Source organism: Coenobita brevimanus, chromosome 20 (assembly GCF_032717465.1).
Source record: "Coenobita brevimanus isolate Jiangsu-jjx chromosome 20, ASM3271746v2, whole genome shotgun sequence".
NCBI classification, from domain to species: Eukaryota; Metazoa; Arthropoda; class Malacostraca; order Decapoda; family Coenobitidae; genus Coenobita; species Coenobita brevimanus.
In genome coordinates, this window is record NC_136973.1 from 20,067,427 (window position 1) to 20,139,515 (window position 72,089).

The 72,089-nt window shown below is 43.2% G+C and overlaps 1 non-coding gene across 1 annotated transcript; it reads right to left on the bottom strand.

Moving 5' to 3' along the window:
• Window positions 1-18,950: 18,950 nt before the first annotated feature.
• Window positions 18,951-19,069, bottom strand: LOC145391989 (5S ribosomal RNA). The gene has a single exon (XR_013895930.1). It is a non-coding gene; the product is annotated as a 5S ribosomal RNA (ribosomal RNA).
• Window positions 19,070-72,089: the final 53,020 nt, after the last annotated feature.

The window sequence follows — 72,089 nt, forward strand, 5'->3', positions numbered from 1 at the left end:
CACGCTCCCACGTGGTGCACCTGGGCGGTGGGGTGGTGAGGTAGAGCCGGTCTCAAGCACATCTTTCACCCCGCATTATTCCCACTCTCCCTCCCCACAGCCCCATGATGTGGGGAAAGGGACGAAAGGGAAGGGGAAGGGGAAAGGAAAAGGGAAAGGTAAAGGGAGCATGAATGGAAGGGTGCCGCTCTACACCTCCCCAACCACCCCCCCACCTTCTCCACACACCGACGAAGGTGATGAGGGTGACGAGGTTGGAGATGATCATGTGTTGTGGTTCTGGGAGGATGGCAGTGATTTTGAACCCACGATTCACCCCTTCACAGAGGAGTGGCGGTCTGGCTGCACTGCTCCACACATCCATCAAGGCTCCACCAGGGTGGATTTCTGCCACCTTTACTTCTCTGTGCCATTTGTGGAGGGTATAGTGGAGCAGACAAACACCGCCAGGAGGATGCGCAGTGAAAGTGAGCGTGAGGGGACGATGAGCAGGCACTCACAGCGCTATGATTACCCAGTAACAGTAGGTGAGATGTTCCTATTTTTGGCCTTGGTTCTGTTGATGGGTATTGTATGGAATGGACAAATTCCGGCTTACTGGTCTACTGACCCGATTACTTACACACCTTTCTTTGGCAAAGTTATGAGTTGGAATAGGTTTCAATACATTCTGAGCCACCTCCACTTTTATGATGCAGATGACCCTGCAAATGCAAATATCTATCTATCTATATACCTAGGCTGCTTCCCCCAAGGAAAGGGAGGTAGCCAAGACAGGAAGACACACTCGCCATTTACTCATCCATTTAAACACATTCATTCGCATCTTAGCCCCAAAGGGGAGAACGGACAGATCCTCACCACACCACACCGCACAAGGGTCAACTGCGCAATGCAATCAGTGACATCCGCAGCAGGGCCCGACAGCAGAACTGGTTTACCCCTGCCACATAATAACAGACCCATCCCCTTACCCGCACCTTATCTGACTAGCTGATCAGACCAAATGCGGGAGAATATCCCCTCAGGGCTGCGTCATCACTTATTCATTCACAATTTCTCTCCATTTATTTCTGTCACGCACAGCCACTCTTCCTTGCTCAACAGACATCCCTCTCGCATCCAGCGTTCTCTTCACACTGTCCATCCATCCTGTTCGTGGTCTTCCTCTCAGTCTTACACCTCTCACATCAGATCTAGTTATCTTTTTCACCAATCGCTCATTATCCATTCTCTCCATATGCCCAAACCATCGCAACACCCTCTGCTCAACTCTACCAGCCATCTCCCGAACAACTTCAGTTCTCCTTCGCACTTCATCATTTCGCACTCGATCCATACGCGTCACTCCACACATACTCCTCAGACACCTCATCTCTATTACATTCAAACTTTTCCTCTGTTAAACCCATATTCCATGTTTCAGCCCCATATAACGCAGTCGGTACCACAACACCCTCATACAGCCTTCTCTTTACATCCATTTTAAGCGAACGACATCTAAACACTTTTTTCATTCCTCCCAGCACCTTTCCTACTTCATTTATTCTAAACTTCACTTCTGCATCTATTCTTCCATGCAAGTAACATAGATAAAATGAGGAGAATTAGAACTGTTTTTGATCACCTACGGGAAACGTTACGCTCGTCATTTTATCCTTACAGAGCCCTCATCATAGACGAGAGTCTTGTGTTGTGGAGAAGCAATATTTCCTTTCGCCAGTGTATACCCAGCAAAAGACGCCGTTTTGGGTTCAAGATCTAAGTTATGTGTGACTGTAAAACTGGTTATGTGCAAGACAGTCTTGTACACTGCTGCACAGACAGACACAACAGATGATCGGAGTATAGGACTCTCTGGGGTCATGGTGAAGACCATGATAGAGGAGTACCTTCATCGTGGTCACGTCTTGTACCTGGACAACTGGTACACAAGCCCTCTTCTCACTCGGTACCTCCACCAACATGACACTGGAGTCTGTGGCACTATGAAAAGAAACCGCCGTCATATGGTTAGAATCGGGAGGAAACTCGACAGGAATGAGGTGGTTTTCTTCAAGACAAACCACATCCTCGCCACTGTATGGAACCATAAGAGAGAAGTTTCCCTCCTGTCGACAGTACACTGCCCCCTGATGCACTGCACAGACTCCGTGGAGTACACAGGCCAGAGGAGGGCTCACATCTGGAAACCAGAGTCAGTAGTGGAGTACAACATGAAGAAGGCAGGTGGACCAGTCTGATTCCATGATTCCAGTGTGGAGTGTGCCAGGACCATGATGAAGTGGTACAAGAAACTCTTCTTCCACCTGCTCAACATCACGGTCCTCAACTGCCACTACCTCCATGCCTTGACTACAGGAACCTCCGAGACCTTCAAGGGGTTTGTGAGGGAGATCCTGAGAGATCATCGGGAAATACACAGAGGAAAGGTCCCACCCCCGCACCCGCATCGCCACTGCCGCCCAGACGCCCCTATGCCTCCCAGGACACCACTTCCTCAGCACCATCCCCCCTTCACAAAACCGCCCCAGACCACAGCGCCACTGTCATGTGTGCAGCAGCTCCAAAATCAGAGCAAGCACAGGCAGACGAGACACAAGATACAAGTGTGTCGATAGCAATGTCGGCTTGTGCCTTGAGCCCTGTTTCAAGGAGTTCCACACACTACAACATTACTGATAATGTGCATATATACTCTAGGTAAGGTCATTCAATATGTGATACTGCGTGCTTGCGAGACTATCATGCTCACTATGATACTAAGTCATATACATAAGTGAAAACAATTACAGAAGGTTGGAAAATGATAATAATCTTGGTGGAAAAGTATAATGAAAGTTGGAAAACAGAATGCAATACTGTGTGTTTGTAAGAATATCACGCACAGTATAATATTAAGTCAGGTATATATGTGAAAACAGTTTTAGAAGTTGAAAATTGGTATAATCTCTGTGGAAAACTATACTTGAAGTTGAAAATAAAAATGTAATACTGTGTGCTTGCAAGAATATCATGGTCAATATAATAGTAAGGCATGTCAATATGCGATATGAAGCTCAATAAAATAGTAAAGCCTGTCAATATTTGATAAAGTGTTATAGAAAGTTAAACATGGTATAATGATTGTTGAAAAGTATAATGTAAGTTGGGAAACAGAATGTGAGTTGAAACAACAGTCTCAGGGAGTCAACTGTGCCAAAACTCGGCAATTCTCAGGTGTTATAATAATGAACCTACGCTTATATCGCCTATATTTTTCTTTGAAAACCAATATATTACTGTAGTACTTGTAAATTTTGACTAAATAATGTGTTACTGTACTTTGTACCATGGGTGGTTTGGAACAGTTACCCCACCACAGAAAATGCGGCAGCTGCACCGCGCCTCCATAGGTACGAGCCCCATGTGCACGGAGGTTTACCTGTCCTGACCATTTAAATGCCTAGGAAACCACTTTCTTGGTGATTTTCCATTATTTCTCACTAAAAGCGGAGGTTTGAGCCCCCCACCAAAAAAAATTGAAAAGTTGTTGGGTTTTGGGGGTGGGTAGGGTCGTAAAGTGGTTGGTACGGGGCGGGTTAATCTATAAATAATCCCTCTAATATCCGAACGCCCAATATCCGAACATCCCCACTACCCGGACATAATCTTCCCAGGATCCAATATTCCCAAAATGGTCCGAAAACCGCAAAAAAAAAAGAAAAAAAAAAACTGATTTTTCCCCGCCTGTAATTTGAACTTGGCGCGCAGGGCGCGGGACAGCTTTGTTGTGGCGTGTCATTCCTCCGATGTCCGCTAGAGCACCCCTGCATCCTCCCCACTTCCCGCCTGTCTCTCGTCGGAAGTGAACGCTCGTCGTCATGGCTGCCCACGTGCTCGCTTTTGTGGTGGTGCCTTACCTGCTGCAGGCACTCCTGCTGCTCTCGTGCCTCTCCTTTGTGTGTGTGATGATGGCCCCACCGCCTGAGAAGAGGAAGAGAGTGGTGTTGACTCTGGAGAAGAAACGGGAGATATTGGAGACAGTAGATGCGGGATGGTCTTCTTCCCGCATCCTCCGCAAGTTCAACCTGGCCCGATCTACTTTGTTTAACCCCTAAAACGCGGCTGTGTACGGCCAATCCCCCCGCTGTGGTGGGGTTGTAGCGGGGTCTGAGTACCTGTGGGAAAATATTTGCCAAAAATCATAGATTAACCCTAGAGCATTAAAATTTTTATGGCATATAGTACTTACATTCAGCTTTCTCCTGAGTCACATGTTGAGCCTTCGTTGACTACCCAAGGACTTGTGGAGACTTGCAAAGTTCGGTAACCAAATCTTCACTTTCACACCTCCAGCAACCCGGTTTCCCCTCTACCACAGCCTCATTCTGTCACAGTAAACTTTATACTACAACGTAAAGGTAGTTAGGAATCCGTATTTGTACAATAAGCACTGAAAATAAGGTTAAAATCAAACGGAGCGTACGGCCGACATGCACTGTGGCGGCGGTCTTCCCGTCACTCAACAAAGATTTCCATTTTCACAGCTAAAAACATGTATACTACATTATTTTCAATCATATTACTTCCCAAAAGATCACCACGGCGCGCTTTTTATTCTGCCTTACGTCCGCCACTTTATTCTCGTTCCTGTCGGCCGCTTACACTGACTGGGAAGAGCTAGAACTCGCCATAATCTCACTTTGAAAGCCTGCAGTAAACTGATGCTAAACAGAGGCAAACCGTGAGAAAAAAAGCTAGTGTTACAACTGGGGAAACAAGCGTTTCCTAGTAGCATAAACTGCTTGTGAGAGGAGATCGCAGATTTACAGTTCTGAGCGCTCAGAGCGCTGCCATGTATCACAGCCAGGCTGGCCGAGCCGTGGTGGGGGGAGGACGGGGGGAAAACGCGATATTTGGCAACAACTGAGGTCAGTAGTACAAAGGTAAAGTATGCTAGTTGTAGCTAGAGGGTGGTGGTACTGATAGACAATACCAGCTGGAGCCTGCTTGCCCGCGGTTATTCAAAATCTACTAAAATCGCAAACGCGACGACCCGCCGTCCTGCCCTTATGGCCGAGCATCGCAAACACGATGATCCGCATTTTAGGGCTTAATATTAAGAGATCCCGAGACGAACTCATGCAGTACACGGCTGACTTCTCATCGAGAAGCAAACGCAATGTGGAGAGGAAGGTGATGTTTACTCCCAAGTTTGCTGAAGTCTACCGCTCCACATTGATTTGGTATCGACAGCAATGTGCTGCTGGTGTGATGGTATGTGGTACGGAACTGAAGGCTGTTGCTGAGAAGTTCGCCAGGCTTCACGATGCCCTAGACTTCAAGGCATCTGAGGGTTGGCTCTTTGCGTTTAAGTTACGGCATGGCCTTGCCAACCGTAAAGCTCATTGTGAAGCTTTGGACACTAACGAGGATGGAGTTGACGAGTTTCAGCACAAGGTGAAGGGCTTGATCGACAGGGAGGGCCTCACTCTCGGTCACGTCTACAACGCTGACGAAACTGGTTTATTCTATCGCTCTTTGCCAACGAACACTCTAGCTGAGGAGACGAAGAAGCGTGTACCTGGCCGCAAGGTCTCCAAGGAACGGATATCTGCTTTGCGTTGTGCCAATGCTAACGGTATGCACCGGCTTAAGCCCGTTATTATTGGCCGTGCAAAGCAGCCTCGGTGTCTTTGTGGGGTGATGGATGTCCTTCCTCTCGTCTGGCTTTGAAGGCATGGTTTACAGCCCAGATCTTCAAAGACTGGTTCCACTGCCATTTCGTCAAGGAGGTCATACATTACCAGACGGAGACACTGGGTATCCCATTTGACCAGTTAAAGGCCCTCCTTCTCAACAATGCACCTGCCCACCCATGCGACAAGGACTTGGTGGCTGAGAATGGCCGGATTAGGTGCATGGTTCTGCCACCTAATACGACTGCTCTCATCCAACCAATGGACCAAGGAGTGATCGTGGCAACAAAGAGGCTGTACCGAAGGAAGTTCCTGGACGAGGTGATGGTTGTTCTCGAGGACAAGGACGAGCGCAGGGAGGGACGGGACATGCGAGGCCAGCGGACTTTGGAAAACCTTTGCCGCTACAACATCAAGTCTGCAATCTACAACTGGGCCAGTGCATAGAAGGAAATCCCTGTCAAGACTCTAGAAAATGGTTGGTCTCGTCTGCTTCTCGTAACGGATGTGGAGTATGATTTCCTAGGTTTTGACGTGGATGACTTCCATGCACGTCTACGTACACATGGCAAGATGTGGACGATGTGCGTGAGTGGTTGGATGACGGTGAGGGTGATCCTGGGTATCAGACATTGTCTGATATCGAGATCGCATCTTCAGTTGCAGGTGTCAGTACCCAGCTTGAAGATTCCGACGAGGACGGTGAGATGATGTGGACTCCTCTCAGCATGACACAACTCCAGCCATCCCCAAGCTGAGCGCACTCTGGGAACACCTAGAGTTTGTTCTAGACTACCTGGAACACCCGGACTGCGACAGGGAGATGGGGCCCTTGGGACTTGTGAAGGAAGTGTCTGCTTTCAGGCAGCGCATCATCAATCGTCAGAATCGTTGTTCCTTGTGTCAATAAACGATTGACAGTTTTTTCAGGCCCGTGACCCCCGCTGTGAACAGCCCTGGCTCCACTCCATTGCCTCCCCAAGACAGGCCCTCATGCTCTGAGCCACAGCCCAGCACATCAGCCACGGTGGAGTCACCGCTCGACGTGAGTTTGCGTCTGTCTTCAGAGTCGTCTGCAGTGGGTACGCCATCACCACGACCCAGTGACGCACCCCTAGGTCACCTGCCAGTGATACTCTCAGACTCTGACAGTGAACAGACCCCAAGAACATCTCCACTAGACCACACGGGAATTTACAGTGTTGTGCAGTGAGAAAAGTGCATTGTGTTAAGGATTTACAGTTGTGAGTGAAAAGACAATTTTTTAACCAAATTTAATGTAAATAGACGTGTGTTTTTGCTTTAGAAAATGGTTATAAGAGTGGAAAGAGTTAAAGTGCAGAGTGCAACACTTATTAAGTTACAATGAAGCATAAGTTAGACAAGAGTGTGCACTGTGAAAAGAATGGACTTCTGAGTGCGAATGACTAAGTTCAGTGCAAGACTTCATGAACAGTGTACTGCAAGTGCTTCAGGAAATCCTTCTTACTGTCAGAGTCCGAGAGGAGGCGGTTATTCATCGAGATGGCCATGGACTTGCTGTAAGTAGGCAGAATGTTTCATACTGTACTTTACTGTATTTTCCATACTATACTTACCTCAAACACCTCATTTCACTCTTTTATGTCCCTTATTGGTGTGAATATGCTGTGTCTTAGGTGCTATGCATGTGCAGTAGGAAGGTGTTTTTCTGAATTAGGCTAGGTTAGGGTCCATAACTACCAGTCCAGGAGCCAGGGACTTGTAAGTACCCAGAATGTTGAATATTGTATGAACCTACCTCAAAAGCCTCATTTTATGCTTCTTTTGCATTTATTTCAGTATTTCATGTCTCTTATTGTTGTGATTTGGGTCTTAAATAGGTGTTATGCATGTCCAGAGGGAGTTGTATAGGTGTTTTTCTGAGTTAGGGTCCATAAGTACAAGTCCATAAGCTGGGGCCCAATATCCGGACGGGACCACTATCCGAACCTGCCTATGGCTCTATTACGTCGGATATTGGAGGGATTACTTGTATATAGTGATATATTCACATATTAACATTATATTGTGAATTTACATATATTATACAAGGCTTTATTTAAATAACAGACATGGGATTAGTCCGTGATTCACCAAATGCAGCAACCAGGAAAAGTCCAATCCTATAATATCAATATCAATAACATTATCAAAATCTAAATCTACTAAACAAGTAACTGTCTGTTCAGTTTTAGTAATTATATTCTCACAAGGATATTAATGTTTGATATTATTCACAAAATTCTTCAAGCCCTATATTAACTATCTGTACTGAAGGTGAGGGATTCTCGGTGGGCTGGATTCTAATAGTGTACATTTCCGACAACACACATCACAAACATCAACACCGCTGTGCACACTTTCAATACAATTACTCAAAATGCTGACAAAAGACACATCCCTAGAAACAACAGAATTAGACACAACCCCAACTTCACACCAGAAATTCAAGGCCTCATCAGTCAACAGGACTCTACTACAACACTACCCAACACCCCATACACAAGATACCATACAACAAATACAAGAACTCAACACTCAGATCCATCTATCTATCTATTACCAGATGCATCAATCACGTTTGAGGTGGCCACAAACAAACTGCCTCCATGTCGCCCTGTCCCTCGCCATTTCACTGCCCTGCTCCCAACTCACACTCCCCTCTCTCATATATCTCTCCACCACATCCCTCCATCTCATCCTTGGATTCCCCCTCCCTCTTCCCCCCTCCATCTCACTCACATACACTCTCTTCGTCAGTTTTTCACCCTCCATTCTCTCCACATGGCCAAACCACCTCAGTGTATTCCTCCTAAAGCTTCCTTTCACATCCACATCCACACCACAACACTCCTTTATATCCTCATTTGTCAACCTGTCTCTCCATGTGACTTCACAGGCTCCTCTTAAACAACTCATTTCCACTGCTCTCACTCTTGACATGTGTCCTTCCAGCAACGTCCAAGCTTTGCTTCCATACGTTAGAGTTGATATCACAATACTGTCATGCAGCAACTTTTTCACTTCCATGCTCATTTCCCAGCTTCTTATCACTGCTTACAAAGAACCAGCAACCTTTCTTCCCTGCTGCACCCTTTCAAGCACTTCACTCTCCAAACCTCCATCCTTACTTATCACACTACCCAAGTACTTAAACGTACTCACATTTTCTAATTCCTCACCATCCAACCTCTGTACATTCACTGACTTCACCTCTCTCAAAGACCATCACTTTACTCTTCCCTACATTCACCTTTAGATTCCGTTTCTTACACACTCTCCCAAACTCATCCACCAAGCCTTGCAGCTCTCCATTGTCTTTACTCAACTACACAGTATCATCTGCAAACAGTACAGGGAGTTTCCAAAACTACCCTCTCTCACCAGGGCCACTCCAACATCCACTACCCTACCTTGTACCTCTTTTACTACCCCATCCATGTACAGATTTAACAACCATGGAGACATGACACATCCCTGTTTCAACCCAACCTTCAAAGAGAAAAATTCACTCAGTTCGCCATCCACATGCACTGCAGCCTTCGCTATTATTCACAAAATTCAACAACTTCCCATTTACTCCATATATTCTTAATACTTTCCACAATCCTTGTCTATCCACCCTGTCATATGCTTTCTCCAAATCCATGAAAGCCGCATACAACTTCTTTCCCTTCTCTAGAAACTTTTCCAATAAAGGTCTAAGAATGAATATCTGATCTACACAACCTCTTCCCTTCCTAAAGCCTCCTTGTTCTTCTCCAACTAATTCCTTTGTTCTTTCTCTAACTCTGTCAATAAGTATCCTACCATACACTTTCACTAAGAAGACAAAAGCCCCTATGATTACCACACACTTCTTTTTCCCCTTTTCCTTTGTACAAGGGAATAATTATACCTGCCTTCCAATCCTCCGGGACTCTACCTTCCTCCCAGGCCAATCTGCACATTTTCTACATCCATTCTACTACTATCTCTCCCCCATGCTTCCGCATTTCACCACACACTCCATCAATTCCTGGGGCTTTCCCCAATTTAACTTTCTTCATTGCTTCCACAACTTCTATCCTACTGATTTCTTCCTGTCTTCTCACCTCCTTCCTTCTCCCAGTCATTCCCCAGCCACTTATACTCGCATTACTTCTATCCTCTATGTTCAACAATTCCTTAAAGTGTTCTCTCCATCTGCTCACTTTTTCTCTCTTCTCCACTAGTAATCTACCATTTTTATCTTTCACTCCCCTGTTAACTTCACTTCCACCCTGTCTTACTCTTTTCATTTCTCTCCAGAACATTTTCTTACAGTCCCTCCACTTTACACTCAAATTCCTTCCAAATTCCTCATCCACTCTCTTCTTACTCTCTCTTACCAATGTTTTCACCTCTCTCTTCCTTTCCACATATAACTCTCTCTTCCGCCTCTCAACTACTTCCATGCCCCTATTTCTCATCCATTCATTGTATGCTTTCTTCTTTTGTGCCACAGCCTGTTTCACCTCTTCAGTCCACCACGCTGTTCCTTGCACCCCCCTCCGTCTTCTCTTCCTTCCACACACCACATCACATGCTGCACATATTTCTTCTGTAAATATCTTACACATACCGTCCACGTCTCCCATCTGCTCCAATTCATATTTGCCCAATTGTTCCTCCACTTCTCTCTTATACTCTGCCTTTTTCTCATCCTCTTGTAATCTTTCCACTCTCCTTGCAACTACTCCTTCCTCTCGTCTTTCCCTTCTTCTATTCCTCCATCTTACTTGAATCCTAATTCTGGCCACCACCAAGTAGTGGTCAGAAAGTCCACTCCCCCAACCTCTATACACTCTTGCATCCTTTACACATCTTCGCATCCTTTCATCCACACACACATAATCAATCATTGTCTTCCTTTCATTCAGTTCACCACCCACCCTTCTCATCACTCGCCATGTATACCTGTGGATCATTTTATGCCTGAAGAGGGTATTGGCTATCACCAATCCCCTCCCAGCACAAATGTCCACTAACGCACTCCCATTCTCATCTATCTCGGCAGGCACACCCCACTCACCAACTATTCCATCCACCTTCACATTCCCAACTTTACCATTCATATCACCAATCAAAAACACTCTCTCATTCCTTCCAAACTTTTCCATGCACACTTCCACATTTGTCCAGAACTCTTCTCTCACTCTTCTAGCACGATCTTGCGTTGGCGCATACACACACACAATCGCCCACATTTGTATTCCAACTTTCAACTTTACCCACACAATCCTTGACCCAACTGATCCATACTGTCTTATGCTCTTCTTCCATCTTTTACTCACAACTATACACACTCCTTCCTTTGCCCTCTCATTCTCATCTACTCCTGCACATATACCCCATCCATACTCCCATTCTCTCACACTTTCTCCTCTCCATTTTGTTTCAGTTATTCCACATACATCCACTTTCGCATCCTGAAGCACCTGGACAATCTCTCTCTCTTTCACCTCATCATTCGCTCCTCTTACATTCCATGTACTCATTACCAAGTCCTTTGTCCGGTCCTGGGTCGTCATCGTTTGGTCAGTCCTTGTCCGAGGCTTCTTGTTTGTTTTTTTAGTTAGTTGTTTTCCGGGGAGGGGCACTAACCCTCCGCCAACCCTTTTAGTCGCCTTTTACGACAAGCAGGGATACTGAGGGAGTATTCTTGAAAACCCCCCTACCCCAAGGGGGGGTAGCAATGTCTACAAAACACTAAACAGCATCACACTCTCCAACAGCAACACTACCCAATCACACGCTGCCATCACAACAACAGACACCATACCTTCAAACAAGCAACAAGCACACACTCTCATCAATCACTTTTCACAAGTCAGTCATCTAAACCCCCATCGCGACGAATGACGTGTCATCTGACGCAAGAGATTGTTCCCCACAGACTCAGACTTCGCACCTTTCACTTACAACCAGACGAAGCACATCATTAGCAACCTTAAGCACTCGTCTGCCTGTGGACCAGACAACATAGGCAACATACACCTTAAACACCTTGAACCATAAGGCATACAAGCACTCACCAACATATCGAACTACAGCTACTCACACAACATAATACAGTGAGCCTTCGAAATTCGAAAACCCAAAGTAGAAATTTTCAATGGTACGAAAGCGATGAATATAGGACAAATTTCACAATATGAAAATATCTGTCTCATTTGTATGAAAATCGATACGAAAGGATATACAGAGATAGCCCAATTATCCAGACTATATGATGTGAAGAGGTGCCTGAATAGTCTGAAATCGCGATTAATCTGGCGGAAACAAAACACAAGTACCGTTAGATTGATTTATTTACCAGTAAATGTACAATGAAAGACACAACTTTCTTCCCAGTTCTGTCTGAAGAAAATTTACACCAGGCGAAATACAATGAAAACCCTGTTTCTACTAGTGCGTGTTTCAAATGGTTTGATTTTTCCACCTTCTTTCCGTCAGACTTTGGGAAGATACTTGTGTCTCTCATTGTACATTTGAAGCAGCAGAATGACCTAACCAATTCAATTCATAATCCTCCAGCTTGTTTCTGTAATTTTCTGACAACTTTCAGTTCGGCAAATTACTTTTTCTTGCTGAAAAATTTCATCCCTGTTATTATCGTCACTTTCCCCTATGATCGTTTCCAGCGCAGTGGAAGAAACTCAACGTGCTCAAATATGGATATCATTTCCCAATTTCCCAACTGGAGGTTAGATTAGGTTAAATTATTAGGGGCAGGTAAGCTTGGTTAGGTCTGGTTTAGTTAAACACTTAGAGAAGAACAGTCCCTTCTGCCATTATTTTAACAAAATAAACAAGAGTTGTCACACCAGAACAGCTGAAAATGACGGGGAAACAGATTTAACAAGAAACGTTTACTGTATTTACCAACCCAGAAATAATCTGAAAAATATAACAGACTATCAGGAAGAACTGATATGGTAAGGTGCTTTTACTGCTTAAAATAAAGGTTATGTTTAGCACCCTGACTGTCTATCTATCTATCTATATACCTAGGCTGCTTCCCCCAAGGAAAGAGAGGTAGCCGAGACAGGACGACTCACTCTCCATTTACTCATCCATTCAAACACATTCATTCGCATCTTAGCCCCAAAGGGGAGAACGGACAGATCCTCACCGCATCACACCGCACAAGGGTCAACTGCGCAATGCAATCAGTGACATCCACAGCAGGGCCCGACAGCAGAACTGGTTTACCCCTGCCACATCATAACAGACCCATCCCCTTACCCGCATCTGACCTGACTAGCTGATCAGACCAAATGCGGGAGAATATCCCCTCAGGGCTGCGTCATCACTTATTCATTCACAATTTCTCTCCATTTATTTCTGTCACGCACAGCCACTCTTCCTTGCTCAACAGACATCCCTCTCACATCCAGCGCTCTCTTCACACTGTCCATCCATCCTATTCGTGGTCTTCCTCTCAGTCTTACACCTCTCACATCAGATCTAGTTATCTTTTTCACCAATCGCTCATTATCCATTCTCTCCATAGGCCCAAACCATTGCAACACCCTCTGCTCAACTCTACCAGCCATCTCCCAAACAACTCCAGTTCTCCTTCGCACTTCATCATTTCGCACTCGATCCATACGCGTCACTCCACACATACTCCTCAGACATCTCATCTCCATTACATTTAAACTTTTCCTCTCTGCTACACCCATATTCCATGTTTCAGCCCCATATAATGCAGTCGGTACCACAACACCCTCATACAGCCTTCTCTTTACATCCATTCTAAGCGAACGACATTTAAACACTTTTTTCATTCCTCCCAGCACCTTTCCTACTTCATTTATTCTAAACTTCACTTCTGCATCTATTCTTCCATCCACAGCAACATGTGACCCTAGATATTTAAAACAATCTACCTCCTCAAGCAACTCACCATTCAAAACTATATTCATCCCCCTACCATCTATCAACCTCGTACACTTCATCACTTTACTCTTATTCTCATTTACTTTCAATTTCCTACTTTCACACACCCTTCCAAACTCCTCTACCAACTGTCTCAATCTCTCCTCTGAATCAGTCACCAGTGCGGTATCATCTGCAAACAGCAGCTGCTTCAGATTCCACTCTCCTCCATCAACATTTACCAGACTCAGACCACCTAAAACTCTTGCATTCACCTCCCTTACAACATCATCCATGTAAATATTAAACAACCAAGGCGACATCACACATCCCTGTCACAGCCCCACTCTCATGGGAAACCAATCACTCACAGCATTTCCCACTCTTACACACGCTCTACTATTTACATAAAAACTTTTCACCCCTTTTAGTAACCTACCATCAAGTCCATACAATCTTAAAACAGTCCACAAAGCCTCCCTATCAATTCTATCATACGCTTTCTCTAAATCCATAAATGCCCAAAACACATCCTTGCCTTTCGCTAAATACTTTTCACACACTTGTCTCACAGCAAACACCTGATCAACGCATCCCCTCCCTCTCCTAAAGCCACACTGCTCATCACTAATCACTCCCTCTATACCCTCTCTAACTCTCATAATTAACACTCTACCATACACTTTACCTACAACACTCAACAGACTTATACCCCTAAAGCTAGTACATTCATACTTATCACCCTTGCCTTTATACAACGGGACCACACAAGCACTTGCCCAGTCAACTGGCACCATACCTTTCTCAAAGCACACATTCAATAATCTTACTAACCAGTCAACAATAGTCACTCCACCACCCTTCAGGCATTCCACAGCACACCCATCCATACCTGCAGCTTTCCCTGTTTTCATCTCCTTTACTGCCTTCTCCACTTCCTCCTTCGTGATCAAAGAATCATTCAACTCTCCCAACACATTTATTCCTTGCACCCTTCTATCTGCCACAATCTCAGCCACCCTTTCCTCCTCTACATTTAACAATCTTTCAAAATACTCTGCCCATCTCTTCCTTACTGCATCCATCTCAATTAACATCCTTCCATCCTCTGCTTTTACTCGTTCTTCCTTCCCAGACTCTCCCTTTCGCACCCTTTTCACCTCCTTCCAAAACATTTTCTTATTCTGTTGAAAATTCTCTGTCAGCCGCCTACCCCACCTCTCATCTGCTGCCACTTTAGCATCACGCACAGCCCTTCTCGCTCTATTCCTCTTTTCCTTATACCTTTCATATGACATCTCATCCTTCCTCTGCAGCCACACTTCATATGCACGTCTCTTCTCAGCGACAGCCATACTTACTTCCTCGCACCACCATTCACTTCCTTTTCTTACACCACCACCCACATGTCTCACACCACACACCTCTTCTGCATGCCTCACCACAGCACTCTTAAACAACTGCCATTCCTCCTCCACGCTGCCATTTTCCCGATCTTTCACTGCATTCCACTCATCTTTCAATTTCTCCTGATACTCTATCTTTTTCTCTCTTTTATCCAACTCACTCACTTTCAAAACCTCCCTGCCACACCTAACCCTCCTAGCTCTCACCCATCTCTTACCTACTCTTAACTTTCCCTCCACCAGTTAGTGGTCAGACATACCTCCACCCTCCCCCTCTCAGAACTCTCACATCCAACAATCTTCCTATTACATTCCTAGACACAACCACATAGTCCATCAAGGCTCTATCAACAACCCTTCCACCCTCCTGTCTCACCCATGTATACTTATAAATATCTTTCTTCTCAAACAGCGTATTCCCAATCACCATCTCTCGCTCAACACACATCGCTATCATTCGTTCCCCATTTTCATTTCTTCCAGGCACACCATGCATACCAACCTACGCCTTCAACTGCTACATTTCCCACTCTAGCATTCAGATCTCCCATCATTACCACATTCACATTCGCTCCAAAACTCTGCAGACACTCATCAACATCATTCCAGAAAGACTCCCTCTCTTGTTCATCCCTTTCACTACCAGGCCCATATGCACTCACAAACACCCACAACTCACGTTCAAATTTCGCTTTCACCCACATCAGTCTCGATGACACCTCCTTCCATTCAATCACACACTGCTGTACTTCCGGACTCACTAACAAGGCCACACCTTCTCTTGCCCTTCCTCTATCAACACCTGACAATCTTCCATTCACACTTCCAAACATAGATTCCCCCTTCCCTTTCATCTTCGTTTCACTCAAAGCTAACACATCCAACTTTCTTCTCACAAACATTCTCCCAATCTCCTCCCTTTTAGCCTCAATTGTACTACATCCATGCACATTCATAGACCCAATCTTCAGGGTACGGGGATAACTCCATCCCCCATCCCTTTCTCTGGCCTGTCTCTTTTTAGGAACTAAAAAACAGAGGAGGGGGTCCCTAGTCCACTCACCCCGCCCCTTTTAGTCGCCTTTTACGACACGCAGGGAATACGGTGGCAGTATTCTTCCTAACACAACCTGGCCGCAGAGTAGTAGTACCACCCCATAGTGCGGCCAGGTTGTGTCCCCCCCACCACTGACTGTGGGTTCAGAAATTTGCGTGTTCCCGTGGTTGGCCTTGGGATCATTTTTTCAAAGTTCTAAAATCAATTTCTTTTTCTTACATATGTGAAAAGACTCGTCTGGCACACCTGGCTTTTTTTATTATTTTAATTTTCTCCCCTAAACCCATCTTGTGATGTGCTATGATTCGTGAAGAATTAATAAAATAAGGATGCCTGTTACATTAACATGTAAACATCAACGAAAACATCTGGGATGAAGTGAACTGTGAATGCCTGAGTGCTTGGGATGGTAGAGTAGGGTTGTGTAAACACACCAGTGACCCTTGTTCCCTTCTCATAATTGCTCACAGTTCACCCTAACTCAATGTCACTGACACCGGTACAGTAAGGTGTTGTTCAAAGCCAGCATCTATGAAAGCAATAATGGAATACATTATTGTTTGTATCTGTCCTCTCTCTTTCACACACACACGTAAGAACGAACAAAAGAATGAGCAGTAAATGTACACTAACTTTAAGGAGCAGAAATAACTGTGCTCCGTCGGTCAGAAATATGTTGGGAAGAGCGATACCAAACTAAGAATGTGAAACTGAATTCTAGCCTACGAGAACATGTGGGAGGAAAGAGTAATTTTTTGTTCTGATTAGCAAACATATTTGTTCCATATCGTCTCTTAAAATTGTAAAATCCATAATCTTTCGTGTAAGCATACAGGCTAAAGACCTTACCAATGGGGTGCTTTCAAAGCTAGTATTCCGTTAGATGGCTCCACTGTTGCAGTAAACACCTTCCCCTGGCTGTTTAAAAAGCATATTTTTCTTTGTTAAATATCTATACTGTTGTGTGAAAATGTGAATCATGGTAATGTCATATGCCGAAATATAAATAATACAAATAGAACACCTATATATAACGTATCGTGAAGTGTTTATATTTTATCATAAACGGAAATTAAAATATCACTGATGGCATGTGATGGCAACCCGTCCTTCCAGTGACCCTATATTATTTAATTTCTGCTACATTTAGTGCAAATTTGGTTCTTAATACATTGTCTGTTCAGACTCTAAATTACACCTAGTGGGTATCTAGACTCATCCAGTTTCTATGTGGGCAGAAATTTAATGTTGAGTAAATACTGGCATTCAACATTTTGCTCGCTTCCTTCACGCATGCGCACCACAAGACAGTCCCGTGTTTAAGTTTTTTCATGAGGGATGTCAAGTTTCCATGAAAAATTTTATTTTCATGGCATGTAATGTCACGGATTCACTCAGAGTAGAAACGAGCTATATTCATAACATTCGTCATTGGTTCATAAGTGACTATGTATAGGCAGTGTGTTTCACTGAGTGATATCTTTGTGTAATTGTCATTCCCACATCTTGCCTCTCTAGCTGTTACCTAAGCTATGCCCATTTCTCATGTCCCTGTGCCCGATGTTGGTTACATTACTGTCGTAAATGGACACACCCACAAACACGCATAGTTCAGTAATGTGAGTTCCTGACTGTTAAGCTGAGAGAGAGAGAGAGAGAGAGAGAGAGAGAGAGAGAGAGAGAGAGACCTTCCCCTGCAGCTTCCTTGCACCATGAGTGAGTCATATATGTATCATTGTAGCTTTTTGTAAATAAAGTGTTACAGTGAAGTTTTGTCTTTTTCTGTTGAGAACTAGTGGTTATTTTAATTTTTACATTTCACCAAGTGCCTACCAAATAAATACCTTAAGGTCATCTTATCATCAATATCTCGCACACATTGCCCCCTCTTGGCAAGTCCCTAATGGTATGGTCATGTGAGAACTGTCTCCAGGCCACCTGTCCACACACATATGTTTGTAAGATCTTCCACTGGCTGAGTCAGTAGCTTGTGCACATACCAGTCCTCTTGACTTGGATGCAATCTCACTGGGGGTAGACATTTAAGAGGATGCAGTAGTATTTACTCGTCATGTGTTCTCACGTTTGCATATATATATATACATAATATATATATATCTATCTATATATATATATATATATATATATATATATATATATATATATGTAATATATATATATATATATATATATATATATATATATACATATATATAGATAGATATATATATATATATATATATGTAATATATATATATATATATATATATATATATATATATATGCAAACGTGAGAACACACAACGAGTAAATACTACTGCATCCTCTTAAATGTCTACCCCCAGTGAGATTGCATCCAGGTCAAGAGGACTGGTATGTGCACAAGCTACTGACTCAGTCAGTGGAAGATCTTACAAACATATGTGTGTGGACAGGTGGCCTGGAGACAGTTCTCACATGACCATACCATTAGGAACTTGCCAAGAGGGGGCAATGTGTGCGAGACATTGATGATAAGATGACCTTAAGGTATTTATTTGGTAGGCACTTGGTGAAATGTAAAAATTAAAATAACCACTAGTTCTCAACAGAAAAAGACAAAACTTCACTGTAACACTTTATTTACAAAAAGCTACAATGATCCACAAGATTCACACGGAGTCAAGTTCAGTATTCACGATTTTATATGTATATATATATATATATATATATATATATATATATATATATATCTATACTGTATATATATATATATATTATTCATTCATTCGTTCATTGCCAGATGCCATGTATCTCAAACGGGGTGGCCAACAGCATAGAGTTAATTGTTTTACAGGGAGGGGCACTAATCCTCCACCAACCCCATTTGACACATAGGGATGCCAACAGCATCTGGTGTTCCCAGGCGGTCACCCATCCAAGTACTAACCAGACCCAACGTTGCTTAACTTCGCTGATCGGACGGGAAGCGGTGTACTCAACGTGGTATGGCCGTTTAATATATATATATATATATATATATATATATATATATATATATAATAATTATATATATTTATATATATATATATATATATATATATATATATATATATATATAAAATCGAGAATACTGAACTTGACTCCGTGTGAATCTTGTGGATCACTTGGAGGCGATGTCTTGGCTTGTTTACCTTCCCCAGTCGTCTGTCCTCGGTGAGACCGGGCAGAAAATGACGTGTAAACGATCTTGGTTTTGGGACGGTTCCTCAGACAGGATGATTTATGATGGTGAATGCCAGTATTTACTCAATAGTAAATTTCTGCCCACATAGAGACTGGATGAGTCAAGATACCCACTAGGTGTACTTTACACTCTGAACAAACTATGTATTTAGAATCTAACTTGCACTAAATGTAGCAGAAATTAAATAATATAGGACCACTGAAATGGCGGATTGCCATCACATGCCATCAGTGATATTTTAATTTCAGTTTATGATAAATATAAACAATTCATGATACGTTATATATACGTGTTCTATTTGTATTATCTATATTACGGCATATGACATTACCATGATTCACAATTTCACACGTGTGAATATTTAACAAATAAAATTATGCTTTTTAAACAGCGCGGGAATGTGTTTACTGCTACAGTGGAGCCATCTGACAGAATACTAAGCTTTTCAGAAGCACCCCATTCAGTTCATATTCCTCTAGTTTGTCATCTGTATTTTCCTGACTATTTTGAGGGTGGTAAATTATGTTATCTTGCTGAAAGAAACTTACTCAAAATTAGGGCACATGTAACATAAGCATGTAAACATCAGCGAGTACTTCTGAAGTAAAGAGAACGCCTGACTGCTTGGGATGGTAGAGTAGGGTCGTGTAAACACTCCAGTGACCTTCGTTCTCTTCCCATAATTGTTCGCTGTTTTTTATAGGATGCCCTAACTCAATGTCACTGACACCGAAACAGTAAAGTGTTGATCAAGGCCGGCAGCTATGAACGGGTTTATGGAATACTGTATGAAAAATTCAAAATGTGCACCGCGTTCGCTTGCCATGAGAAAACGAATTAACCCCTCTCTGGTAAACAAATTTTAGCGCACTTCTCAGTTGAGTCCACGTCCCTCCTCTCCTTGCAGCTTCGTTGTACGTGAGGATATTTTCACAGCTCTTCACCTTTTCATATTGTTTCACCCTGCCTTCCAAGCCCCTGCATCATCTCCAGCATTGGGCGAGCCCACTGCAAAGAAGCAGCAGCACCGTATTCTAACTCTGGAAAGGAAATTGGAAATTATAAGACCCCATGAGGAGGGGAAGGGAGTCTCGGACATTGGGTGTGCTTTAGGCCTTGCAGCTTCCACTGCTGGGACTGTGACGAAGAAAATGGAGATATACAAGAAAGAATATGGCCACCTCTTTCTCTACAATTGTATACAGGTATTGCTTACTTCAAAATAGTGGGGGGTTAAGTTTAGTGGGGGGGGGTCCGAAGGGGTCCTGGGACGCATCCCCCATTTATACAGTATGTATATTTCAATGGGGAAAATCGTTCCGATATACGAAATTTCGAATTACGAAAGTTTCTTTTGGTCACTATCCCTCTTGTATATCGAAGACTCACTGTATCCAACATCTGGAAGCATGGCATTATCATCACTAACCCCAAACCCAACAAAGACCCCACGTTACCTTCCTCACATAGCTCCGTCACACTCCTCTGCACCCAATAGAAGTCACTGAACGACTGGTATTACAACTATAGTCACGGCGCACGACTCTGAGGTTGTCATTCTCATACACTGGCAACCTACCAATCAAATGTGCATCTGACTTTGTATCATATTATACACGAATCATATTATTAAGCACGAATGTTATATACAAATATTATTATACACGAACATATTATACACGAATCACACGCCTCATACACGAAATCAGACGCATTGTTGATGGGTAGGTTGCCAGGGTACGATAATAACAACCTCAGAGTCGTGCACCACTACTATAGTTACACCTCACACCCCCCTAGCCCCATCACAACATGGTTGTAGGCCAATACACTCCATAAACACTCTTCTTACAGACCTTACACAGAGTTTTAGATGGCATGAATTCACCCAGCCCATCACACAGAACACTCCAAGTCACACTAGACATTAGCAAAGCTTTTGATGCCATCCCCAGCCACAACCTCACAAACAAAATATTCAACACAAACATGCACACTAACACAAAAAGATGGCTGACAAGCTATTTAGCAGGCAGATGTGCACATGTAGCATTTGCCGGTCAATCTTCAAACATCAGAAACTTCACAAATGGCGTCCTCCAAGGATCTGTTTTGTCCCCTAGTCTCTTTAACCTATACATGCACGACATACCCACGCCCCACACATCACAAATACACACAGCTTCCTACGTGCACAACTTAACACTTACATGTACACACCAAAATGCAAACACAGCTGCACACATCCTCCAACCTTACCTCAACACACTACACGAATGGTTCACCACAAACAGGCTCAAAATAGCCCCAGTCAATTCTACAGTGACCCTTCTCACAAACTGGACAGCAGAACATTGTCACACTCCACACTTCACCATAAACAACACTCCCCAACCACACACACACACACACACACACACACACACACACACACACACAAATCCTTGGTGTAACACACATCAATGTCATTCACACAACACATCACAAATATTAAAGATCAGTTAACACCAAGACTTAATGCACTGAGGTCACTTGCCCATACAACATTTGGACACAACAAAGAAACCACCACCACAGTAAACAAACACCAAATACGTTCAGTGATGAATTATGCAAGCCCTGCTTAGGCTTCTAACCTCACTAAAACACACTACAACAACAAGGCACTAAAAATAATCATGGGCTGCACAGCTACTATACCCATAGACCACCTACACCAAGAAATCAAAGTCCCCAAAGTCAAGGCTCATCTAGACATGAGAGGCACCCAAATTCTCACTGCAGCCTCCACAAACCCACACCATCCACTACACTACATGGCACAATATCCACACACACCAAGGAACATCAAAACAACAACCAGCACATGATATCATACACAAATACTGCCATCTCTCCCCCCTTGCCCACCTCAGACCAGCTTCCAGAAGCACATCCATTCTCAAATCACTCTCCGCTCCATTCAGTCACTCAGAGACAACACACCGCACCATGCACGGCCTCCTGATATCCACCCTTCTGAATCCTATCTCCCTCGTGAGGACAGGTCCACCTGGCCAGGCAGAGATGCGGGCATCATCCAGCCCTCTTGAGTTATCAGAAGAGGCTGGATGACTCTGTCGCTGATGCCTGTCCAGAATGTAACACAGCTTCCCATACTATGAAGCACATTATGGAAGACTGCATTGCACACAATCACCTACGCCAACGACACAACATACGCTCCTTAAGAGCTCTGTGGGAAAGCCCAGTCTCAGCCGTGGCCTTCCTTAGGGACTCGAGACTGTTCAGCCAGACTGTCTAGGGAACAACTACAACTACTACTACTACTACCCAACTGAACCTATATCAACATCACTATACAATAAACCATTATGCGACAGGTTTTCACTTGACGCAACCCTACTGTATTGCATGACCAAACTGTATTTGTGGCATTTAGTCGAATAACGACAAACGTGCCAAACATCTAAAATTAAGCTTTAGGTCGCAACACACTCCTCTGCCATTTTTCTATCCAGTGGAAACGTCTTCACAGCATGGTCGTCTTTACAACATGGTTGAAAGTCCTATACAACAAAGGGGATTCTTGTTCAACATGCTGCAGGTTGGTACTCGTGGTCTGTGTGTCTCCCAAGGAAAGGTGTAGCGGAAGAAAGATAAACGTGTCAGCAAGCACTCCTCCAGGCCGCCAATGAGCAGTGGGTCTCATGATGACGTCACACTCACAGCCAATCAGCAGCTGTGTTTTGTGGGCGTGTTGGCTCATGGGTGTGGTCTGTTTACACTGTAAGCCACACACACGTGCTTTTGATTTATTACATTATTTTCACCTCAGATTTACAGTGATTTACATTGCAACATGAGTGACTAACATAGTGATAACAAGCAGGAAGTCCCTAAGCATACGCAGAAGTGAAAACACGAAGTGTAAACTTAATCCATCTTTTTGGAAACATGCAGTTGGCAAGCAAAAACAAAATGCTGGGGATGTATACGTGAGTTATAGCATAAAAAAGGAAAAGCCAACTAGGAAAACTGGTCCTTCTTGGAAGTGTGGCTCAGCTGCTTCAACAACTTGGGCAATGAATGAAGTAAATGATCTAGTTACAGCTTTCTAGGCAATGAGTGATTATACCAGACAGACCAGTTACTTTGCCAGTCATGTGAAAAGTGTTGCTATGAAGCAGCCTCATGTAAAGGGCCATAAAACAGGCAAGTCATGTACAATTAGTTATTGTGTTGAGTACCGGTATGCTAATGTGACTTATGATGTTTGTCAATCAGTGTTCATGGTTTAGGTGAGCATAGAGTTTGTTCAGTACTCGACAAAGTGACTGTAGCTGGATCAGTGGAAACTGACAAGCAAGTTAGTGATGAACGGAAGGCAGTAGATCGACAATACACTAGACTGCTGTTATCCTCACACACCCCACAGCACTTAAATACATGCACCACTACTGTACATGGGTTGGAGATTGTCCTTTTCATATTTTTGGTTATTTTCAAATTAATTTTTTTTTCTTTTTTCCACAGGGGTAGAATGGTATGGGGTTAATAACTGAACAGCATTATAACATGATTTATCATATATTTTGTATTTAATTCTCACGTGTCTTAAAGTATCTTACCAGCTCTGTTTTTTGAGACATTGTTTACTGAAATCAGGCTACTGTTAATGAGCTACAATGAAACAAATTTTTAACACTGTTTATCTCAAAACACTGATTTGACACGTTCGTCATTACCTTCCCTGGGGGTAGGGAGGTCTCAAGAATACACCTCCAGTATCCCTGCTTGTCGTACGAGGCGACTAAAAGGGTTGGTGGTGGGTTAGTGCCCCACCCCATAAAAAGAACTAACTAAACAAGCAAATAAAGTGCCTCGGACCAGGACAGACCATACGTTGACGACTTCAGAACGGACAAAGGACATTCTGAGGGTCGGAACATGGAATGTGAGAGGAGTGAATGATGAAGTGAGAGAGAGAGAGATTGTTCAGGTGCTTGAGGATGCAAAAGTGGATATATGTGGACTGACTGAAACTAAATGGAAAGGTGAAAGGGTGAGAGAATGGGAATATGGTTGAGGTATATGTGCGGGAGGTACTGAGAATGAGAGGGCAAGAGAGGGAGTATGTTTGATGATAAGTAAGAAGTGGAAGGAGAATATAAGAGAGTATGGAACTGTGGGTGCAAGGACTGTATGGGTGAGGATGAAAGTAGGTATACAAGCGTGGGCGATTGTATGTGTGTATGCTCCGACAGAGGACCGAGTGGCAAGAGTGAAAGATGAGTTTTGGGCGAGAGTAGAAGCATGTATGGACAAATTTGAGAGGAGAGAGAGAGAGTGTTTTTGACTGGAGACATGAATGGCAAAGTTGAGAATGTACAAGTGGATGGAGTGGTTGGTCAGTGGGGTGTGCCAGCTAAAGTAGATGGAAATGGTAGTGCTTTGGTGGACATCTGTGCTGGTAAGGGGTTGGCAATAGCCAACACCTACTTTCGGCATAAGATGATCCACCGGTATACACGGAGAGTAATGAGAAGGATGGATAGTGAACTTGTTGAACGAAAGGCAATGATAGACTGTGTGTGTGTGGATAAGCGAATGAGAAGACAAGTTTGGAGAGGATGGGGGAATGGAATCTCTGACCATCAATTAGTGATGGCCAAGATAAAGCTGCAAAGAAAATGGTTGAGGAGACGAAGGGGAAGACAGGAGGAAGCAGCTCCTGTGAGAAGAGTGCAGATTTTGCAAGATAGTGAGAAAATGGCAGAGTATAAGAGCATAGTGGAAGAAAGATCGGGAAGATATGAGCTACAGCAGATGGAAGGGGTGGAAGAAGTATGTAAGATATTCACGGAAGAGATAGGCGCAGCGTGTGAGGTGGTTTGTGGAGTGAGGAAGAGATGCAAGGGTGTGCAAGGGGCAGCATGGTGGAATGATGAGGTGAAACGAACTGTGGAACAAAAGAAGACATATAGTGAATGGTTAGCGAGTAGAGGTAGAGGAGAAGATGAGAGAGAGAAGAGAGAGGTATATGTGAGCAGAAGGGAGGTGAAGACTTGGTGAAGGAGAGCAAGAAGAAAGTGGATGAAGAGTTTGGGAGGAATCTGAGTGTGAAATGGAGGGAGAGTAAGAAATTGTTTTGGAAGGAGGTAAAGAAGTAAGGCTGTGTGAAAGGGGAAATAGTAGGGGAGTGAAAGATAGGAATAATAGATTGCTGGTGGAGAAGAGAGAGAAATCGAGGAGATGGAAGGAGCACTTTGAGGATTTGTTGAATGTAGAAAGTGAGAATAGTGCGAGTATAAGTGCTTGGGGAATGATTGGGAGAAGAAGAGATGAGAGGAGGGAGGAAGAGATCAGTAGGGTGGAAGTAGTGGAAGCAATGAAGAAGATTAAGTTGGGAAAGGCCCCAGGAATTGATGGAGTTTGTGGTGAAATGCTTAGGTATGGGGGTGAGACTGTTGTGGAGTGGATATGGAAGTTGTGTAGATTGGCTTGGGAAGAGGGAAGGGTTCCAGAGGACTGAAAATCAGGTATAATTGTTCCTTTATACAAAGGAAAAGGGGAGAGAGAAGTTTGTGGTAACCATAGGGGTATTCGCCTTCTTAGTGTGACTGGTAAAATATATGGTAGAATACTCATTGATAGGGTTAGGCATTTGACAGAGGAGCTAGTTGGAGAAGAACAAGGGGGATTTAGGAAGGGAAAAGGGTGTGTAGATCAGATATTTGTTCTAAGATGTTTAGTGGAGAAGTATTTAGAGAAGGGAAAGTGTATGCTGCCTTCATGGACTCAGAGAAAGCTTATGACAGAATGGATAGGCAAGGTATGTAGAAGGTATTAAGAATATTTGGAGTGGAGGGGAAACCGTTGAGTGCTGTGAAGAGTATGTATGAAGGAGCTAGGGCTACGGTGCAAGTGGATGGTGAGCTGAGTGAGTTCTTTGAACTCACTGTGGGACTGAAACAGGGTTGTGTGATGTCTCCATGGCTGTTTAATATATACATGGATGGGGTTGTAAAGGAGGTGCAAGGTAGGGCAGTGAATGTGGGGATGGCTCTCATGAATGAGGGTGAGATTTGGAAGATTCCGGTGTTGCTGTTTGCTGATGATACAGTATTGTTGCGTGAAGATGAATGGGAGTTGCGAGGTTTGGTGAATGAGTTTGGGACAGTGTGGAGGAGAAGGAAGCAGAAAGTTAACGTAAACAAAAGTAAAGTTATGGTGTCTGAGAGGAATGAAGTCACAGAATGTACAGTGACGTTGGATGGTGAGGATATGGAGAACGTGAGTGCATTCAAGTACAGTAACCTCGTGTCCAGCACGGTAATATTGTCATGCATGGGTCACGTGTTGGACCAAAAACGTGTTGGACTAACAATAGAGCTTATGGGGAAAAATGAATTATGTCAGCAACCCTCAGAAAAGTCACCCTAAATACCTACCATATACCTACACATATATTGGTACTATTGTAATTATAATAAATGGTACTGTGCTATGAATGATAACTAACCTTTTAGGATAGTGTTGGTGGGCTTGCTGGGAATGGAAGGTGGTATCCAAGGCTGTAGTTAGTCCTACTGGGTCCCCGGAGGATGGCTGCTGGCGTCACTAGCAGGTAATGGCTGTTGCTCCTCCTCAACCTCCCTCATAAATCCTTCGAAATCAAACCTCCCTCATAAATCCTTCGAAATCACACTCAGAATCACTATCTTCGTCCATTAAGCCTCGGCAAAGTGCATGCTTCTCACACTGTTGCCAGAGCCCCGTCTCGTGACTGTGGAGAGTGATCGCTGTCGCTGACTCGGTAGAGAATAAGAAGCAACTTTGTTTATAAACTGATACGCACGCCGATGAGAAGGGTTTCAAAACGATTGATATTCATTCTCAAATATTAATATGTATTCAGTGTCAGGCTAAATGTTCAATGCTGTAGTACGATACATTCTCTGTCGAGTCGCCTGGGTTTTGGTCACACTGTTTTCCCCATCGTATCCTTGGCAGGAATCCATCCAGATGAATTCCAAATGCCCGTGGTATCATCGGCAATTTTACCACGTTACTGTTCCGATTTACCATCGTATCCTCGGCAAACCTGGTATGAAGTGCCGTGTGATAGCCTTCGGCTGCCAGGATCTTGTCTTAAGTTTTTTATTATGATCATGTTGGCTTCATTCATGTCGTAGGCCTTGGCAATGTCAACTTTCCTCTCCCCTTTCTTCTTCCTCTCGATGCTTTCTAGCTTGGTGGCCTGAGGGAGGTGCCGACGCTTCTTGGGGTTCTCAGAAGGTTTTCTAGGCATCGTGAGCAGGGTAAAATGCAGTAACAAGGGCAGAAAATGCAGCAAGAAAAAGCACCTTCCAATGCAATTATGCGACTGAGTGGCTCTGTGGCGGGAGAAATGTAAACAAAACGTCACGTGACACCAGAAGCGTTTTTAATTGGGTGGAATCACGATCACGTCACGATAGCGGGCGGGGAAGGCTACTTGATCAGAAGTTTTTCATTGGCTATCATCATCATGGGAATGTCCAGTATGGCCGTGTTGGACGGGGGTGATCGTGCTAGAGTGAACTCTGTGGATTTGGCCCACTTCTCGGAGCTCTGTGCGTGTTATGCTAACACACTCGTGTTCCAGTAATTAAATCGTATTAAATAATACTAATTAATTGCTCACCGTGCTGGACTCGAATCGTGCTGGATTAACGCGTGCTGGACGTGAGGGTACTGTACTGTACTTGGTTAGTGTGATGAGTAAGGATGGAACTTTGGGGGATGAAGTGCATGAAAGGGTACAGCAGGGAAGGAAGGTTGTTGGTTTACTGAAAGCAGTGATGAGAAATAGGGAGGAAGTTAAGAAGTCACTGCATGATAGTACTGTATTGTGATCCCTACCCTGATGTATGGAAGCGAGACGTGGACCTTGCAAGAGGGGAACAAGTCAAGAGTGAGAGCAGTGGAAATGAGTTACTTGAGAGGAGCATGGTAAGTGACATGGAGGGACAGGTTGACGAATGAAGAAGTGAAGGAACGTTGTGGGGTGAATGTGGATGTGGCTGAGAAGATTAGGAGAAATACACTGAGGTGGTTTGGACATGTGGAGAGAATGGAGAATGAAAAACTGTCTAAGAGGGTGTATGTAGGTGAGGTGGAGGGAGGGAGAGGGAGGGGTAGACCGAGGATGAGGTGGAAGGATGGAGTTGAGAGGTATATGAGGGAGGGGGTGAGCTGGGGAGGGTAGTCAAATGGTGGGTGACAGAGCGACTTGGAGGCGCCTTGTCTGCGGCCACCCTTTGCGGGATTAGGGCGTCGGGCTATAGATAGATAAATAGAAAAACATGTGATTTAGGCCACAGGACTTTCTGAAAATTGTAGATCCATTTCACAAATTTTGGATGGTTGGCCGTACTTCCATGGAATTCCACATATTACTGTGATGCCGTGGTTACAGTCAAAGACTGTTCTGTTCAAACTATTTATGAGCATTATACAAGCCAAATGTATTACTACTTGTGAAGACTGCATAGTGGAACACTATTTGTGAAGACTGCGTAGTGGAATGGTACAGTACAGTAGGTCCCCATTATAACAATGAGGTGCATTTGGGAAAACCCATCACTGAACCGAGGTATCAGTTACCGGGGACGTTCAAACACAAAAAGTACAGTACTGTACAGACCACGCAAATGAAAGTGGCGCGACACAGCGATAAATTTATGACACGGAGATGATGCATCATCTCTCACTGTATTTCAAATCACACTCCTCACTGGTTCAACCGTTACCTGTGATATGTTTCTCGTGCATCTGGCAACCAGAATGCACCCTTTTTAACTGTTGACTTTGACGACAGTGTGTGTCAGCAAGTCATATGAGGAGGTTAGTGCAGTGAAAAGCGATCGATTTTCCATCCATTCATCCATCATGCAATCCAACATTGTCCCATGAGGAGGGTAGGAGCCCGAGGCTAGGCAGTTGGTCTTGACATTTAAGATGAGAGATTGATTTTCGTATGTTATTTTTTTTTTTTTGTCTCGCCTATCTTTACATACCTCCTCCAACAAAAACGTCTGTGAGACCGCAAATTGAAAGTGATAAAATCACAGTGATAGTGGCCCTGTACAAAGACAGGAAGCCACTAAAGGAAATACCAAATAGTACAGGAGTTAAACTGAGAACTGTGCAGCATTGGATAAAGAGATTTCTGGATGGTGACAATGTCTCATTACCACGACACAAAGAACATCCTGGCAAAGGAAAAAAAAAAAATCAACCAACAGACTTTAAATGTTATCAGATGTCAACTAGAGATTAATCCACGGCTTACAGCAAAACAAATAAAAGAAAACAATCCCAACTTACTTGGTACTTTTAGTTTACGTACAGTGCAACATTATATCCATGACAAAGATGTATGGATAAAACGATGCATAACTCGGGAAGAATGGGGATTACAAAAGGGAAAGAGGGAAGAAACAAGAATGAAAGATCAGAGGATGAGGTTATATTTATTTATTTTTTTTTTGTAAATAAGGTAATAGGGTTGCAAAGTAAGATAATGGTACACAAACAGCCAGAACTAAAATAAAGTAGGGTGATAGACACAACTAATGTCAAATATGTAAACAACATGACTAAGGGCAACTATCATGACCTAAAAAAAATACTTTATAGAAAAAAATTGGGAAAAAAAGCTAAGAGGGCAAGATATAAATGTTAAATGTGAAAAATTCTGTGAATTTTATGAAACAGAGTCCAAAATTATATTCCACAGCACAAAGACATGGAAGTTAGAATAAAGAAATGGTTTAATACCGAAGGTAAAAAGGCAAACGAGAAAAGAGATTTGCTGTGGATCAGATACAGATGACATAATAGTGGAAGAGCATAATAACAGGTACAAGCAGGCAAGAAATTATTAAACAAGGATAAGGAGAGCTCAAAACCAGTTTGAGGTAGACATTACAAATCAAAGTACTGATCAACCAAGCAGCTGTACAGCTACATACGAAGCAAAACTAAAGTCAAAGATAAAATACAGTCCATCATGGATGAGGGCAAAATCTATCAGTGGATATGTGTAAAGTACCGAACAAAAAAACTGCAGTCAGTTTTTATGTAAGAAGATTTGATAGACATAAAAATGAACAGGAATGCCCACATATATTAAAAAACATACAGGCGGTCCCCGTTTTACGAATGGTTGACTTATGAACTTTTGACTTTATGGTCTCGTACCTTCGGTACAGTACAGTATTCAGTAATTACATGCAAACCTCGATTTACGAGACCCCTGGATGAGATACCGGTACCCTGGAACAGTGATGGGGCAGAAATACCACCCTATCCCACCTATTGTACGCCTATCCCCGGTTCTGTGATAGGTTTTTATTTTTGTTATTTATTCATTTATTTTTTTGTTGATTTTGATGATATTTTAGACATATATTGTGTTAAGTTGATTTATAAACTGAGATTAATGTGTTTTAGTCATAGGTGGACTGAACACTGTCATTTGGGGTGTGGATTCTCGCCCATCAGACGAGATAAAAACAGTGTGGACAACTAGGTGACTCAACAAAGAATATTTCGTGTTTGACCACTGACTTGTCATCTAATGTATCATGGAATACATAATAGTAATTTAAAATAAATATTAATAAAGACACTCTCACTTAACGCGTGACCTGAGTGCGCAAATCTCTTACAACACGAAAGGCAATTTCTTAGGCTAGGAAATGGTTAAAATGCGAAAATGACATATAATGCAAGTCAAAACATTTTCCAATTTTTTAAAACCATACTACGTTGCAACGATAGGGATTATGTGGCCTGAGGCCACAAATTATGGTTTAACCCTTAAACCCCGGGCTTGTTTTGTTTTGACTTGCAGCTCCCGCGGGCATATTTACGCTCCGACAGACTCTCTAAAAATATTTGCCAAAAATCAGTTACTAGTCCTAGAATATTAAATCACATATGCTTATGGCACATACCTACAGCTGTCTCCTGGGGTGTTTGTTGAGCCTTCGTCGAGTACTGTAGGACTTGTGGAGACCTCTGAAGTTGGGTAACGAAGTCTCCACTTTACACTTCCCAACAACTCGTAATATGATTACCACAGCTTGATATTATCACTAGAAACACTATTCTATGATTCTCAAATAGTTTGGAATCCATACTCAAAAAAAAAAATAAATAAATAACTGAAAGCAATGAAAATTACGAGGGCATATGACCATCCCACTTCCGATCGTTCGCTGCTGGTGGTGTCATTTATTATTCATATAAACACTCACAGTTTATATTTCTATTACTATATAACACATATATATATCTACAGTCTTATCCATAAGTTTCCTTCAGCAATAGTAGTTTATTGTCACTGTAGGGATTCAATTTCTTTCAGTAAAATACGTAGCATTCACTTTCTCGTCCTGTATACTAGCATTGAGAGTGAATGTCACTTTCACCTACACTCTCATAACTCATAGTATTCATAAATGCTAGAGTGAAACTTTCACTTTCATTACTCCTTGTATTTGTGGTAGGTGGTGGCGACCATCATCCACTCACTTGATGTAGTGCTGCCTACTTCTTCCCTAGCCTTTACCATTCTTTTTCTGTGCCTGCCCTCCTCTCTTCCTATTTCTCTCATCTTTCCTGTCACTTCTTATTGCTTTTCTTTCCCTTACAGGTGGCTTTACATCGAGTGACAAGCCAAATGGTTTCATGTAATCCAAGAAACTATTTACAACGCTGGGTGGTAACTATATAACCAGACCATATGTGCTCCCTATGTGTCAGCAAGTGGGTTGGTGGAGGATTAGTGCCCCTCCCAGTAAAATAAATAACTCAAAGTCAAATGACCACCCCTTATGGGATCATGGTGTCTGGCAATAGACAGATAGACGATCTGAAGTACCTGTCGTACCGGCCAGTGCCAAAACCAGAGCTGACGGTACGTCAAAGGAAGAACAGAGTGATTTTTGCCGAGAAATACAAACAATGGGATGATGTCAAGTGGCGTAGTGTGCTCTGGAGTGATGAGGCAGTGTTCTGTGTGACTGGCAACACGTCTGGCAGGGTGTCCCGGCCTCGAGGCAGCGACCCCGTTAACCCCAAGAACACCAGGGGTGTCGTGAAATTCCCAGACAAAGTGATGATACGGGGATGTTTTTCATTTCATGGTATTGGTGACTTAGTATTCCTTCCTGATAATGTGATTATGAACAAAAACAATTACCTGGAGCTCCCGTGTGAGCATCTGCCAGATTCCTTCGACAAGAGCGAGGCAAACTTTTTCATGTAGGACGGTCTACCCTGCCACACTGCCAAGGGAGTGACTCAATGGCTTACAGACTGTGACTTTCCATTCTTCAGTGATTTGCCAGGTAACTCACCTGATTTAAATCCCATAGAAAGCCTTTGGGCCATTCTAAAACAAAACTACGAGAAGCAGATACTTCATCGGTAGCCTGGCTTAAGACAGCAATAATGAAGGAAAGGAAGGAAATTGACCCTGTCACACTGCAAAACCTCGCCAGTTCTCTTCCTAACCGCCTCAATGAATGCATTAAGCGTAGGGGGATGCCTACATGCTACTAGAACGTAGTAAGTGCTCATTTTCTGTATTTTCTTCCTACCGGTACTTGTATTTGTTTTTTATACATCCGCGGCAAGTCACGCCACTTTCATTTGCGCAGACTGTATAGGGATGCATTTGAGAGCCTTGGGATCTCCCCCCAGCCAAGTCCAAAACCCACCCAAATGAGTCCAAGAACTAGTTTCTAGCTTACCTAAAACCCCAGATGGCTTTAAAACAAGCTAAACTAACTCACCTAAACCCAAAAATAAAATCTGAAAATCATAAAAAATGTCTGAAAAAACAAATCAAATTTAGTAAATTGTACCTCATAATAACAGTGTTCACCCCATCTATGTCTAAAACACATTAATCTAAGTCTAAAAACAGTTTACAATTAAACCTAAATACAAATATTAAGTCTAAAATATCATCAAAATCTGAAAAAAATAAAAATCAGTTAAAATCAACAAACAATTCTCATCGGATAACCAGGGACTGGCCACTGATAGGCAGGGAAGGGTGTTAATTGTTTTACATCACAGTGGCGGGGTATCGCATAAAGGGGATTCATATTGTATAGCAGGATATTACTGTACTGTTCTCATGATTTGCTTAATAAAGAAAAAAAGTCAACAAGTCTACATGTGAAATAATTCCCAGGGTGAAAAATAAGTTTTACTTTAAGCAGCAGAAGCACCTTACCAATTCACTTCTTCTTCCAGATTGAAAGTTTTCTGGTTATTTTTGGGGTGGTAAATGAATGTGTTACATTAGACTACTTTCCCTAATGTTTTTAGCCATGTTCCTTCTGCTGTATCAACTGTTTCTCGAGAGTAACAGCGGACACTTACTCCAACATATGTCCCCGTCACTTTTTGCTAGCTACCTCTTACTAACCTTAGCTACATTTTAACCTAACCAAGAAATTTGACCTATCCTAACTTAACCAAGATTCAACTTGCTACCCAGTAAGTCTGCCAGGTACACACATGCTTTATTTGAAGCAGCAGAAGCCTTACCAAATTAGTACTTCTTCCTGATACCGTACAACCCCTTTAATCCAGACTGCAGCAGCCCACAGACTGTCCGGATTATCAGATTTTCCGGACTATCAGACAGATACCAGAAAATGTTAAAAAAAAACAAAAATAATAGTAAATAGTGAGACTGTGTTCCTTAACAAGCTGACAAAATATGGTACTGTACTCCTTTGCATCAGTCTCATCAGCAGACCTCTTCTCCACTGACACATCCACTACCCTTATCCCATGAAGAGTCTTAAAGTTTCTAAGCCACCCATCAGAAAACTTCACATCAGTGTCGATCTTCATTTCCTTACAGAATTGTTTGGCCTTTTCAATAATCATTAACCCACTGATAGGCTTGCCCTCACATCGTTTTCCACAAAACCACTTATAAAGAACTGTGTCTAACTGTGCCAGTGCTGGTTTCTTAAGAGTTTTCCTTTTCTCACATCCCTTCATAGACAGTCTGCTCGTGACATATTCCCTCAGTTCCTTGGCTTTATTTTTACAGCCATAAATGGTTGACCAGCCTACATTAAACTCCCACATTAAGTCCTTCACCAGTGCATCCTTCTCCAGCTGTTGTATTATTTCTAATTTCTTACTAATAGTAATTAATAACATGCTTCCTCTTCTCACCAGTAGTAGGTGGTGTAGTAAGAGCCATTCTAGTGGAATACTGAAAAAAAGAACAAGCAAATTTGGTAGACAACGCATGGTATGTACGACACGCACAATCAGCTGGGTAAACATACAATCAGGAGGATTGGGAACCTCCCGAATGTCGGCGCGGGTTGTTGACTAAGCTTTGGGTGCAGAATTGGATAGTTCAGTACCGCTTTCGGCTATTTTTCGATAGTTCTCAATTTTTTTCGTATTTTATCTCAATTTCGTATCCAAGAAAGCTAAAAATGACCTTGGGTTGAAAAGTCCGAACCATCGGAATTTCCGGACCATCGGGTGTTGGATTAAAGGACTTTTACTGTAGTCTGTTATATTCTTCTGACTATTTCTGGGGGAGTAAGTAAACGTTTCAAGTGAAATTCGTTTGTCCGTTGTTTTTTGCTATGTTCCGCTGTGTCAGTTTGTTTGGTCAGCGATGGTGGAAGGGACTGACCTAACCTAGCTTAACTGTACCTAATAATATAATTCAATTTAATTTAACCTAACCTAGCTTAGCCTGGCATCCAGTTGGGAAGTTGGGAAATGAAAACCACCTTTGAGTATGCTGAGTTGGACAGACAATCGTAGGTACGGTTTAAAGGTCGTGATGATAAAAAGTGGAAAATTTTTCGGCAGGAAAAGATAATTTACCTGAAAATAGTCAGAAAAAAAACAGAAAACAAACTGAAGGAATATGAACTGAATTGGTAAAGTCCTCCTACTGCTTCAAGTAAAGCGTACGTTTACTGTCATTACAAGTGCTGTTTTGGCATAAGGAACATACCAGTAATGATAAAAACAAAAGCAAAAAAATCAACAGAAAATGGTAATGCTTTACCAAATGGGAACGGCAATTCCACCTACATTATACTCAACTGACAATAGTCATTGTTTCATTCATTGCCAGATGCCATGTATCCCAGACAGGGTGGCCAAGGGCTTAGAGTTAATTGTTTTACAGGGAGGGGCACTAATCCTCCACCAATCCCACTTGACGTAGGGATGCCAACAGCATCTGGTGTTCCCAGGCGGTCACCCATCCAAGTAACACAAGATAGTTAACTGTTCCATTGTGACTGCAAGAAGGGAATGGACAAAGGCAAAAACTATACCGTGCCTATTTTGGGTATTTATGGAAGTGGCCAGGTCGCCCACGACAAAGTTTACCAATGATTGGCAATACCCAGCTGGCTGCATAGTTTACCAACCATTGCTCTGACTGGACGCATCAGTGTATCCTGTGTCAAAGCAATGGGAACTTAATGATTTCACTAAACCTAACCCAGCTTTATAAATAAGCCCAGTAGCTGTGGTAATCCAGGTAACCTATGAAAGACTCATTTCAATAGAAATATGGAAAGGCTGTGCTCATTTCATGAAGAATGAATCTGAAATAAATTGTTTACCACCATGAAGTCTGAAAGCACAGAGAATAAACTGGAATAGTATAGACTGAATTGGTAAGATCCATTTACTGTATGATGTAAAAAGTACATTTACCATTCCCAGTATTAAAGCCAATAATTTCTACGTCTGTCATGAAAATTGGATGATTACTATAAAACAAGTGAATACAGCTTGAAAACTCTGAAAAAAGAATGAAAAATTAACACGAACCAGAGAACACCGGATACACATCAAAATTAGCATACCACTTCGATACCAATAACTTACCGGTGGTGACTATCCTTGAATGCCAGAGTAATGGGTATTATTTCGGAATTACACCCAACTAACGGAGACTGGAGTTGATATGTTCACCATTTAGTTTGTGCAGTTTTAAATGATTTCTATGCCCCCTCCACACGATCGTCCTGACGGGGAAAAGACCCACAAAGCTACAGATGCTGATGTAGGAAGATGTGGAGTTAATGGGAAACATAGGTCATCTGTGTAGTGGCTGGTGGATTACTTTTATGCGTTTTGAAGGGCAACCAGAGTCGGCTGGCGGCTTAGAAGGTTCCGGCACAACAAAAACAAAACAATTCGCCGTCTGAACCATTCCCCGTCATGTATTTCCATCTTAGTTTATTTAGCATGTACTGTATACTAGATTTTGAGTTACATGATTGCCAAGTGATTGCGGTTTATTGTTCCTGTAATAAATGTAAAATGTGGCATCAAATAGTATTAACGAAAAAAATATAAATATAATGAAATGCAAATCAGACAATGTACTGAACGATGTTTCACTTCGTCGTTTAACATTAGGCTGCATACAAGCATTTATGTAATTGCCTAGTAACCTTAAGTGAACGATTGGTATACATTAAAATTATACGAAAAATCTACAGATATTACGTGTATACAAATATGTAACTTTGAGATTCTCAACCTACTGTATCCAAAAATTGCAGTAAGCCACACCAGACCTCACCGCTTGCGCAGATTAGAACCTGAGCTTGGACCACCATAAATATAATCAACAGGATATGAGAGAGAGGGGTGTGAGTTGGGAGCAGGGTAGTGAAATGGCGGGGGACAGGGCGACTTGGAGGCGATTTGTTTGTGGCCACCCCAAACGGGATTGAGGCGTCTGGCAATAGATAGATAGATAGGATTCCGAATTGTTGCATGACCTTCCCAGACAACCCATGCTAGGCAGCTCACATAACTGTGACCATGAGCACTATGACAAGACAGTGGCAGAAAAAAATAATTATTAAAAAAAAAAAAAAACGCAGTCCCCCTGGCAGGAAAACTTAATTTTAGTTGAAATTAACATGAAAAACCGAGTGAACATGCACAGTTCAGGAAATGACATGGAATTTTACTGAGAAAGAGGGAAGCATAAGCTATAAACATATAAAAGAGCCGCATTGTTTGTTTGTCCTTCAATCACGCCCAAACCAAGTGTAATGAGGGTCTATAAAAGCCCGCATTTAGGCATTGAGTCTCTCGCTCGTTCCCGCACCGTGCACACACCGTCTGACTCGGCGTCGCCAACTCCCGCATTTACCAACCTAAGGAGCCGAGAGCATATCAGCTACAACGAGCATTGAGCTTATAAATTACAACATGCACCGATTGAACCAACAGGCATGAACAGAGCTCTGCATAGCCATCCACACTCGTGATTTACACGAATACCAGCCAAAACCAAGAGACCTCCTACATCCAACCGTTTCCCACTTTCAAACTCATTCCTCTTAAACTTTTCATACTGGCCTGGCCATAGAGTCCCTACCGTATCCCGAACCGAACCCTGACGCTATATGCTGGAAGAGGCCTCTTAGCAGAGGTGGGGAGGGAGAAGGAAAGGGTGGCAAACCGCTGGATAGAGTTAGGTTAGGCAGCCCCAAAAGGGAAGACTCAGGGTCACCTGAAGGTCCTCTCTACGACGCTCACTAGTGAGTGGGAAAGATTGCCTTCAGGCTAGGAGCACCCATGGGTTAGGTAGGCGGCCAGAATCACACACACCCACTGACTCCAAGATGGCTAGAATAAAATTTAAACACGATCTCCCTAACAGCAGAGAAACCAAACTCAAACTATTAGAAATCGCTGCTCCCACATTGGCTAAGATCACAGCCATACACCCTTGCAATGATGGGTTAATAATCACAACATCTGAAGACAAGGATATAGACCTCATGCTACGACATGAAACGAGCACCCATTGGAGAAACTCAGGATTTACCCCCCTCGTGCCAACAGAACTGAGATGCAAGAGGACCATAATCTGCCACCGTCTAGATGACTTCATCTTCGAAAACGAAGAAGATGATATAAAAGAAGAACTTCAAAGGCTGTAGGACTGGGCAAAAATAGCTAAAATCACACAATTTCCAAACAAAAACAACAAGAAAATAAACACACTGAAGGTGGAATTTGAGGATGTAAAAATGTCTGAAAAGGCAGAAGAAGGTCTCCTACTCTTCTCTATGTCTGTAGGAAGGAGCCAGATCACTAGAGAGACCTATACCCCAATCATCACCTGCTTCAAGTGCTACCAGGTAGAGGACCACACAACCAAAGACTGCCCCAAGCCCAGTGACTACAAGGCATGCACAGAATGTGGATCACACGACCACACCTGGAGGCAATGCACAGCAAGAACAAAAAAAAATGCCTGAACTGTGGCGACAATCACCGCACTCTTGCAATGAGATGCAAGATTAGGAAAGATGCAATAAAAGGAAAGGAAGAAGAAATCAAGAAGACACAAAAAACCAAGCAAAACAAAGTTTATGCTGACATTGCAAAGACAGCAGCTACACAAGCCACCAGCAACATCTCTGCCAACCCACTCTTCAGCAACAACCACACTTTAGCTAAATACATGATGTGCCTGTTCAATGCTCATCTGCAGAACGCCGTAGCACCTGGCACATTTAACCAAAAACTAAACTTATATCTTACAGCTAACAACCTGCCTACTATGAACTTCCCAGACGAACAGCCATCTGCAGCAATCATCAAAACTATCATGCCAGTCAGTGAAATCATTCAGGAAGCTGCCACCCAACAACCAGACAACGAGGAGCTAAATACCTCTACCGAATCTGAGGAATCAGACTCATCAACCAATGCAGATGAGGGCTCAGACACAGAAATCCCGGAAACAATCACAGGCGAAGCTGTTGCAGAACACCAGCAAGAACACATCCCACCAATCTCAGAGCCACTTACACGACACACCAGATCCACAAATCCCACCCAACAACCAGAAAAGCGTCACGACCAACAGCACTCAGACTCTAGGCAACTTGCCAGTGCCATCAAGGAAAAAGCCAGTGAAGTGCTCAACCCCCCCACAGCAACAAATCAAGCTGCCAAAAACAAACACTTCTCTCAACCCCGAACAAAACGGCCCAAACACTAAGAATAATACAACATAATGTCCTCAACTGGAGGGGAAGGAAACACATCCTAAACAACACTTACACACACATAGACCCCCACATAATCCTTCTCAACAGCCATGGGGTTAAATCTGACGAACAGCTAAAAATTCCAGGGTACAGAGTTTACAAATCAAACAGACACGAAAGAATCACGGATGGGACAGCAATTGCAGTCAAGCACAACATACAACACACAATACTTGACGACTTCCTCACCAACACACTTGCAGTAGAAATACAAACTCAAACAGGAATCATCTCACATGCCACAGATTACATCCCACCTAGCAGACCTTTCATACCCACGCCAGACTATATCACACTCTTTAGAAGAAACACACCAGTCTATCTTTTTGGGGACCTAAACGCACACCACAGAACATTTGGATACAGAGACACAAATATAGTAGGATCACAGTTACACCAACTAATTCTTGACAGAACAATACAACACATAGGACCACACTTCCCCACATTCCTCTCAGCCAACTCTGCCACAACACCAGACATAATATTATCTAACTATAACACCTACCACAACATACATATCAAACAAGGACCCCTAACAACAAGCGATCATATTCCCATAATCGCAGACATCTCAACCTATCCACTCTATTCGCCTTGCAGGCCAAGACCAAACTTCACTGCTGCTGACTCGGAAAATTTTCAAAGACACATAGATACACACCTCCCTGACATAACACACCTACAATACGCCACACCCACTGAGCTGGACAACATAATACACTCATGGTACACCGTCATCAAGCAAGCCATAACACTACACATCCCAATAACACGAAATAAACCGTTAGCAGGATACACACCAAGTCAAGAAACACAAAACATCATAGCACAATTCAATGCACTCAGACAACATGCACAGACAAACGGATGGACCAGACAGCACTACACAACATATAAAGCACTGCAGCTCCAACTACACAGGACGTTACCATCAGAACACACAGAGACATGGGCAAACATAATGCAAAACCTCTCACACATATACAAGGAGCCAGAATTTTTTTGGAGGAAAATTAGGTCTCTATCTGGAAATAACAGCAACGAACCCCCTTACATGTTCAACTCCCAGAATTAAAAAGTATACTCTAACCCTAGCAAAGAAGCTCTGCTTAAAGACATCTGGAAAGAGATATTTACAGAGGATCAACCTAGGAGAGGCCCCCTCCCCCAGACAGAGCATACAGTAAATCAGTACCTCACAGCACACAAGGACAGAACCACACCATACAACACAGCAGACCCAACACGTCTAAATCAAACCTTATTCCTTACACGCCCAATCACAAACACAGAAATCACAAACATTATCAATACAATGAAAAAGACATGCCCAGGCGAAAGTGGGCTCAATAAAACAATTTTAAAAAAACTCCCAGATTCAGCCATTCACCTACTAACCCACATACTAAATGCAACACTTTCAGCAGGATATTTCCCTACCAAATTTAAACACTCTACACTGAAATTCATTCCCAAAGCTGACAAAGATCCTCGCCACCCACAAAATCACAGACCAATATCTCTCCTAGAAGTGCCTGGGAAAATCTTAGAGAGAGTAATCAACAACAGATTAAGAATACACACAGAAAGAGAAGACATAAACAATCCCTATAAATACGGCTTCCTTATCGGTAGGAGCACAACACAAGCCCTGGCAATCATGAGTGAACAAATTGCCATCAACAAAGCAGACGGAGGACAATGCCATGTGGTACTAAGAGACATAACTAAGGCTTTTGACAAGGTCTGGCACCCAGGAATGAAGTACAGAATCTTGCACTTGGGACTCCCTGTCGTACTGGAGAAGATGCTCTGCAATTTCCTAGATGACAGAGGTGCAAGTGTGAGGGTTGGTTCTTTCATGGGTGACAGATTCAGTCTCAGCTGTGGAGTCCCTCAGGGCAGTGTCCTATCCCCAACACTCTTTACTTTATACACAAAAGATATTCCCCCTCCAGACAAAGGACTCAACATAAGCTATGCTGATGATATTACACAAATCATCCCCTATAGGGGCAAATAAAAAAATATGATCAGCAGGCAAACTAAGAGAGAAATAGAATTAATTAATAACTTCGAAGAAAAATGGAAAATAAAAACTAACACGAACAAATTCACAGTGATAGCATTAGGTTCAAGACTAAACATCCCAATCAACATCAATAACGAACCCATAGAATTCAAAAACTCAGGGAAAATGTTGGGACTGAAAATCACCAAGAATGGATACACTGATAACATCAAAGACAGAAAGGGCAAGGCCAACCACGCCCTATCTAAACTTTTTAGATTTAGGGACTTACCAATAAGAACAAAAATACACCTAATAAAAGCGCTTGTTCTTCCAGTATTAGACTACCCTCCAATTCCTACTCATACACTGAGTAAAACACAAGTACTACAACTTCAGAGAGTACAAAATAAAGCCATAAGATTTGCTACAAACACTAGATATCCTTACACACACAATACTCAAGAGCTACATGAAATGACCAACATAGAACCGATAAACGTACGCCTCCACAAACAAGCCAAGAAAATCTGGCGAAAAATAGAGGACAGAGACAGAGAAACTTTTAATAAACTGCAACAACAACTTGCAAACACTATAAACACCAACAGAAACTTTCCCAGTAGTCTAAGCCTACTACATCTAGAGCCACAACCCATTTACACTTAGCTAGCTAGCTTCCAACACAACACACACACACACGCCAAAATAAAATATAAATAAATAAAAATAGATAAAAAAATAAAATAAAATAAATGAAATAAAATGAAATAAATAAATTAATTAATTAATAATAATAATAAATAAAAATTATTGAAAAGAATAAAAATAAATAAATAAATAAACAAAATAAAAACAAAAAATAATAAATAAATAAACAAACAAACAAATTAAACAAAAATATAAATGAATAAATAAATAAACACATAAATTCATAATCAAACAAAACATAGAGACAATGAACAAAAACACCAAAGACAGCAAGGTGGTCAGCCCACCAACTGTTATTCTCGGACTTTCCTTCTGTTTTTCTCACTATTTCCTTCCCCCTATCCTCCTTATTTCCCCCCTCTTAAAAAAAAAAAAAAAAAAAAAATCTGGGATCCTCTGTTTGGCTCAGTGGTAATGTGCGCGTGTGTGCAGCGCGAGGGCCTGAGATCGAATCTCGGTCAGCCCAATGACTAATTTGTTGAGTTTCAGTTCGGTTATTACACGAAGGTCAGAGATCCCCAAACCCTCAGTGTAGAGTGCCCAGACACGTATATATTCTGAATCAGGGTGACCCAGGGATGCAAAATTCAGATCTGGATCATTTAAAGTCGCCGGTAGAGTGTTCGCCATCTCGGCCCGGGCAACGTCAGGTACTCCTGCAGCCCAATTTTTGGCATGGAGACTCATAAGACCTCCAGTTCGGACATAGGCTATGTGAGGTTGACCTCCGAGGTCATTTAAGGTCACCGGCTGGAGGTCATTTGAGGCCACCGGTAATAGTAAACAGATGCACACAAATACTGTGCGTTAGTCTGCGAACGCTGAAATAGAAAGTTCCTGGACCTCTTATAATCCCTCTTCAAAAGCATAAGAGGTACTTGGTCTTTCTGGAGTAGAAAGAAAGAATGAACTACCTAGAACAAGCAGGATTAGTGTGTTCGCCTTTTTGGCCCCGGCAGCGCCTGGTTGTGTAGTATAAAAGAGAAACCTGGGGAGGGCGGGATAGCAATTCTGTCATGAATGAAATGCTGACACAGGCAATATTATTCTCCTCTTTAGCCCTTTCTTATTTACAAGTACGTCATATCATAATTCTTTCATTATTGTAGAGACGATTCTATTTAATTTGGGCAAGATCCCCCTTAATAGGGGATTTATTGAGCGTTTCAGCTTGCCTCGTGCAATCGAAAGATGTCTCCTCTTGGTGTACACTGATAGGCCTGCTGCACTTCACTACACTTCACACACAGGTGATCACTCCATTTAATGAATAACACAACGGTCAGTTTATACTTCGACTCTATTTTTCCAACTCCACAGTTCGAGGGCGTGTGTGTGTGTGTGTGTGTGTGTGTGTGTGTGTGTGTGTGTGTGTGTGTGTGTGTGTGTGTGTGTGTGTGTGTGTGTGTGTGTGTGTGTGTGTAGCCGGAGCACTAGTTCAGATGCTGCATTGTAAGGAGAGAGGGGAAGGGAGGGAGTAGTGAACTGTGGAGTGGAGGGAAGAACTGGGTAGTCAAGGAATGCAAGGGGGACTTACACAGTGTGATACATTGGGTGGATAGGTGAAGTGTGGCAGAATTACAGGGACATTATTGTGTAGGATTCCTTTGTACCTTAGCCTTCTGCTTCTGCTTCTTACTATTACACACACTCTTACACACACTCTTACACACACATACACACACTCCTACACACACTCTTACACACACTCCTACACACACTCATACACATACTCTTACACACACTCATACACACACTCTTACACATACTCTTACACACACTCTTACACATACTCTTACACACACGTTTACACACACTCATATACATACTCTTACACACACTCTTACACATACTCTTACACACACTTTTACACACACTCTTTCACACACTCTAACACACACTTTTACACACACTCATACACATACTTTTACACACACATTTACACACACTCTTACACATACTCTTACACACACTCTTACACTCTAACACACACTTTTACACACACTCATACACATACTTTTACACACACTCTTACACACACTTTTACACACTCTTACACACACTTTTACACACACTCTTACACACACTTTTACACACACTCTTACACATACTCTTACACACACTCTTACACACACTTTTACACACTCTTACACACACTTTTACACACACTCTTACACACACTTTTACACACACTCTTATACACACTCTTACACATACACACTCTTACACACACTCTCACACACTCTTACACACTCATACACATACTCTTACACACACTCTAACACATTCTTACACACACTCTTACACACACTCATACACATATTCTTACACACACTCTTACACATACTCTTACACACACTCTTACACACACTCTTACTCTTACACATACTCTTACACACTCATGCACACTCTTACACACACATAATATAAACACACTCTTACACACACATACACACACTCTTACACATACTCTTACGCACACTCTACACACACTCTTACACACTCTTACACTCACATACATACACTTACACACATTCTTACACACACTCTTACACACACTCTTACACACACTCTTACAAATACTCTTACACACACTCTTACACACACTCTTACACACACTCTTACGCACACTCTTACACATACTCTCACACACACTCTACACACACTGTTACACACACTATTACAGACACATCCACACACATACACACACTTACACACACTCTTACACACACTCTACACACACACACTCTTACACACACTCTACACACAGACACTATTACACACTCTTATGCACACATACACACAGTCTTACACATACTCTTACACACACTCTTATGCACACATACACACACTCTTACACACACTCTTACACATTTTCTTACACACACTCTTATGCACACATACACACACTCTTACACATACTCTTACACACACTCTTACACATAGTCTTACACACAATACAGATACTCTTACACACACTCTTACACTCACTCTTACACACACTCTTACACACATACCACATTCCTACACACACTCTAACACACACTCTTACACACACTCATACACACATTCCTACACACACTCTTACACACACTCTTACACACACTCATACACACATTCCTACACATACTCTTACACATACTCATACACGCACTGTAACACACCCTCCTACACACACTTATGCACACACACACATTCCTACACACACTCTTACGCACACTCTTACACACACACACGCGCGCACACACACACACACATACTCTTACACATACTCATACACACACTCTAACACACCCTCCTACACACACTCTTATGCACACACACATATTCCTACACACACTCGTACACACACTCTTACACACACACACACACACACACACACACACACACACACACACATACTCTTACACATACTCATACACACACTCTAACACACCCTCCTACACACACTCTTATGCACACACACACATTCCTACACACACTCGTACACACACTCTTACACATTTATCTTCCCTTGCACTGCTCACTCTTTCCCTCCCTTAGTTAGCCGTCTCTCTCTCCTCAGTGTTTCTTTCCTCCACCCCTCTTTTCCTCCATCATTCCCCTTTCTTCCTTTCTTCCTCCCCTCCACCTCCTCTTTCCTCTTCTCTCTCCATTATCCCTCTTTCCTCCATCCCACTTTTTGCCTTCCTTGTCTTAATACTATGTCCCTACTGGTGCTCTTTACCTCTCTCTCTCTCTCACACACACACACACACACACACACACACACACACACACACACACACACGTATGTTTCCCCCCCCTCTCTCTCTCTCTCTCTCATTCGTCCTGGGGGTGAAGGGGTTAAGGCAGTCTTGGCAGCGGCAGACGATTTTATTCAGCAAGGGAGACAACCATCGTGGAGGGGAAGGCACACACACCAGCCATTAACACCTTCATATCGGTGATTTGGTTTGCCTTTACTTGGTGTCCTTTACTTGGTGTCCTTCACTTAGTGTCCTTTACTTAGTTTACTTAGTGTCCTTTACTTAGTTTACTTAGTGTCCTTTACTTAGTTTACTTAGTGTCCTTTCCTTAGTTTACTTAGTGTCCTTTACTTAGTTTACTTAGTGTCCTTTACTTAGTTTACTTAGTGTCCTTTACTTAGTTTACTTAGTGTCCTTTACTTAGTTTACTTAGTGTCCTTTACTTAGTTTACTTAGTGTCCTTTACTTAGTGTCCTTTACTGCCTCCACACGATGTTATTCAGCTCAGGAGAGAGAGTTTGGGCACTGGATGGGTTAACTGTTACTTCCTATATTCTTAATCTATCTGTCTATCTATTGCCAGACGCCTCAATCCCGTAAGGGGTGGCCACAAACAAATCGCCTCCATGTCGGCCTGTCCCCCGCCATTTCACTGCCCTGCTTCCAGCACACACACCCCTCTCTCCTTTATCCTTTTATATAAACAAATTCCTCCCTGGAGTTGATGTGATAGATAATGTTAGGAAAAATACATTGAGGTGTTTGGCCATGTGGAGTAGATGGAGAGCGAGAGACTAACAAGGAGAGTGTATGTGAGAGAGGTGGAGGGGGGGGAGAGGGACTGGGAGACCGAGGATGAGAAAGAGGGATGGGGTGGAGAGGTATATGAGAGAGAGGGGTGTGAGCTGGGAGGGCAGTGACATGGCAGAGGACATGGCGACATGGAGGCCATTTGTTTGTGGCCACCCCTTACGGGATTAAGGTGTCTGGCAATAGATAGATAGATTGAGTAGATGGTATGGTTATGTAAGGACAGGGATTAGTATTGGCTGTTTGATGTGTGTGTGTGTGTGTGTGTGTGTGTGTGTGTGTGTGTGTGTGTGTGAGTGTGTGTGTGGAGAATGGGCGTCTGTAGTGAGCGTAGACATGTTGTAATGGTTATGTGTAAGTGTGTGTGTATGGAGAAGGTGTGTGTGTAGTGAGTGGTGCATGTTTGTATGTTGAAATGGTTATGTGTAGGTGTGTGTGTGTGGAGAAGGTGTGTGTGTGTAGTGAGTGGTGCATGTGAGTGTAGACATGTTGTAATTGTTGTGTGTGTGTGTGTGTGTGTGTGTGTGTGTGTGTGTGTGTGTGTGTGTGTGTGTGTGAACACCAGGGCACAAATACACCAAACAATACACCATCACAACTCGCTTAAAATGTCCGCTACGACTTGCGTCTTGAACACAGACTCGGGCAGAACGTGCACTGCAACACCAACATGTTACTGCCAAGACAAAACAATTCCTCAGTTAAGTCACATGGTTAGACATTAGCAGGAGTGATGTAATGACCTGCAAGGCGGTGGTGAAGGTGCTGCCAGTGTGGGGGTAGTGTGGGGGTAGTGAAGGGGCTGGCAGTGTGGGGGTAGTGTGGGGGTAGTGAAGGTGCTGGCAGTGTGGGGGTAGTGTGGGGGTAGTGAAGGGGCTGGCAGTGTGGGGTTAGTGTGGGGGTAGTGAAGGTGCTGGCAGTGTGGGGTTAGTGTGGGGGTAGTGAAGGAGCTGGCAGTGTGGGGTTGGTGTGGGGGTAGTGAAGGGGCTGGCAGTGTGGGGTTAGTGTGGGGGTAGTGAAGGGGCTGGCAGTGTGGGGTTAGTGTGGGCATTGCAGTGTTTGTCTTCTGCACACACACACACACACACACACACACACACACACACACACACACACACACACACTTCTCATCTTGAAGGGGACAATGTAGGCTGTAAGCAATTTCTCCAGTACAATAAGTCTTCCAAACTGAGTGTAATCCTTTCTATGACAGGCGATTTTCATTTTATTGTAAGAGCGAATTTCTAACGTCTATCTATCTATATGTATCTATCTATTGCCAGGCGTCTCAATCCCGTAAGGGGTGGCCACAAACAAAGCGCCTCCATGTCGCCCTGCCCCCCGTCATTTCACTGTCCTGCTCCCAGCTCACACCCTCCTCTCTCATGTACCTCTTCACTCCATCCCTCCATCTCATCCTTGGCCTCCCCTTCCCTCTCCCCCTCCAAGAACATCTCTGTCTAAATAAAACCACTGGGCGCTAATCAGCCTGAAATACATGATGGGGCTGAAGGGGTACATTGAGTTGGCTTCTTGTGTAGGTATTGTAGTTGTTGACAGAACCCCGGCACCTTGACTGTGCAGACTGGAGGCGTCAGGGTGGTGGGGGTAGGTAAGGCAGGGGGGTGTGAGGCAGAGAAGGGTTAAGGAGAGGCAGGGGTGTTGGTGTAGCAGGTAGGCAGGGGTGTTGGTGGTAGCAGGTAGGCAGGGGGGTGTGAGGTAGAGAAGGGTTAAGGAGAGGCAGGGGTGTTGGTGGCACAGGTAGGCAGGGGTGTTGGTGGTAGCAGGTAGGCAGGGGGGTGTGAGGCAGAGAAGGGTTAAGGAGAGGCAGGGGTGCTGGTGGTAGCAGGTAGGCAGGGGGGTGTGAGGCAGAGAAGGGTTAAGAAGAGGCAGGGGTGTTGGTGTAGCAGGTAGGCAGGGGGGGGTGAGGCAGAGAAGGGTTAAGGAGAGGCAGGGGTGTTGGTGGTAGCAGGTAGGCAGGGCAGGCTTAGGGAAAGGTAGGGTGACATGAGTGGAGGAGACAGAGGTGCAGGCAGCAAGGATGGCAGTACTCAGTGTCTTGGAGGTAAAGAAGAGGCAGGACTGGGTTGGATGTCAGGTGGGGTTGGGTAAGGCAGCACTGGATCAGGCAGGGTGTGACAGGAAGGGTTGCGAAGTGGTGGTAGGAAAGAGAGAACAATGAGTGAGGTAGGGGTGGGGAAGGCATGGGTGGGTGAGGTAGGGGTGGGGAAGGCATGGGTGGGTGAGGTAGGGGTGGGGAAGGCATGGGTGGGTGAGGTAGGGGTGGGGAAGGCATGGGTGGGTGAGGTAGGGGTGGGGAAGGCATGGGTGGGTGAGGTAGGGGTGGGGAAGGCATGGGTGGGTGAGTTAGGGGTGGAGAAGGCATGGGTGGGGGAGGTAGGGGTGGGGAAGGCATGGGTGGGGGAGGTAGGGGTGGAGAAGGCATGGGTGGGGAGGTAGGGGTGGGGAAGACATGGGTGGGTGAGGTAGGGGTGGGGAAGGCATGGGTGGGTGAGGTAGGGGTGGGGAAGACATGGGTGGGTGAGGTAGGGGTGGGGAAGGCATGGGTGGGTGAGGTAGGGGTGGGGAAGATATGGGTGGGTGAGGTAGGGGTGGGGAAGGCATGTGTGGGTGAGGTAGGGGTGGGGAAGACATGGGTGGGTGAGGTAGGGGTGGGGAAGGCATGGGTGGGTGAGGTAGGGGTGGGGAAGATATGGGTGGGTGAGGTAGGGGTGGGGAAGGCATGGGTGGGTGAGGTAGGGGTGGGGAAGACATGGGTGGATGAGGTAGGGGTGGGGAAGGCATGGGTCATAAGGCGTCATAAGGCGTGGTCTTGTTAGCTAAGCAGGCCTTGTAGCACCTCTTCCTAAGCGGTATATTTTGCATATAGGAGATTAAAATTCTCTTGGACCCTTTGAGAGAGAGAGAGAGAGAGAGAGAGAGAGAGAGAGAGAGAGAGAGAGAGAGAGAAACTACAAAATATCAGAACACGCGTCACATCCCAAGGAATATATTAAATTTCATCTCTGAGCTCAGCAACTTTAAAATAGAGTACTGTACAGAATTCAGTGAGTTTATATCGTCTGTGAAAGTAAGTTATTTAGCACAGCGGGAGCCACGCCTGAGAGGAATATTGAGACAGGGATGGAGAGAGGGAGCGAGTGAGAATATTGAGAGAGGGATGGAGAGAGGGAGCGAGTGCGAATATTGAGACAGGGATGGAGAGAGGGAGCGAGTGCGAGAGAGAGAGGGGGGATTAAGGGAAGGCGAGAGGGATGGATGGAGAGAGGGAGGGAGTGAGAGAGAGAGGGGGTATTGATGAAATGAGAGAGGGATGGATGGAGAGTGAGGGGGGGGAGATGAATGGGAGAGGGGGAGAGACAGAGGGAGTGGGAGAGAGGGAGAGGAAGCAGAAAGGGACTGAAGGGAGGGAGAGAGGGACTGGAGGTGGGGAGGAGGAGAGAGGAACTGATGGGAGGGGATTAAGGGAAGGCGAGAGGGATGGATGGAGAGAGGGAGGGAGTGAGAGAGAGAGGGGGTATTGATGGAATGAGAGAGGGATGGATGGAGAGTGAGGGGGGGGAGATGAATGGGAGAGGGGGAGAGACAGAGGGAGTGGGAGAGAGGGAGAGGAAGCAGAAAGGGACTGAAGGGAGGGAGAGAGGGACTGGAGGTGGGGAGGAGGAGAGAGGAACTGATGGGAGGTAGAGAGAGATTAATTAGAGGGAGGGAGGAAGGAAGAGAGGGGGATGAGGGAGAGAGAGAGAGAGAGAGAGAGAGAGAGAGAGAGAGAGAGAGAGAGAGAGAGAGAAGTAGTGAAGGATGATAGAAGGAGCTGAAGGATGGAGAAAGAATGAGAAGGATGAAGAGAAGGCGAGAAGGGAGGGAGAGAAATGGAGAGATGAAGGAGGAAGCAAGAGAGAGGAGGGGAACGGAAAGATGGAGAGAGGGAGAGGGAGGAGGGAGGAACAGTGGAGAGATAAGGAAGAGAAAGAAGGATTATTCAAAGCAGTTCATTTGTCGTTGCTCTTGCCCTCGGCCACCTGCGTCTCCAGGGTACACGCAAACCACCTTAACACTCCCAGGCTCCTTTGACCTACTCTTAGATGAATAAAATCGTTTGACGGTAGCTGGAAATGAAGACTAGAATTATTCCGACCATGAGAGGGTTACTGGTACCTGTATTATCACTCTCAGGCTCCCATGACTCACTCTCAGCTGAATCAAATCGTCTGGCTTTCGTTAGAATAAAATACTGTAGTTCATTCCCTTTAATTGACCTAGATTTTCATCCTTTTGCAGCCTTGTCCATGTAGTTCAGTGGCAGAAAAGACAATACTATGGCTGTACATTTTCTCTGGAGCACTACTTCGTGACTAGCATCATATTTTAATGATAACCTATTATTATAACTCAGCATTCAAGATGGAGGGATGACAATTTTAGACCAACGTAAAGTGAACAGGGTATAGAACTGGTGTAATCATGAAAGGGTTTACTTGGTGGAGATTTTCATTTTGCAGCTTATTTTACTGTAGCTCCATGACACTAAAAAAAAAAAACACCCAACAGCTGTACGTCATTTCCACAGCATTTTTTCGTGACTGTCACCATATTCCAGCGTTAATCTTTTGTTACAATTCAGCATTCAGGCTTAAGACATTATTTTAGACTCCCTCCCACACACAAAAACAATATTTAATTAATTGTTCAAGAAAAACAGACCCACATTCATAAACACGACATAAGTATTTAGGCATAACATTTTTCTTCCAGTGTGAAATCAAGGCAGTATAATAGGTGGTTTTGGAGATCTCGTAACACCTCTTCCTTAGAGATTTATTCTGCATCACACCTTTGTATAATTTTTCTTACTTGTAAAAAAATTTTCTGTAGTAAAACAATATGCATAATATACTAGAGAATCAATCCATCCATCCATCATCCAATCCTACGTTGCCCCATGAGGAGCCTAGGAGCCCGGGGCTAGGCAAGTTGGTGCTGACATTTAAGATGAGAGTGATCAGCCTCACTCATCCCTGAGTGGCATTACATGAGCAATAAACCTCAACCATCCCTTGGATATAAACCTTCACCGGCTCAATCCGATTGGAACACCGTAGTTACCCACTAAACCACCATGTGACATGTAGAGGTGTATGGTATGTAGGAGGACTGCTGGGCCTTGATAGCAGGCTGTGAAGCCTATGCTCAGAGTTGAACAAAAAAAAAAAAAAAAAAAAGTGCCAAAATTTGGTTATATGGTTACCACCCAGCGTAGTAAGCGGTTTCCTGGTGTACAGGAAACCATTTGGCTTGTCACTCAGTGTAGAGTCACCCACAGGCAGAAGGAAAAGGAAAGAAAGACAGAAGAGGGAGTGTAAAGTTACCCGCAAACAGAAGGACAAGGAAAGAATGAAGGAAAGGAAGACAGAAGAGGATGGAAGGAAAGAAGGATGGAGGAGAGGAAAGGGCAGACACCCAACGGCAGCACTACAGCGAGTGAGTGGATGGTGAGTGTACTAGTGAATATTAGGATGAAAAATGCAAAACAAATCGCTGAGGAAGAGGTGTTACTAAGCCTGCTATGCCTCTCAGTACCATCCCAGGATAGTATTCATTCTCGATGCCATACATAAGGGAAGTTCCTGTAGACTAAATGACAAATTAATGTGACTGGCTCAATCGGTAGAGAGGTGGCCTGCAGTCCTACTGGACCTAGGGTCAAATCCCCGCTAGGGCAGGGAACAGTTTAAGGATTTGAATTTCATACAGTCAGACTTTACTGATCTACCAGAAGACCCGCCGACATGTCGTAAAAATACCCCCGCTAATACCAATACACCAGTCCTGTATGAGACAGCCCTAGCATGTATTCAGTATGGACGGTGGATGTTAGAGCCGAAGTGGTGACATGTGGAAGTGTATGGTATGTAGGAGGACTACTGGGCCTTGGGAGCAGACTGTGAAGCCTATGACCAGAGTCGGAAACATCTATCTATATACCTAGGCTGCTTCCCCCAAGGAAAGGGAGGTAGCCGAGACAGGAGAACACACTCTCAAATACATTAATTCGCATCTTAGCCCCAAAGGGGAGAAGGGACAGATCCTCACCGCACCACACCGCACCGCACGAGGGTCAACTGCGCAGTGCAATCAGTGACATACGCAGCAGGGCCCGACAGCAGAGCTGGTTTACCCCTGCCACATCATAATAGACCCATCCCCTTACCCACACCTGACCTGATCAGCTGATCAGATCAAATGCAGGAGAATATCCCCTCAGGGCTGCGTCATATTCATTCACAATTTCTCTCCATTTATATCTGTCAAGCACAGCCACTCATCCTTGCTCAACAGACATCCCTCTCGCATCCAGCGCTCTCTTCACACTGTCCATCCATCCTATTCGTGGTCACCCTCTCAGCCTTACACCTCTCACATCAGATCTAGTTATCTTTTTCACCAATCGCTCATTATCCATTCTCTCCATATGCCCAAACCATCGCAACACCCTCTGCTCAACTCTACCAGCCATCTCCTGAACAACTCCAGTTCTCCTTCGCACTTCATCATTTTGCACTCGATCCATACGCGTCACTCCACACATACTCCTCAGACACCTCATCTCCCTTATATTCAAACTTTTCCTCTCTGCTACACCCATATTCCATGTTTCAGCCTCATGTAACGCAGTCGGTACAACAACACCCTCATACAGTCTTCTCTTTACATCCATTCTAAGTGAACGACATCTAAACACCTTTTTCATTCCTCCCAGCACCTTTCCTACTTCATTCATTCCAAATTTCACTTCTGCGTCTATTCTTCCATCCACAGCAACATGCGACCCCAAATATTTAAAACACTCTACCTCCTCAAGCAACTCACCATTCAAAACTATATTCATCCTCCTACCATCTACCAACCTCGCACACTTCATCACTTTACTCTTATTCTCATTTACTTTCAATTTCCTCCTTTCACACACCCTTCCAAACTCCTCTACCAACTGTCTCAATCTCTCCTCTGAATCAGCCACCATTGTAGTATCATCTGCAAACAGCAGCTGCTTCAGATTCCACTCCCCACCATCAACATTCACCAGACTCAGACCTCCACCTAAAACTCTTGCATTCACCTCCCTTACAACACCATCCATGTAAATATTAAACAACCAAGGCGACATCACGCATCCCTGTCGCAGCCCCACTCTCACGGGAAACCAATCACTCACAGCATTTCCCACTCTTACACACGCTCTACTATTTACATAAAAACTTTTCACCCCTTTTAGTAACCTACCATCAAGTCCATACAATCTTAAAACAGTCTACAAAGCCTTCCTATCAATGGTATCATACGCTTTCTCTAAATCCATAAATGCCCAAAACACATCCTTGCCTTTCGCTAAATACTTTTCACACACTTGTCTCACCGCAAACACCTGATCGACGCATCCCCTCCCTCTCCTAAAGCCACACTGCTCATCACTAATCACTCCCTCTGTACCCTCTCTAACTCTCATAACTAACACTCTACCATACACCTTACCTACAACACTCAACAGACTTATATCCCTAAAGCTAGTACATTCATACTTATCACCCTTGCCATTATACAACGGGACCACACAAGCACTTGCCCAGTCAACTGGCACCATACCTTTCACAAAGCACACACTGAACAATCTTACTAACCAGTCACCAATATCTCCACCACCCTTCAGGCATTCCACAGCACACCCATCCATACCTGCAGCTTTCCCTGTTTTCATCTCCTTTACTGCCTTCTCCACTTCCTCCTTCGTGATCAAAGAATCATTCAACTCTCCCAACACACTTATTCCTTGCACCCTTGTACTGTATATATATACAGTACATATATATTATAATGAGTGCATGGGAAGCAGGGATGTGGAGGAAGTTAAGAGACGGAGTTATAGGTAGAGACAAAGAGAGAGAAGGTATTGGTATGAGTGAGTAAGAAAAGAGTGGATGATGAATTTGGAAGTCATATGTGTGTAAAGAGGAAGGAATGTAAGAAAATGTTCTGGAAAGAGGTAAAGAGTGTTAGACAGAGTGATAAAGAAATTAGTCAAGGAGTGAATGATAAAAATGGTAGTTTGCTAATGGAGAAGGGAGAAAAAGTGAGCAGATGGAGAAGGGAGAAAAAGTGAGCAGATGGAGAGGGAGCACTTTCAGGAACTGTTGAATATACTGTACAGTAGAGAATGAAATTACTGCGATTATAAGTGGCTGGGGAATGGCTGGGAGGAGGAGGGATGTGAGAAGAGAGCAAGAAATCGATAGGATGGAAGTTGTGGAAGCAATAAAAAAAAGTCAAAATGGGGAAAGAACCAGGAATTGATGGAGTGTGGGGTGAAATAATGAAGCATGGGGGAGAGATAGTAGTAATATGGACATGGAAGATGTGAAGTTTGGCCTGGGGGCAAAGTAGGGTCCCGGTGGGTTGGAATTCAGGTATAGTTATTCCCCTTTACAAAGGAAAAGGGGAAAATGAAGTATGTGGTAATCATAGGAGCATTTGTCTTCTTGGTGTAATACAAAAAGTATATGGCACGATACACTGACAGAGTTAGGGAAATACCAGAGGGATAAGTTGGGGAAGGACGGGGAGGTTTTAGGAAGGGAAGAGGTTGTGTAGATCAGATATTCATTCTTAGGTCTTTGGCGGAAAAGTTTTTAGAGAAGGGAAAGAAGTTGAATGTGGCCTTCATGGACTTGGGGAAAGCATATTACATGGTAGATCGACAAGGAATGTGGAAAGTATTAAGAATATAAGGAGTAAATAGGAAATTGTTAAATGCCGTGAAGAGTATGTATGAGGGTGCTAAGGCTGCAGTGGGTGTAGGTACTGAACTGGGTGAAATTTTCTATTTGAATGTTGGATTGGAACCGGGATGTGTCATGTCTCCATAGTTGTTCACTCTGTTTATGGATGGAGTTATAAAAGTGATACAAGGTAGGGTGGTGGATGTTAGAGTGGCCCTAATGAGGGCAGCGTTTGGAAACTCCCTCTACTATTGTTTGCAGATGATACTGTATTGTTAAATGATAACGAAAGAGAACTTGAAGACTTGATGATTGAGTTTGGAAGAGTGTGTTGGAAACGGATTTTAAAGGTGAATATAGGGAAGAGTAAATTTATGGTCTTCGTGAGAAACGAAGTCGCTGAACGTACAGTGAGGTTGGATGATTAGGAAATGAAAAATGTAATTGGACTTAAGTACTTGGGTCAGTGTGATGAGTAAGGATGGAAGATTAGAGGATGAAGTACTGTTGCTGGTTCTTTGAAAGCAGTCATAATAAGCACGAAAGTGAGCATGGAGGTAAAAAAATTCACTGCATAACAGTATTGTGATACCAACTCTAACGTATGAAAGTGAAAATTAGGTCTTGTTGATGGACATAAGTCAAGAGTGAGAGCAGTGGAACTGACTTATTTGAGAGGAGCATTTGGGGTTACTTGGAGAGACAGACTAAGAAACGTGGAAGTGAAAGAGGGTTGTGGTGTGGATGTGGATGTAATAGAAAGCATTAGGAGAAATGCACTGAGGTGTTTTGGACATGTGGAGAGCATGGAGAGCGAGAGACTAACAAGGAGAGTGTATATAAGCGAGGTCGAGGGGGAAGAGGAACGGGAAGGCCAAGGATGAGATGGAGAAATGGAATGGAGGGGTATGTGGGAGAGAGGGATGTGAGATGAGGTGAGGTCAGTAAAATGGCAGGGCACAAGGACAGGATGCAGCCTCGTCCATGCCTAGATCCATGTTGACTATACCTTATGCCTGAGTGATTGTGTGTCATACTAACTGCTACAGTGGAAGAAAACTGCTACTGGTGATATTTCACGATACGAATGTTTCTCGCAAATAATTTATATATATATATATATATATATATATATATATATATATATATATATATATATATATATATATATATATATATAATCCTGAGTTAACACAACACCAGCTTCTCATTCGAAGATAAAGTAATAACTTTCCTATTATTTTTTTCTTAAATTTCAGCATAGGTTAATCATATGCAGAGAGAGAGAGAGAGAGAGAGAGAGAGAGAGAGCATCCTATATATGATGAGTTATTACAATTCGTTCTTTTTTTCTGGTTGACACAGAGAGGAGGAAATAGTGCACTCTCCCTCTCCCCACATCAAACATTGCACGTGTATAAAGGAATGAAGTAAAAGCATAGTTATTAGTAACGTTCATAAAACAATTTTCTTTTTTGTTAACTTGGAAGCGTGGGTGTGTTGGTTGCCTCTATGTCGAACACGTGTGATTTGATAACCAGAGGGAGGGAGGGAGGATGTACATTGAGGAGATGAGGAAGTGGGGAAAGCAGACAGGGAGGGAGGGGAAAAATGAAGGCAGTGCAGGGAAGGAGGACAATACAAGCATGGAATGTAGGAAGGGAAGTAGGAAGGTTGTGTAGGGAAGGAGTGAGGCAATACAGACATGCCATGTAGGAATGGAGGTAGGAAGGCAGTGTAGGGAAGGAGTAACGCAATACAGAGATGCAGCGTAGGGAGGGCAGTAGGTAGGCAGTGTAGGGAAGGAGTGATGCAATACAAAGATGCAGTGTGGGAATGGAGGAAAGTCGGCAGTGTAGGGAGGGAGTGAGGTCATATAGGGATTAAATGTAAGAGGGGAGATAGGAAGACGGTGCAGGGAAGGAGTGAGGTAATGCAGGGAACATTGTAAGAAGGGAGGGGGAGGGCCAGAGTAGTATGGCAGTACAGGAAGACGGCACAGACTGCGAGGGAGGTAGACAGCAGAGACGGGGTAGAAGGGAGGGATGAAAAAATGTAATACAGCTCGGGTGGATGTATAGGGAAGGTGGGAGAGAGATTACAAAGGAGAACAAAGGAAACCAAACAGCAACAGATGTATTGGTCTTCTCGTGGCTTTAAGATATACGATAGATATAACTACTGTAATATACGTGTAACTATTGTATTAGTCAGTGAGGTGAGAGAGAGAGAAAATGAAATGTGGGAGTGATGGACACAGGAAGATAGCACAGTGAGGGAGAGAGGAACATAATGCAGGGAGAAAGGAAGTGTAAGAAAGGAAAGGAGGGAGGAAACGAGGAGGGGGAATAAACTACAGGCAGTACACAGAGGGAAGGAGTTATCACAGGGAGAACGTGTAGGAAGAGTGGGAGGGGTGAATGCAAAACAGGGGATTATGGTTGTGTTATTTAATTATTTAAAACAGTGGCCTGAATCTCGTATCGAAGAGATTCAATTCTTGGCTGTACCAGACAACAGAATGTGCAGGTGATAGAACTGGTTTCACTTCAGCACCAGTTTATATTGTTCCTTTTTTCCTTTCCCGTTGATATCTATTCTTTCACTCTTTATGCCCTAATATTCTTTATATTTCATTTTTTTCTTCCCTTTTCAGTTTGTTTTTCATTAACACTCTTAGTTTTTTTTTTCTATCCTACATCCAGTTCTCGATTTTCTTTACAGTCCTCCTGTCTTTCTCCTTTTTCTATTCTCCGTCGTTCCCTCAGAAAAATCTAAAATCGCGACATACACAGCCTACAAATTTCCTTTATAAATATAACCATAACATAACTGGTGAAACTGAAGCCCAGTTTGTAAAGAGTGAACGATGGTGGTCAGTCCTTGTAGCTGTGTGCTGAGGGTGATAGCTTGGCGATTTTTGGTTGTGTTTATGAAGTGATGTTTCATTCACCTTGTGGTGTTGCAGTCCCCTATGCCAGCATGAACACGGCTTATCCCATTTAGTCTAATGGCTCATTTCTCATTTTTCATTTATTAAATCAGGGTTCAAATGATATGGAGAAGTAAAAGAAGACGAGGACAGGAGGAAGTAGTTCATACAAGGAAGGTAGATGGGCTACAAGAAGATGGAAAAAAAAAAGCAGCAAATAAGAGAGAAGTGTAGGAGCGATTGGGATAATATGGATTGGAGCAGATGGGGGAAGTGGAAGGTGTGTGCAAGATATTCACAGAAGAAATCTGTGCAGCATGTCAGGTGGTGTGTGAGGTGAAGAGAAGACGGAGGGGGGTACAGGGAAGAGCTTGGTTGAATTAAGAGTTGAGACAGGCTGCGGCAGAAAAGAAGAAAACATATAGTGAGTGGATGAAAAACAGGGGTGTGGAAGAAGTTGAGAGACGGAGGAGAGAGTTATATGTAGAGAGGAAGAGAGAGGTGAAGAGATTATTAAGAAGGGGTAAGAAGAGAGTGGATGGGGAATTTGGAAGGAATCTGAGTGTAAAGTGGAGGAATTGTAAGGAAATGTACTGGAAAGAGGTAAAGAAAGTTTGGCAGGGTGCCAAAGAAGTTAGTTAGGGAGTGAAAGATAAAAATGGTAGATTACTAGTGGAGAAGGGAAAATACATGAGCAGATGGAGAGAACAATTTAAGGAATTGTTGAACATAGGGAATGAAAGTAATGCAAGTGTAAGTGGCTGGGGAATGGCTGGGAGACGGAGGGATGTGAGAAGACAGGAAGAAATCAGTAGGATGGAAGTTGTGGAAGCAATGAAGAAAGTCAAAATGGGGAAAGCCCCAGGAACTGGTGGAGTGTGTGGTGAAATGCTGAAGTATGGGGGAGAGATAGTAGAAGAATGTATGTGGAAGATGTGCAGATTGGCCTGGGAGGAAGGTAGAGTCCCGGAGGATTGGAAGTCAGGTAAAATTATTCCCCGGTACAAAGGAAAAGAGGAAAAAGAAGTGTGTGGTAATCATAGGGCATTTCTCCTCCGAGTGTGGTAGGAAAAGTATATGGTAGAACACTTATTGACAGAGTTAGGGAAATAACAGGAATTAGTTGGAGAAGAACAAGGAAGTTTTAGGATGGGAAGGGGTTGTGTAGATCAGATATTCATTCTTAGATCTTTAGTGGAAAAGTTTCTAGAGAAGGGAAAGAAGTTGTGTGTGGCCTTCATGGATTTGGAGAAAACATATGACAGGGTGGATAGACAAGGATTGTGGAAAGTATTAAGAATATATGGAGTAGATGGGAAGTTGTCGAATGCCATGAAGAATATGTATGAGGGTGCTAAGGCTGCAGCGTATGTGGATGGTGGACTAAGTTAATTTTTCTGTTTGAAAGTTGGATTAAAACAGGGATGTGTCATGTCTCTATGGTTGTTCAATCTGTATATGGATGGGGATATAAAAAAGATACAAAGTAGGGCAATGGATGCTGGAGTGGCCCTAATGAGAGAGGGCAGTGTTTGGAAACTCCCTGTATTGTTGTTTGCAGATGATACTATGTTGTTAAGTGAAGACTAAGGGGAGCTGCAAGGCTTGGTGGATGAGTTTGGGAGAGTGTGTAAGTAACAGAATCTAAAGGTAAATGTAGTGAGTTGTGGTATTCGAGAGAAATGAAGTCAATGACTGTACATTGAGGGTGGATGAGGAGGAAATGGAAAATGTGAATGTGTTTAAGTACTTGGGTAGTGTGATGAGTAAGGCATAATCAGGCAGGGAGGGGTGGAGGGTGGAGGCAGGGCGCTGTGAAGGGAGGCAGCTACCACATATATAAATTATATTTTTCACCATTACTACTGCTTGTTTGTTTGTTAAAGATTTCCCCTTCGTTTAATAATACTGCATGTACCATCTTTATTTATACTACCTTCACTGATGACCCTGCAGTACGCTGCAGGACAAAACTAAATGTTTGAATCAATAATATGACACAACTGAAAAATGATTGGCAAGGAGGTTTGTATATCATAAAAATACACACACACACACACACACACACACACACACACACACATTTGAAAGTATTTACGAATATCGACCCAGTGTAATCCATTCATTATGTAGAGACATTTTCAACTTTTATTGGTGCTATTGTCAAATGATTTTCATTATTTTTTTACTAGAGAGATTACAGGTACCATACATTACATTATTATTTTTTTCACTGGCAGGTGACTGTCGTACTCTTATTAAATTGTTTGTTAAAATATAATACATATTATATCATCCTTCATTATAACAACTTTGATTTTGGCTTTGTATTGGTGTCTTCAGACTGAAGGTATTCAGTAGGCTAGGTATGTGTGTGTGAGAGAGAGAGAGAGAGAGAGAGAGAGAGAGAGAGAGAGAGAGAGAGAGAATATTTGATTGTGCAGTAACAGAGAGAAATAAATACACACTAACATATCATAAAGTAAGAGAAACAGTGCAGGCAAGGAAGACAGGAAGTGGACTTACCACAGCAACACTGCACAGTGACGTGATTTATCCGCTCCAGCCCTACCATGTCATATTAATTTTATCCTTGCAACGTCTCTACGATTTAGCCAGCTTTAGAGAGATGTTTGTAAGTGATTTACCTCAACATTACAAAGACGTTTTAAATGCTGGACCATCTCTACCTGAGGCCCTGACAGTCTCTCTATTTTAAAGATTCTGGAAATGAGTTGCTTCACTGGTGTAGGCTTCAGTGAGTTTATCAGTGCCACACCACACCACGTGAGACTACACCACACCACACCACGTGACACTACACCACACCACACCACATGACACTACACCACACCACACCACGTGACACTACACCACACCACGCCACGTGACGCTACACCACACCACGCCACGTCACACTACACCACACCACACCACGTCACACTACACCACACCGAGCCACACTACAACACACCAAGCCACGTCACACTACGCCACACCAAGCCACGTCAAAGTACACCACACCAAGCCACGTCACACTACACCACACCACGCCACGTCACACTACGCCACACCAAGCCACGTCACACTACGCCACACCAAGCCACGTCACACTACAATACACCAAGCCACGTCACACTACATCACACCAAGCCACTTCACACTACACCACACCAAGCCACGTCACACTACACCACACCAAGCCACGTCACACTACACCACACCAAGCCACTTCACACTACACCACACCAAGCCACGTCACACTACACCACACCAAGCCACGTCACACTACACCACACCAAGCCACGTCATACTATACCTCACCATGGCACGTCACAGTACACCACACCAAGCCACGTCACACTACAATACACCAAGCCACGTCACACTACATCACACCAAGCCACGTCACACTACAATACACCAAGCCACGTCACACTACATCACACCAAGCCACGTCACACTACAATACACCAAGCCACGTCACACTACACCACACCAAGCCACGTCACACTATAATACACCAAGCCATGTCACACCAAGCCAATTCACACTACACTACATCACACCACAGCATAACACACATCACAGCATTGCACACCAGTCAACACACCATACTGCCCTTTTCACATCTCTCTATAGCAGATCACTTTGCCACTCCACAATACACGGCATTAACTACAAGACTCAACCACATGCATCCACTGCTGCTGTACTTAGCTTCATCATAGTCCTTCTACCTTTATACGATTTTTTTATCTTTGTTAAGGTCTTTAACAATCAAATGTTTAATGAAAGCTGCATACACATGCACGCGCGCGCCGTGCACACACACATACACACACACACACACACACACACACACACACACACACACACACACACACACACACGCTCACACACACACACACACACACACACACACACACACACACACACACACATATATATATATATATATATATATATAGAGAGAGAGAGAGAGAGAGAGAGAGAGAGAGAGAGAGAGAGAGAGAGAGAGAGAGAGAGAGAGAGAGATTATAAGAGCCATGTTCGTTTGTTTGTTTTGTTGTCCTTCTATCACTCCCAAACCAAGGGCCAGAGACACCAAGACCCATATATATTCTAAATCTGAGTGACCCAAGGACGGTTTTAAGGTGGTCAAAATTCAGATCTGGGTCATTTGAGGTCACTGGCAGAGTGTTTGCCTTTTTTTTGCCCGGGCGGCGCTGGGTACCCCTGCAGCCCAATTTTTGGCATGGAGACTCACATGACCTCGAATTCGAACATATTCTTTGTGAGGTTAACCTCCAAGGTCATTTGAGGTTACAAGTCGGAGGTCAGTGAGGTCACCAGTAATACACGCTCGAAAGACTGGACCTAGCAGCCCGATTTTTGGCACTGAGACTCACATGACTCCAGTTAGGACATAGGCCATGTAAGATTTACATCCGAGGTCATTTCAGGTCACCAGGAATAGTAAACAAACGCGCACAAATACTGTGTGTTAGTCTGCAAGAACTGAAATAGAAAGTTTCTAGACCTCCTATAATCCCTCTCCAAAAGCATATGAGGTGCATGGTCTTTCTGGAGTAGAAAGAAAGATTGAACTAGAACAAATGGGATAGGAGTGTTTGCTTCTTGGTGAACACCTTTAGTATGTATATATATATATATATATATATATATATATATATATATGACAATGGTGTTTGAAAAGTGTTTCCTACGTTTACGTTCATGTAGTGTCACTTGTATCTAATAAAGTAACATGCACAAAGGATGTCATTTGGCTGAACATGTTATCAAGTTACAAGGAGAGTGTATGTAAGTAAGGTGGACGGGGGGAGAGAGAGGCGAACACCGAGTATGAGATGGAAGGATGGAATGGAGAGGTATAGGAGAGACTGAGATGTGAGCTGGGGGGAGGGAAACGAAATGGCCAGGGACAGGACAACAAGGAGGCGATTTGTTTGTGGCCACCCCTTATGGGGTTGAGGCGTCTGGGTATAGATATTTAGATATACTTCTAGGCCATTTACTTAATGCAGTCTTTGATATTATTCAGGTTGGAGAGGAGTTCTTACGTATTAGAGGTTATGTGTATTATTCACTGACCCCATTTCTTCCCAAGGCTTCTCCTGACCTTAATACCATCACTGTCTAATGTAGGAAACATTCTTATACGCAAGGGGCACTTGGCCTGATGAGGCTAAGAGGGCATGAGCAATGTGCCCATAATGGTCAATATACTGTAGCAGATGCATATATCTATTATTGGCTAAGATCAACAGACACCTAGCAGCTACGGAAATGATGAAAAAATACAAAAATCTCTTGATACAGTTACATACATAAACAGCTCGATAAATAAACCACCAGGGTGATAAAGAGAAAGATCGTTATGCAGACACAGAAAGACAAGGCGAACAGAGTGAAACAGATGCCTGTATATAAAGCAAGAACAATACCACAGTGCTTGTAAACAAAATGTATTTATCTCTAAATGAGAATGGGTACTGTAGTCTTTAACTAACAGTAATCTGTCAAATTAGAAACTTCCTTCTTTACGTCCTTACATATGACGTCCTTGGCATAAAGTAGTTAAGTAATGGAAGGGATGTAGGGAATGGCATAGGGTGGGCAAGGAAGGCAAGGACAGAGGAACTGACGAAATTAAGGAACATTTCACTGTTAAATATGAAGCACACAGTTAAGTGTAATGAAGCAATAGCACACACACACACACACACACACACACACACACACACACACACACACACACACACACACACACACACACACACACACACACACACACACACACACACAACATTTTGCTGGTATACTCAGAAGTAACTCAAATGTTTCACCAACTTGTGATATCGCATTAACGTGTTATTTGGGATGACACAGAATGACTGGACTTGTCTTCTCCTGCTTTTTTTCTTGTATTCTTTTTTAGGCCAGGACACCCCTTGTTATTATCTTGGTATTCTTGTATTTGAGATACTTTAGGGAAGGTAGTGTACTTAGGCCCGTATGCTTACCGCCTGATAGTCATGAAGCTCTTGGGTCAGAATTTAAGATGTCTGTTTCAGTTATTAAAATGCCCCAGTGCACTAGTTGTGGGTGTTGTTGATGTCAAGAGGTTATGTAAAGGATTTGCGTGCACAAGCAAGGGAGGTGGCTGATGACCCTGCTTATTACCAGCCGCGATAGTGAAGCTGGTATTGTTTTCAATTTTGTATGTGTATCCGATGGAACAATGATTTTGCAACCGCTCAACATATCATCACAAAATTTTACAGGTGTGTAGTAGGGATGAAAATTTCCTTCTAGTTTGAAATTAGTGAAAGTAGGTCAAAGTCAAGGTCATATTCCGAGCCTCGCTAGATATGTATCGGCTCGAGGCTGGTGTGATTCCCTCCCGGGAGGGGGTCCTCTAGTAATAGATATTACCGAACAGATCCATCCAGCTTGCCTGGTCACTGACTCCTGCATAATGGTTGTAATTCACAGTTATTGCCACGAGTCACAGACAATACACCAACACAATCCTTCACTAAAAACAGTGTAGACATACAGTGTATTAGCTCAACTTATGCCTTCCTCGTTATTTTCCTTTCTTCTATATGTTTTTCATTTAGCTGCAGTTCCTTTATTTCTTCACACATTAGCGTCAGTTTTGATAACATTGTTCATTGGCCAAATAATCCCACACACCTTTTCTTTCTTAGGTCTTTTAAAGCCATATGTAATACAGGTCGAACCACAGAAACATAAAATTTAAGAGCCTAGTCTCTTCCGTGTTCATTGATCATCATTTCGGTTTGCATAGACCTGCGTCTGTTCCGTAACTGTGATCATCTTACACTGTATTGTGAAACTTGATAATATTTACTTTATTTTGGCTGGCGTCAGACGAATTTCCTTACGCTTACAAAAAAAAAAAAAAAAAAAAGGTAAGTCAAAGGGTTGATGTATCATGGTCTCAGATCCCTTGTCTTGTCCATCCGGAAGAACCCAAATAAAAATTATGTCTCTTCCCACCTCCCCCTCCCCCCCACCCCTCATCATCCCAGCCTTCCTTCCTCTTCCTGCCGGCAAACCGTAGAGAAGTTCGTCCTATAGTGCAGATACGTACCCTCTTCGCTTGTGTACCAGTCCTATGCCTATAACTTCCCTCTGTAGTCTTCAATATTCCACTGTAGTGAAGAAGCGTAACTGCTATGCAATTCGTGTCGAGCCTGTTCATGTGAGTATCTTAGGTGTGGTTATATCTTTGTTGACAGGAAGAAGAGGTGAATCACAGGTACTTGAGTTTCCTTTAGTATTATTAACCACTCTCGTGCGGTAACAACTTTCTGCAGTTAACTCCTGATATTTGGAAAGGTTTTATTAAGCCTAATGAAATCTTGAAAGCGGATGTGTTCACAGCTCTCACTAGTTCCTTCACTGCTGGCCACTCCCCATAACTGTATAGATTTGGAACTGGATGGGTTTAATAAAGCATTCTTTAATTCCTTCACTGCTGGCCACTCTTGATACCTGAGTACACATGTCTGGTGGCAGTAAGAAGGGAATATAAAAGACGTAATAGTTTTGGAAGAGTAAACCCGTTCACTCCTCGGTGTTTTGTTTTAGCTCATTTTTTTTTTTTTTTAAGTTAGGAGAGCATCCAGGAAAGAATTAAATTTTTTACATAACTGTGCTGCCCAGAAAGTTATATCAGAGTCTGAAAGAGTCATGTTGAGACAGTAACAGCAGGACAAGTTCGTCACGGTACTGAAGGTATTAAGCCTACAAACCGGGTTAACATAACACTAATTAACCAAATATATTTTCATGCATCTTTATGGAGGTGTTTTTTGCTACATCCAGATAATGATCCCACAGTAAATTTAAGGGAGACAAAATGAAGGGGTTACTGGGGGCTGTATGAGACGTTTTTAGTTCCACTGTTTATTCCAGAACTGAGTTACATCACCGGGGGGTAGATTGCACACAGTGTTGATGGTGTCGTCGTAGTGGTGACATTATATAGTTTTAGCAGTATAATTGTAGGTCTGTTTAGCAAACTATCAGTATTAATGAACACTTCAGTATGGTGACCAATTACCTATTATTTTGCTGTGGCTAGACTTTTTGTACTTAGAAGGTTGTACATACAACCTGAAGTGGTTAGGTACAGCTTTCATTAGTCCAGTCACAAAGTGCAAGCCTAATTAAAGTGGATAAAATCGTGTGGTAGAGTAAGAATGAGACATAGCATGCATCATCTTATGACGCAAGAAGATCAAAGGTTGAAGTTTCAGAAAAATAGTCTCACCACCGAAATTAAAAAGGAGAGCCACATGCAAGCCATGATTCCAAGAGATTAGTAAAGAGGTGTGAGAATATAACACACGATTGACATCATCATAAAAGCGTAAAGGAGGTAACAGCAGTTGTAATATGTAATTTCAGCAATGAAAAATGATGAAGTGGGATCATTTAATGCGTACAAGCATGGTGATGGTAGTGCTGTGTGTGTGTGTGTGTGTGTGTGTGTGTGTGTGTGTGTGTGTGTGTGTGTGTGTGTAATTTCTGTTTAGTCTCATTCTTCTTTTCCCCACGTATACTTTACCTTGATATCTAATACACCACACAAATGTAAACTTTATTGTTCTCCTGCCGGGTGAGGCCCATATGGGTTTACATTTGGGGGAGGCAGCATTTAAGTAATTGCTCACAAAATGCCGCTCGAGAGAAGGCAGGTTGGTCACTCTTGCCTTAATGCTGAAAATGAGAAGCCTCTCCCTGGGCACCTCTGCTCCAGATGGGACAAAGAAAAATGGATTGCATCTTGATGTAATTTACATAAATCGCGTTGGCTTTCAGGTTAGCTTTTTTACTTGCTATGCTGTCGACTCTGGCCATAATTTGACAGTGTGCTCCCTGAGTTTCAGCAGTAGTGCAGGACACACAGTATCGCATGTCACTGCATAGGTGCTAATACCTCCCCTTCATACTAAACATATGCTCGGAGCTTCTCAGTTAAGACTAGTGTGCTGGTACTGTCATTTTTTTAACACTGTGGAATGTATTTTGGAAGTGTACCTAATAATGATTCAGTGAAAATCCCAGCCAATGATCAAACAGGCAGTCTTCTAGGGCACCACTTGACCATCATAAGGAGGGGGGTGGAGGGAGGGGGGGTAGATAGTTTTGTGGATTACTGGAACACAAACACGTCATGGCGGCAGAAGTCATACTGAAGAGGTGTCCAGAGCCAAAGGAAAAACTGATGGACGGTTTTTGATGAACTTGAAGTTAATCCATATCAGTAATTTGTATAAAATACATTGGAGATAATTTTGCCTCCCTCCTCAACGTGAGACTGATATTTTATTATTATTATTATTATTATTATTATTATTATTATTGTTATTATTATTATCATTCTTCTTCTTCTTCTTCTTCTTCTTATTATTATTATTATTATTATTATTATTATTATTATCATTATTATTATACATAGTTATACCATGACAACATTTTGCACGCTCATCATAATATATTGTAACTTAACAGGTATACACAAATAAAAAGTACTTTGCCGATGCCTTTCACCATTAAGGACAGTTTTTAAATTGCTTTGTTACTTTTCCAAGAAGCAGTGTGTCATGCACTTTATGTGCTTTTTTTGTAAATATGTCGAAAGATGCTTCAAGTAAGCGTTGATTTTCACACACACACACACACACACACACACACACACACACACACACACACACACACACACACACACACACTCACGCGCGCGCGTTGTCTGATAAGATACCAGCACATGTTATGTTCTACACAGGGCAGGTCATCAGATGCTGCCTTGCGCACGTATCGCTTCTCAAATTATGTCATTTAAATCAACTTGTCCAAAAACTTAAATATACCAGAGCTATAAAGAGCACTCATATCTGACCAGTGCTGTATGTTAGGGGAGAGAGAGAGAGAGAGAGAGAGAGAGAGAGAGAGAGAGGGGGTAAATGGCAATGACTATGGGAAAGAAGGAGTTGAGTGAATGAGAGTGAAACAGCAAATGGGAATGGGAGTGTGACTATGTATGTGAGAATGAGCTGAACTGTAAGTGTGAGTATGTGTATGAGAAAGAGCTGAAGTGTGAGGGTATCTATGTGAGAATTAGCTGGGGTGTAAGTGTGAGTATGTGTATGAGAAAGAGTTGAAGTGTGAATGTATGTATATGCGAATGAGTTGAAGTGTGAGTGTATGTATGTGAGAATGAGCTGAAGTGTAAGTGTGAGTATGTGTATGAGAAAGAGTTGAAGTGTGAGTGTATGTGTATGAGAAAGAGTTGAAGTGTGAATGTATGTCTATGCGAATGAGTTAGAGCGTGAGTGTATGTGTGTGAGAATTAGCTGGCTGAAGTGTAAGTGTGAGTATGTGTATGAGAAAGAGATGAAGTGTGAGGGTATGTATGTGAGAATTAGCTGAGGTTTAAGTGTGAGTATGCGTATGAGAAAGAGCTGAAGTGTGAGTGTGAGTAGGTGTATGAGAATGAGTTGACGTGTGAGTGTGAGAGTTTGTGAGAATAGGGATGGCAGTGTATGGGGGAAAGAAGTGAAGTGTGACTATGAGAGTCAGGAGGAATAAGGATGTGAGTGTGTATGCGAGAACGAGTGAAGTAACACTGGGAGAGGAAGATGGAAAATGAAAGAATGCTACAGTGTGAGTGCGTGTGGCAGAGGAAGTGGAAATGGGAGTGTGAATGGGAATGAGTGTGGGCCAGGCAGAGAATAAGCACTGCAGGGAATGAGAGAAAAGGAGCGGGACAGGAAGGAGGATTGGAAGTGGAAATGGAGGCGGGAGAATGCGGAAGAGGAAGAGGAACTGAGGATGTGAAATAAGAGACAATAATAGGGTGAGAGACAGCAGAAGTGGAAAACAGGTTATACTCGTAGCAGATATATAAAGTCGAAGTAGGATGAGAGAGAGAGAGAGAGAGAGAGAGAGAGAGAGAGAGAGAGAGAGAGAGAGAGAGAGGAGGGGGGACCAAGTTGTTTGGATCATAGTTAGTGAACGAGGTAGCTAACTAGATTAAGTGAGTAATGGAGGGGATGATAATTACTCTGTGAATAAAACGATTAATTAATGACTGACGGTATGACGTGAGCTGGTGAGTAAAAGATAAATGCATGAGTAAACTTGAGAGTTGCTGTTGTTCCTCAACTTAGGTATGAAACGAGTAGACCCTTCAAACACACGCATTCCTGTGACAGACAGTGTATCGCCAGGATCGGAACAGGGTCTTTCCACACTGCCAATACCAGAGAACATGTAGGAGGCATAGCTTCCAAAAGGAAGAGTTGTGGATACGAGATAAATTATGAATAGTAGTGGGAGCTGGTACTGTGACTACTTGACAAATGTGGATAAGTCCACCTCCTGGGAATGTTGTGCAAGTCCAGCTAACGGATCTTTTCCCCATAGCACTATCATAGTAGTACCTCCCGGGACGATAGTAACACCTACATACAACGTTATATTTGAGGGAAGAACCGTAATCCTTTGAAAGAGTTGAGAGACTGATGTGAGGTATATAAATGTGTGAGTGAGGGAGGAAGGGAGGGCGTCGAGTGACTGTCTTGGGCAAGTGAGAAAGGATGCAGCGTTTGTAATTAATGGTGATGAGTCCATTAAGTTAATGGAGATAACGAGGGAAAAAACATGCGCTAGTGAGATATGCAGGAGAGGAACTGAGAAAAGGAGATGAGTAGGAGCAGGAACGTTAAAGAATTGTTCTAATCTGTGAGGCTGGTAAGTCAAGTGAGGGAAGAGATCGTGAGCGAAGGAGCGAAGGTAAGTAGATGAAATGACAGGTAAGGTGAGTGTTTGTCTGATTGACTGGGAGGTGAAAAAGTGGAGGATGGAGGGTGGTGGGGGAATATGGATAGGGAGGTGAATGCAAGGAGGCAGAAAAATATGTGGAAGAAGATTCAAAAGTAAAAAGCAGAGCAAAAAGTATCAAACCTAATGGTCCTTTGAAAGGCTGTTTATTAAAACGAATACTCTGCAGTGGCTAATGCTGTGGGTCGAAGATTTTCTTTCCTAAATGCAAAGAAGAAAGAACCAAAGGCCAGTGGTCTGCAAGGTTGTTCCCTCCAAGAAAAAAAAAAAAAACATAGGACCAAATTCAAGGTCCGTTCATTTCGAGATGTCTGGACACACTGAAAAATTGGAGGTCATAGGCAGTAGCCAATACAGACAGAGGTAAATAGTTCCAGAGCTGAGCTGTTGCATACATGAACGAGCGGGAGTAACGGATAATTTTTGCGTTAGAGGGTTGAATAGAAAAGGAACAAGAGTTTGTTGCTAGACGGGTGCCACACGCCTATTGTAGTAGTGGAGGGATGCAGGTAGACAGTTCAGGGAAGCAGTGACCATTAAAGTACCAACAGAAAAGAGGTGAAGACGTAAAAGAGGTTGAAGGAAGCCAGTAGGAGAAGGATACTCAATGAGACGAAAAGCCTTGCCTCCACCTTGTTTAGATGAGCTGTATATGGTTAGCCTCCTGATAGATGAGAGTTGTACTCTACACAGGGGCGAACAAAACCCGTGTATAAGGTCAACGATTGTGCAGGGGTAAGCATGTCATGGAGTCGGCTTAGCTCGCCTAATCTCTTGGAAGCTGATTTTACAAAATAGGTAATATGATCTTTACATGATAAGTCTGAGAGAATGAAACCCATAGTGTGTTCAAAGATGAAGGGTTGAGTTGGATATTGTAAAAAATTACAAGATACACCTGCAGATGATTTTGACTTGTTCAGTGATGCAAGAACTAAATTTTTGATGCATTAAAAACAAGATAACTTTTACCTCAAGCAGAGATACAAGCCAAGTCAGACATTAGGTGTGCCGTAGTCTCTTGTTTACTGAGGAAACTGCTGAGATGGACCCTCCATAGGTGAATGGAAAAGTGAAAGTTGGAGTCATCAGAGTATGAGAGGATTGGGTAAGATGTACAGGTTAGAACGTGAAAGATAAATATAAAGAAGAGAGTTGGTGATAGGGGAGCCCTGACGAACATTACTATGGAGAGTTCTAAGAGAAGAAAGGTGGCCGTCTAAACCAGCAGCTATGGAACGACCAGAAAAGAAGCTAGAGGTGAAGGCACAGATAGAGGGATGGAAAACGTAAAAGGAAAGTTTTGAAATTAAAGGTTTATCCCAGACTCGATCGAAAGCCTTTGAAAAATCAAGTGCAATGACATAGCTTTTGCCAAAGTCACGAAAAGAGGATGACCAGGAGTCTGAAAGGAGATGACAAGATTGGCAGTGGAGCGTCACGGACGGAACCCTTAAACACGATAGGAAAGAAGGTTGTGAAAGGAAAGGTGCTTTAATTTGTTTGTTAAGAATGGTTTTAAAAACATTAGAAATACAGGATATTAAGGCAATAGGGTGATAGTGAGAGGGCTGGGAATGCTCACCCTTCTTTGGGACAGGCTGAATGAGAGCAAACTTCCAGCAAGAAGGAAAGGTACAGTTTGACCAAGGCAAAAGAATTTATCGAGGCAGAGTGGAAGCACAGACGCACACTTCTTGAGGACAACAGGAG